Raw genomic sequence first — 71,841 nt, 5'->3', positions numbered from 1 at the left:
TGGGGTTTCATAGTTCCTCCTCTAACTTTCCTCCAGTTGCAAAGGAGCTGTCAGCACGGGACAGGTGTGCTCCTTCTCAGTGAACTGCATAGGGAAATGAAGGCAAATACGCTGATTTTCACTTCTTCTCCTTTCTCTTCCCCCATACACCCCACCAAACGTGCTGCCCTTCCCCCCACCACACCCACTAGCCTTCCTGCATCCCATCCCTCCAAAATGACACAACCCAACCCTCTCTTCCCACAGCCAGTTCCTATTCTGCCTTCCCACAGCGGCTTGTGGTTCAGTCCCTTAGCCCTGGGTCGCTGTCTCCTGGGTGCTGGCCAAAGATGACACTGAACTAGCAGCTGGAAGGCAGCTTACATGGGGAATGTGTATGGAGTGAGAAGGAGAACTTCGGAGAGCAAAGAAGTAAGGTGAGGCAGGAGCCCTTCCAGGTCAGGGTCCCCCACCCCTTGTTGTGGCTTTTTTAGAAACACTCCGGGGCCACTGTGCTCACATCTTGGGGGAGTAATCTGGCCCCTGGACTCTAGTTCCAGACTCTTGGATTCTTGGGTTCTTTATAAACAATATAAATAACGAGTCATTGGGCCAGAGAGAGAGAATGACTCTGTTGCCTAGTGGTTATGGCACCCACTGGGCGGTCAGGGGGACCCAGGGTCCAACCCCCTGCTCCAATGACTAATTCTTTAGATGCAGCAGGAGAGATTGACAGGGCCTCACCCCAGAGTCTCCCATCGCCCAGTGGTTAGAGCACTCTCCTGAGAGGATTTGAGCAGGGGTCTGCCACATCCCTGGCGAGTGCGCTACCCATGAGGCTAACAGTTTTAAGGGAGGCTGCGGTAGCAACCTCTGCCCAGCCAGACTTTGAATGGGACCCAATCCAGCGGGCAGCCTCGGGGCACACCCACTGGCCCAGGCCCTAACAAGACTGATCTTCCCCCAATGTGTGCATTGCTCTCAGGCGTAGACAGGAGATAGGCATCAGGATGCCCAGAGGGAGGCAGCAGTACATGTGCTCCGAGGCAGAAATTGAGGCACCGAGGGAATTCGGGCACCTACAGAGTTCAGCAGGAGTTTTGTGAACTCCAGAGGAGCCTAAAACCAGGACGTAGGCACTGAAATCTGGGCTTTGAGCACCCGAGTCCCTTTGTGAATCTAGGCCTTCCTCCTACTGTACCTCACTGCCCCACCTGGAAAATGAGACACAGCATGTCCCCACCTCCCAGGCATGTGTGAAGAGTTGACAGCCATAAGATGCTCGGATATGATGTTCCTGGTGCCACACAAGTATCTTAGCTAGGTCGGGTCTCACCAGGGTGCCCTGCCCACATTTCAGATGTACTTTCGGAGCGCCAGCCTCAGCATCCCTGCTGGGTGAAAGCCAGAAGGCAGAGGCTATTTCTAAGCTGCACAGGGCACCATCCACAAAGGGCTTTCAAGCTAAAGAAAAATGGCTTGAACTGAACCAAAAACCACCTGGGAATTATTTAAGCTCAGTACCAATGTGGGCACAAGAACAAATGGATTTAAACTGGCCATCAGGAAGTTTAGGCTTGAAATTAGACGAAGGTTTCTAACCATCAGAGGAGAGAAGTTCTGGAACAGCCTTCCAAGGGAAGCAGTGGGGGCAAAAGACCTATCTGGCTTCAAGATTAAACTCAATAGTTTCTGGAGGAGAAGGTATGGTGGGATAATATGATTTTGGCAATTAATTGATCTTTAACTATTCATGGTAAATAGGCCCAATGGCCTGTGATGGGATGTTAGATGGGGTGGGATCTGAGTTACTACAGAGAATTCTTTCCTGGGTATCTGGCTGGTGAATCTTGCCCACATGCTCAGGGTTCAGCTGATCGCCATATTTGGGGTCGGGAAGGAATTTTCCTCCAGGGCAGATTGGAAGAGGTCCTGGGGGTTTTTCGCCTTCCTCTGCAGCATGGGGCACAGGTCACTTGCTGGAGGATTCTCTGTACCTTGAAGTCTTTGGACCATGATTTGGGGACTTCGGTGGCTCGGATGTGGGTGGGGGGTTTGTTGGAGGGGTGGGTGGGTGGGGTTTGGTGGCCTGCGTTGTGCAGGGGGTCAGACTAGATGACATTAATATCTATGAATCTACAGGAATATGTATTTGTGTAGCTCCTACAGGCTCCAGCTCAGATTGGGGCACTACCATGGTCGACACTCCATATACCCATAATAAGGCCAGTCCCTGCCCCAAACAGCTTACAATGAGAAAGACAAAAGGCTGGTACTAGAATGGTCTCGTGTGATAGATGGGGACCTGAGGCACAGACATTAAGTGATTTGTCCAAGTTCACACACAGTCTGTCTCAGAGCTGAGAACCTAACCCAGCTCTTTTGCCTTAGCCACAAGTCCAGCCTTTCTCTCTGTTGCCTGTTAGGGCTCTGCACTGAAACCCAAAGCCAGGCTTGTGGCTGAGTCTCTTTGTAACACCAAATCCTTTCTGCTGTTCATGGGACCCTCCAGTTTGTTAACCTGGGTCCAAGGCTCTCTCAAGCTTTCAGAGGTGCATCTGGCTTGTTCCTCTGTCTGCCATGGCAGGTGAGGAGGGCAGGTCTGGTCTGAGCCTGCCAACATCCTATGGGAAGAATTCTGTTTTCATTGCTTTACAATTTCTGCTTGTTTTGTTTCCTATTGTTTAGTCCTCCAGAATTTCAGATATTCTCTCTCCTGAGGCAGTTACAGGGACATCCTACAAATCCTCCTCCTATTGTTATTGGGTCCAAACTGTTGACTGCTTACAGAGGTGTTCAAGGCTGATTCCCCACTCTGGCAAGAAAGAAAGAAAACCTCCCTGGCTTTGCAGGCTGCCAAAAGAAAAAATGTGCCCTTTAAAATCCTGAGATCTGTGCCTCTGGTTCAAAATGATCCCATCGCTCTGCCACCATATCAAGGCTGATTCCCCATTCTGACACTTTGAGTGCAGAAGGTGGGGGCCCGCAAGGACTCTAAAAATTAACACTTGCCATTCCAGCCTGCTATTAAACTCCAAAGGTTACAGCTTTTCTCTGCCACCACCCACTTTCTTCCAGCAACTCACGGAAGTTACTAGATCGCAGGCCCTGGCTCTCATGGGAGACTTCAATCACCCTGATATCTGCTGGGAGAGCAACACAGCGGTGCACAGACAATCCAGGAAGTTTTTGGAAAGTGTAGGGGACAGTTTCTTGGTGCAAGTGCTGGAGGAACCAACGAGGGGCAGAGCTCTTCTTGACCTGCTGCTCACAAACAGGGAAGAATTAGTAGGGGAAGCAAAAGTGGATGGGAACCTGGGAGGCAGTGACCATGAGATGGTCGAGTTCAGGATCCTGACACAGGGAAGAAAGGAGAGCAGCAGAGTACGGACCCTGGACTTCAGAAAAGCAGACTTTGACTCCCTCAGGGAACTGATGGGCAGGATCCCCTGGGAGAATAACATGACGGGGAAAGGAGTCCAGGAGAGTTGGCTGTATTTTAAAGAATCCTTATTGAGGCTACAGGGACAAACCATCCCGATGTGTAGAAAGAATAGTAAATATGGCAGGCGACCAGCTTGGCTTAACAGTGAAATTCTTGCTGATCTTAAACACAAAAAAGAAGCTTACAAGAAGTGAAAGATTGGACAAATGACCAGGGAAGAGTATAAAAATATTGCTCGGGGATGCAGGAGTGAAATCAGGAAGGCCAGATCACACCTGGAGTTGCAGCTAGCAAGAGATGTTAAGAGTAACAAGAAGGGTTTCTTCAGGTATGTTAGGAACAAGAAGAAAGTCAAGGAAAGCATGGGCCCCTTACTGAATGAGGGAGGCAACCTAGTGACAGAGGTTGTGGAAAAACCTAATGTACTCAATGCTTTTTTTGCCTCTGTCTTCACGAACAAGGTCAGCTCATAGACTACTGCACTGGGCAGCACAGCATGGGGAGGAGGTGACCCGCCCTCTGTGGAGAAAGAAGTGGTTCGGGACAATTTAGAAAAGTTGGACGAGCACAAGTCCATGGGGCCGGATGCGCTGCATCCGAGGGTGCTAAAGGAGTTGGCGGATCTGATTGCAGAGCCATTGGCCATTATCTTTGAAAACTCATGGCGATCGGGGGAAGTCCTGGACAACTGGAAAAAGGCTAATGTAGTGCCCATCTTTAAAAAAGGGAAGAAGGAGGATCCTGGGAACTACAGGCCAGTCAGCCTCAGTCCCTGGAAAAATCATGGAGCAGGTCCTCAAGGGATGAATTCTGAAGCACTTAGAATCATAGAATATCAGGGTTGGAAGGGACCTCAGGAGGTCATCTAGTCCAACCCCTGCTCAAAGCAGGACCAATCCCCAATTAAATCATCCCAGCCAGGGCTTTGTCAAGCCTGACCTTAAAAATATCTAACGAAGGAGATTCCACCACCTCCCTAGGTAACGCATTCCAGTGTTTCACCACCCTCCTAGTGAAAAAGTTTTTCCTAATATCCAACCTAAACCTCCCCCACTGCAACTTGAGACCATTACTCCTTGTCCTGTCCTCTTCTACCACTGAGAATAGTCTAGAACCATCCTCTTTGGAACCACCTCTCAGGTAGTTGAAAGCAGCTATCAAATCCCCCCTCATTCTTCTCTTCTGCAGACTAAACAATCCCAGTTCCCTCAGCCTCTCCTCATAAGTCATGTGTTCCAGACCCCTAATCATTTTTGTTGCCCTTCACTGGACTCTCTCCAATTTATTTATTTATCCTTTGTGCCCTTGTTGTCAAGAAGGCCAATGGCATTTTGGGATGTATAAGTAGGGGCATTGCCAGCAGATCGAGGGACGTGATCGTTCCCCTCTATTCGACATTGGTGAGGCCTCATCTGGAGTACTGTGTCCAGTTTTGGGCCCCACACTACAAGAAGGATGTGGAAAAATTGGAAAGAGTCCAGTGGAGGGCAACAAAAATGATTAGGGGACTGGAACACATGACTTTTGAGGACTAGATGACCTCCTGAGGTCCCTTCCAACCCTGATATTCTGTGATTCTATGAAATGCAAAACCCCCTTGAGAACCCAGGAAGGCGCACTTGGGAATTTCTTCCTTTGGAGCCCTTTTACCACCACCACCTCTCATCCGGGAAAGAGCTGAGAAGAAAAACAAAGGAAATCAGCTGTTGCCACCAGCTAATTAAACAACATGCACAAACCTCTTAGGACACAAAAATCCAATTTTGTTCTTAAAAAAGACAAATTTTATTAATTAAAAAAAAAGAAAATAAATTTGGGACTTAGGCTTTTTCTAGATTAAAGAAAAACAGTTACAAGGATTAAGGATCAAGAATAGCTCTTTTGAGGTCCATCTTAAAGGTTACAAACAAACCAAAAGCACCTGGGGTTAGCACAGAGGAATCCACAAGCCATAAAGAAATAAAAGGGATCAACCTTATCACGTCTTCCGAAACATTTCCTGATCTACTTACATATTTGGAGTTTTAGATGAGTAGTTTTTAGGTATGATACTGATAATTTTTTATACCTGGCCCAAGCTTCTCACAGCATAACTGCTCCCTGTCTGCCTCTCCCCGAGAGCAATGACAGACAGACAAAAGGGGAGTCTTGTTTTAATTTTAAAAAGTTCTAGCCTTCCCATTGGCTCTTTTGGCCAGGTGCCCACTCACTTCCTTTTACCTATGCATAGAAGTGAAACTTTTTAACCCTTTACAGGTAGAGCAATTAGAGAACAGCTACTAAGAGGGATTTTATAGCTACTGGCTGGATGGGTGTCCATAGAAGGGAGCTATCCCCCCACTTCATTTGTCACGCCCCCCAAATCACAGATGGTGTTGGCCAGCTTGGTTCAGGTCAGGTCAACACCGGCTGGGATTTCTTCCTGGAGGTTTAGGAAAACAGAGTTAATACGATACATGCACCTCTAATTTTACTAATAATTACATGAAGAACTAAACAGTATTTTTAGTTATAAAAATAAGAACTGGGCAGTTTGGGTCCAAACTGCTGACGCTTACAGAGGTGATAATGCAGCGTTAAGGGCAATTATTGTAGCATACAGGAGTGATTGTGCTCAGGAATTCCTCTCAGCCTTTCTTCCCCTTCCTTTCTTCCTCACCTCTTGGTAAACAGATCAGGCTGCTTGAAGCCCAGAATCGCAAGGAGTATTTGCTCTGGGTGTGCAGAAGGGCAGGACACTGGGCAGCTGGAGAGAGGCACTTGGGTTCCTGCTCTGATTTAACCCCTTCTGATGAAGAGTCCATGCTTTCCTCCTGTTGTCTTTTGCTCTTCGCCTGACATACATGGTATGAAGGAGCCATCTGGGCATAGTGAAGTGCAAATCACCCCATGTACTAAACATACATAACATGCCAGGCCTAGCTACTTATATACCCTGCTGGTCTGGCAGGGTCCAAGTGGCTTCTGAAACCTAGCCCATGGGGGCCACTAGAAGGCTCACAAACTTTTTAAAGGGATACGACCCAATTCTTATACGCTACACCTTCGTTGCAAACTTCCCTTCCCTCCCTTCAAAATTCCAGCAAGAAATCAGAGAAGGAGCATAGACCTACGGTTCTTTCGGGATTCGAGTCTGGAAGCCTTCCTAAACTCTTGCCGTAGCTGCCTCTGCCCTCATTTCATTTGCTCATTGTGGGCCTGATTCTGCCACCCTTGCTGCCCTAAGTGCCATACTATGCAGTTAGTCCCATTGATTACAGTAAAATATGCAACTACGGTTTGAGAGTCCAACTCTACTTGTCTGTCCTGGAATCTCTCTGTAGCAGAGATCTGCTGGGCTCAGGAAAGTCACTGCTTCTAGGGCAGTGAAGGATTTGACTTGAGTATAACCACGGATCTGGCAGGATACCACACAAAGGACAAACCTCTCCCTAAGGCCTCGTCTACACTAAACAGTTTTGTCGACAAAAGTCAGCTCTTGTTGACAAAACAGTGGAGGTGTATAGCCTGAAATGCTCCTCCTGCTGATGTAACTCTCCTGCTATGCCAACATAATAAAACCACCTCAGCGAGAGGCATAGGGCTTATGTCGGTGTAGTTAGGGTGATGCAGTGTGTGTGTAGACACTGCATCGCTTACATCATGGCTCTGCCGAGCCATGAAATTGACAAGAAAGCCAGCTCCCAAGCTGGGCTGCTTCCTGGTCTTTGCTCCAAGTTGGGCTGCCACCCAGGCTCCCAGCTTGGGCTGCTGCCAGGGCTCCCCACTCCGCCCTGTTGCCCCTCAAGGTCCTGTCTCCCTACTCCCCTTTGGGAGCTCGGCAGCCAACAGGACTCTGGGTGTGGCTTTCCCCATCAGAAGCCCCAGGCAGCTTCTCTCGCTACTCCCAGCATGGAGTGAGGAAGCAAGAAACAGGGGACAGCTGGGCTCCTGGTCAATCTCTCAGGTGTAGGATGGGCTCTCCCTCCCCTGCACTCACTGTCTGTATAGGAAGGTAGCAGCACAAGGGAAGAGCAATCTACACAGGCAGCTACTTCCTGTGCTGAGCCCCCATCACAGTGGTGGATGGATGTGTGGATATAGATCCAAATTCCCTATAGTTTGGGGGTGTTTGACTCCAGGGTTTAGTTCTGGCATAGGAACATAAAAATGACTCATGTGGCAGTCAATCAGATTCAACTCTGGACTTTCGTCAACTCCTGTCATTTGCTTGGGTCCTTGGTAAGCCAGGGTGAAGTTGAGGCTATTGTAAAGAAGGCTGCATCTAGGACAGAGTATGTTGTTTTGTGGGTTTAAGGTAATAAAGTAATATTCTCTCTGCTATATAAAACTTCAGAACCACAAATTCAGAATGACGAAGGTTAACTCACTTAAGAAACAAAGTCTGAGTTTTATTGTTGATTTAAAGGGCTTTGCATTTCCAGTTGAGGTTTAAAACAGCTGACATTACTAGAACACGTGCAGGTGTCTCGCAGTCAGCTATGGCAGCCAGGTTTCTTCTGCTGTTCCTCCTAGCACCTCTCCAGCACACAGGCCCTGATTCAATAATGGCAATCCTGTCCTGCACATGCTTGCGTCCCACTGAAGTCAAGGTGTAGGTGTAGGATGGGTTCTCCCTCCCCTGCACTCACTGTCAGTATAGGAAGGTAGCAGCACAAGGGAAGAACAATCTACGCAGGGCAGCTACTCCCCGTGCTGAGCCCCTATCACAGTGGTGGATGGATGTGTGGATATAGATCCAAATTCCCTATAGTTTGGGGGTGTTTGACTCCAGGGTTTAGTTCTGGCCCCCCTCTACTGGTTCCACCATCATTCTCAGTCATTCACTGCCTGATTGACTAGTTATGGGACAGAGCATTGTGACTGCTCCAGTTGTCACTAGCTGTCCCCCTAGGCCTTGTTGAACTTCAGACAGGTGGACATGGGCAGCGGGTATAATAGGCCAGGAGAGGGTAAGACTCCCCATACGCCACCGCTGCTGCCCCGCCGCCAGACACCTGGGCCTTGGTGGCCATGCCTGGGCTCCACCTCTTCCCCTCCCTGCTCTACCCGTTCCCTGAGGCCCCACCGCCTGCCGCTGCCTGGTGAATCCCTCCTCACTTCTCTACTCCATTCCATCCCCGCTCCCTGCAAGACCCCCCACCCGTATCCCTCCTCTCCTCCACCACCATCCCCCGTGAGACCCCTCCTCCCGCTACATCCCTCCTCATGGCCCCACCCCTGTGGGGGAGGGGAGCAGGGCTGGAGCACCCACGTGGAAAAAATGGTGGGGGCTGAGAACCCACTGGCAGCCAGCTCATCTCCCCACCCCCCAGAGCCTCCTGCCTGCTTGCAGTGCCGCCAATCAGCACCTCCTCCTCCCTCCCAGCTCCTCCTACCTGCCGCGATCAGCTGTTCCACGGTGTGCAGGAGGCACTGGGAGGGAGGGGGAGGAATGGGAATGGGGCGCACGCGGGGGGTGGGGTGGAAAGAGGTGGGGCAGGGCAGAGTGGAGATGGAAAGAGGCAGGGTGGGGGTGGAGCCTTGGGGGGAGGGGTGGAGCGGGGGCAGGGCGACGCAGGGCAGGGGAGGCTTGGAGGAAGGGGTGGATTTGGGGATGGGCCTGGGGCAGAGCCCGGGGTTGAGCAACCCCCTGGCATTTTAGAAAGTCAGCACCACTTGCAGGCGGTGAGGGCCTCGTGGAGGAGCGGGGAGGAGAGGAGGGACGTGGAGAGCAGTGGGGAGGGGGCCGATTGGGGAGGGAGTGGGGCCTGGGGCGGAGTGGGGTGGAGTGTGGGTGGGGCCACTGGCAGAAAAGGTAAGACCGGGAGCTAGCCTCCTCCAGGGAAAGCTTTGCCCACTGCCCGGGCATGTGGAGTTGTGCTCAGTGTGAGGGGACTTATTGGCCAAGAATGATGTGATTTGGCATTTCCTGATATGTGCCCCAGAAATGCCACTTGTGTGATATTTTGTCAGGTTCTTTTTAAAAGTAAATAAGAAATAACATTCTCTGACCATTCCCTCTCCTTAACACGGAAATCATATCTAAGTGGCTGCTATAAATATGTTGTGTAGAAATTCCTCAGCCTCAGCTGAGTCTGAATAAACAGACTAAAGATTCCTCCTTTTTTATCAACAAGAAAGTGAAACCAGTCCCAGACTAACCTACAGTGTTGGCTTTTAGCATCTCAGCAAGTTGCAAAGTTCATGGTCTCGTAAAGAGTTCAGTTCTTGTGCAAGACAAGAAAAAACATTTCTGAACCATGTTTAGAACCTTAGATTAGAAATACAATAAAAGCATATGCAAAAACCTACATTAATGCAATTTGTACATCTGAATTCAGAGCTATCTTCGAGACACCACTGACTTCCTGAGGAAACTACAATCCATCGGTGATCTTCCTGAAAACACCATCCTAGCCACTATGGATGTAGAAGCCCTCTACACCAACATTCCACACAAAGATGGACTACAAGCCGTCAGGAACAGTATCCCCGATAATGTCACGGCAAACCTGGTGGCTGAATTTTGTGACTTTGTCCTTACCCATAACTATTTCACATTTGGGGAAAATGTATACCTTCAAATCAGTGGCACTGCTATGGGTACCCGCATGGCCCCACAATATGCCAACATTTTTATGGCTGACTTAGAACAACGGTTCCTCAGCTCTCGTCCCCTAATGCCCCTACTCTACTTGCGCTACATTGATGACATCTTCATCATCTGGACCCATGGAAAAGAAGCCCTTGAGGAATTCCACCATGATTTCAACAATTTCCATCCCACCATCAACCTCAGCCTGGACCAGTCCACACAATAGATCCACTTCCTGGACACTACAGTGCTAATAAGCGATGGTCACATAAACACCACCCCATACCGGAAACCTACAGACCGCTATTCCTACCTACATGCCTCCAGCTTTCACCCAGACCACACCACACGATCCATTGTCTACAGCCAAGCTCTACGATACAACCGCATTTGCTCCAACCCCTCAGACAGAGACAAACACCTACAAGATTTCTATCAAGCGTTCTTACAACTACAATACCCACCTGGTGAAGTGAAGAAACAGATTGACAGAGCCAGAAGAGTACCCAGAAGTCACCTACTACAGGACAGGCCTAACAAAGAAAATAACAGAACACCACTAGCCATCACCTTCAGCCCCCAACTAAAAGCTCTCCAACGCATCATCAAGGATCTACAACCTATCCTGAAGGACGACCCATCACTCTCACAGATCTTGGGAGACAGGCCAGTCCTTGCTTACAGACAGCCCCCCAACCTGAAGCAAATACTCTCCAGCAACCACACACCACACAACAGAACCACTAACCCAGGAACCTATCCTTGCAACAAAGCCCGTTGCCAACTGTGTCCACATATCTATTCAGGGGACACCATCATAGGGCCTAATCACATCAGCCACACTATCAGAGGCTCGTTCACCTGCACATCTACCAATGTGATATGTGCCAGCAATGCCCCTCTGCCATATACATTGGCCAAACTGGACAGTCTCTACATAAAAGAATCAATGGACAAAAATCAGACGTCAAGAATTATAACATTCAAAAACCAGTCGGAGAACACTTCAATCTCTCTGGTCACTCGATTTCTGATCTCAAAGTGACTATCCTTCAACAAAAAAACTTCAAAAACAGACTCCAACGAGAGACTGCTGAATTGGAATTAATTTGCAAACTGGATACAATTAACTTAGGCTTGAATAGAGACTGGGAGTGGATGGGTTATTACACAAAGTAAAACTATTTCCCCATGTTTATTTCCCCACCCCCCCACCCCCACTGTTCCTCAGACGTTCTTGTCAACTGCTGGAAATGGCCCACCTTGATTATCACTACAAAAGTCTTCCCCTCCCCCCCCCCCCCGCTCTTCTGCTGGTAATAGCTCACCTTAAGTGATCACTCTGGTTACAGTGTGTATGGTAACACCCATTGTTTCATGTTCTCTATGTATATAAATCTCCACGCTGTATTTTCCACTGAATGCATCCGATGAAGTGAGCTGTAGCTCACGAAAGCTTATGTTCAAATAAATTTGTTAGTCTCTAAGGTGCCACAAGTACTCCTTTTCTTTTTGCAAATACAGACTAACACAGCTGATACTCTGAAACCTGAATTCACAGTATTATTATTATTTATTATTATTATAGCATTATTAGAAGCCTCATCACGTTCCCATTGTAATCAATGGGAGTTTTGGTTTTGGCCACAATGAAAAGCACCGAAGTGAAAATATGTACAACCATGGGATTTAGGGTGTTTGTCACCCCCTCATCCCCTGGACAAACCTGAGTCTCCATCGATTTGCACAACCCTGTGGAGATAACACAAAAGGTAACAGCTATGTAAAAAGGAACAGCTCCTTTGTGTCATTGTAATTGGCAAATGGTTTGTCACATTGCTGAGTGTTGTGTCATTTTTTAAACAAAAGGCCCTATTGTAATGCATAAGTCCAAGGGGGACTCATTGGACCAGATTTTCAGCTGATACACACGGCACAGCCCTAGTGAGTGCAATCAATGGAGCTATGCTCATTTGCACCAATTTATGGTCTGTCCCATTATTCCGAATCACCTGACACGAGAGAAATTAAAATCTGAGCACCTCATTATCCTCTCACTTATTTCAGTGTAAACCAGGCGTAACTCCAGGAAAGTTAATATAGCTACCCCAGTGTGAGGGGAGAGTTAGGGCTTGGCTACACTTGCGAGTTAGAGCATGTTAAAGTAGCCCCGAGTGTCCTAACTCACGACGCGTTCACATTGGCAAGGCACGTTGAGTGCCCGGACTCCGCGGCTGGAGCGCTCCTGGTAATCCTCCTTGAAGTGAGGCATAACGCTTGCTGCACCCTGGCTGGAGTGCCGTGGCACCAGAGTGGATGCCCTGGTCTATTAATACACTCTGATCGGCCTCCAGAAGTGTCCCACAGTGCCTGTTCTAGTCACTCTGGTCATCACTTTGAACTCTATGCCCTGCCCTCAGGTGACCAGAGAACCATCAGACCCGCCCTTTAAATTCTCTGGGAATTTCACAAAGCTTTCAATGAGAGTTGAGTGACTCCTTACCTTTGGAGCAGTTATGCAAGCACCATGAAGGGATAATTCATTTACCTCGAGCTATGGAAAGTAAACGTATCAACGTTGTTTGACACGTTACAAGTGCATAGCACATTATTGGTATTTCTGGGTGTGATTTTTCTTTTGGGCAATAGCTGGTCTTCCTGAAATTGAGGGACAGAAAACAACAGCTGGGGACAGAAGAAGGCAAAACTTCATCTGCCAGTTTGTTCCCAGGGGTCGGCAATGTGTCCGTACATGGACACAAGTGTCCGTGGTAAAGATGTTGAGGTCCATGGGGGCGCTCACCTTGGGAGGCTCCCCACAAGTGGCTCTCCATCCCTGCTGTTGCTGGCGGAGGCATGGCCAGGTGGCTCGGCAGGCTGCCTCTGTCCCCCGTCCCTGAGCGCTGACTCTGCAGCTCCCAGCCTATTGGCGGTAGTGGCAGTGGCTGTGAGCCCCCAGGCCCTTTTAAATTGCCACAGGGCTCCTAGGCGCGTGCCCCATAGCTACCCATAGTCAGCGAGAATGGGGTGCAGCAGCAGTGCCCGCGCCTAGCACCGCCCCGCAGAGCCCTGCCCTTTCCTGGTAAATCAGGGGGTTGGGAACATGGAGAGGGGAGAGGGCCTCTTGGCTGTGCCAAGATCCAGCCTTCCCCAATGCTCCCCTTTGGGGTTCGCTCTCCTGCAGGCTGGCCTGGGATCTCATGGCAGTGCACGGAGCTGATCTCGCAGAGGGGTCTTTCCTTATGCCTGGCCAGGCCCTGTTTGCGTTAAAATCCCCCTCCGCATTTAAATAGCACCAGCCAAATATTTCATGCAGTTCTCAGAGGTGTTGAGACTGTGTCTATCTCCACTTCCCCAGGGAGTAGCGAGGAGCTGGCTGCACCTTTGAAGAGGCACTTTGAAATGAGAACTGGGCTGCTTGGGTTTATCTGCATGTGAATTGCTGTGAATCAAGGCAATCAACTGGGGACACTGTCCCTTTATGAGCTCACAAGGGGTTCATCCCCCAAACCAAGGGGAGACCCCATTGCCAAGGCCATCTGTACCCATACGCAAAGTATGCAGCTGCGTAGGGCACCAGGAAATGTGGAGCACTAAATTTCCTAGTGCCCTGCGCAGCTGCTCCAGCCCCTGCTCCACCTCTTCCCCATGGCCCCTGCCCCTGCTCTGCCCTAGCCCCGCCTCTTCCCACCCCAGCCCTACCCCCACGCCCCTGAGGAGTACAGCAAGGGTGGGCCTGCACTCACCGGTGGCGGGAAGTTCAGCGTCCTGGCCCCAGCCTCGCCGCCAGTGAGTACTGGGGGATGGTTCCCTCCAGCCCCCCAAGCCAGCCCTGTCCCCTCACAGACGCCTGGGGCCACACACACACACACCGCGGGGGGGGGGGGCTGCGTAGGGCCCCAGAATAACTAGGGACGGCCCTGCCCATTGCACTGCCTGGTTTCCACTCCAAGGCCTTGCAGGCGGCTCTGAATCAACCCCCTGAAGATTAGAGCAAAGGCCAGTAATGTTACACAGCTGCTTCAAAACCCATTCCCATACTAGGTTACTGTTTTTTTTCAGTGTGGAAAATTGTGTGCGCTATTTTACAGGTTGAATGACTGAATGACATAACCCTCCGCCAATGTCAGTCACTAAGTCAGGTAATTTTGTCAAGTGTCCGTCGTGCAACATGGTGGTACTGACCCCTGTTTGTTCCTAGTACACTCAACCTTGTCTGTAGCATTGCTAATTCAAGCACTGGACCTTGCACAGCTCTGACCTCTTGTAGCCACCTCTGTTCTAGTCCAGTGCCTCGCACAGCACTGTCTGTCTTACTCATTCCTCCCTTTCTCTCTCTCATTTTTACTTAGAATATGCATCTTTACTGATTTTCCCATACACGCCAAAAAACAGACTCTGATCTCCTTGGCTCTCTATCCACACAATGTTATCACATATCATTAAGGAACATTGACCATGAATTGTAATGTAAAATGACATAACTGGAATAAAAAACAGAAGACAGTTAGGAATGAGTGAAAAGGAGGATAAAGGGGCCTTATAAATAGGCCTATAGACAAGAAATTAACAGTAACTGAGTGTTAGCAATTGACTGCAACACAACATGAGTAAGCAGAGCATTCAGTATGAACTGCATCATTAATTGGCTAAAATTAGTCACATGTCACCAAGAAATCAGACAAAACACCACATAATGTACCAGTCTGATTTCTTGCTTGATATTATTGAGATAGTTCACTGACCCTACAAACACCCAACTGTAATGACAATGCAAGGTTTCCACTTCTGGATTCTTCTTGGTAACCAAACCAGGGTAACTCCGAGTCAGAACTTCCAGTTGAAATGACAGACAATCCCATTCAATCCTGCCCTGCAGCACTCCCTGCTGTTTTAAACCAGGATCTCAGGGAGGACAGAAGGATTTTGAGATTTCACAATTTTTGTTTTTCCTAAACTGAAGATCTCAATGTTTTCTGCAAAGGAACATTCCAAAAAATATTTCATTTGGGGACATCCGAAACATATTGTTTCAATTTTGACCTTTTTCATTTTGTATTATAAAAATTTTGTATTTACTACAAAATGCAAAAAAATTGAAACTAAAAGTTGTTTCAAAACAAAAAAATCAAAAAAGTTTCATTCTGAAAATGTTGGTACAGGTCATTTCAACATTGTTGGAATCCGTTTTCCCCCATGTATTTCTTCCTAAACAAAGTTCAGGCAGAATTCAACCCAATTTTGTGAAACGTTTTGCTTTCAACAGAACTGTATATTCTGATGAATATGGTTATGTCTACATTTCTCCAACCAGCTCGCCTCTTGAGCAGAGACTGCCAATCGTAACAAATATGCTTCTGTTGTGTGTGATATAAATACTGATTATGGAATCTATGGTTTCTATAGCAGGAAAGTTATTACATGGCGTTCAGAGAATGTATACTAGTTTGCCTAGCTTTGTTTGAGTCATGACAAATCTCTGTCAGGGATCAGACTGTTATCAACATACTCGTTGCACATGACCTAAGCATGTTATGAGTTTGGGTCCCCAGAGATGAAAATTGTCTCCCTTCCCACCCCGCCCCCACTCCAGGAAGAGCTGCTTGCTGATGTGGAGCCAGTGCTGGCTCATTGCTCTGATGGGTGGCCCCTGCTCCTTGTTCTCATTTGGTAGCAGATTTGAGTTTGTGAATAGCATAGGGGCTGGACTCTTTGAGCATCCAGATCTCCTCTCCCTCGTGGGCCCTGTGCTCAGCAGCACCCTCCAGGGCTGCGGTCAGCTCCGGGCTGAAGATGTTGGATGCATGGTAGGTGCGGCTGAGGTGGCGGAACGAGGAGTCTGAGGAGCTGTCATCGTTGTGGTTATCCTCATTATGGTCATCCTGTAACTTGCCCCGGCTCAGCTCTAAGCTGCTCCCCACTTTTGAGTCTTTTAAGACCTCCTTCATGTCCTGTATGAAGGCCATTTTGGGGCTGAAGATACAAAGCAGGAACACCAGGCCCCCGGAAACCCCACACAGAAAATAGAGGCCCACTTTCTCGGGGACACCTAAGGAGAGAAGTGCAAACACGTCAGAAGAGAATATGAATTACTCCTAAAGAGCAACAGGCATCATTCTCCTTAGCAATGAGCTACCAGTCTTGTAGCCCTACTGAGCAAGCACGAGAGCAAGTGGGAAGAAGGGATGTAAAAGAACAAGGGCCCTCAATCCTCATTCTTCATAGTATAGGGGTCAGGAAGGAACCTCCCCTGTTCCCCATGATAACATATTATGGAATTAGGAGAGTGTGACATTCTATACCTTGGGGGAGTGACCTGTAACCCCCATATTCCTCATTTTTATATAATCAGAATCTTACATATAAAACACGCCTTGTAAGGTATCACGGGAAAGGGTATGATTTGCTGAAAGTCATTTATCTATCCATACATGTATATCATTAATGCATATGAAGTTATGAGAATTGTGTTGTATGGTTGTCACTAAAACATGCTGTAAATTGGGGAATCAGCCAGATATTAGCTTCCCAGAGGCAACACCAAGGAAAGTAACCAACGCCCGGGCGGGGTGTGAAACAACCCATCAACAGCCATTGTCCAACAAGGCAGCTACAATTCAGTGACTTACCTGCATGAGGCCACACCAGGGGAATTGCTCAACCTTGCCTTGGAGACTCAGCAATTCCCACCAGACATGCTTGGACTTGAGTGTTCCCCAACCACATGGGACTGAGGGTATAAAGCAGAACATAGCAGGCCCATGCTGGGCCTTTCTCCTGCCCCCACCTATGTTGCAAGCAACAAAGACACTGAGAAGAAAACTGAAGACTCCAACAGAGGAGACTGGCCCAAATTTAAGGGACAAATCTGTATGTTAAGGACTGCAATATCCAGTGAGGTGAGAAAAACTGCTTAATCTAGATGTTGCCCAGTCTAATGGGGTTGAGAGTTCAGACTGTGTGCTTATATTTTCTTTTCTTTTGGTAACTAACTCTGACTTTTTGCCTATCACTTAATATCACTTAAAATCTATCTTTTGTAGTCAATACATTTGTTTTACTGTTTATCTTTGCCAGTGAGTTTGTATGAATTGTGTGGCAAATCTACTCATGTTTTGCAAAGGCTGGTGTATATCCACTTTCCATTGATGAAGTGGTGAACCAATTAATAAATCTGCATTGTTCTTCTTGAGCAAAGCAAGACGGTATATTTCCTGAGGTGCAAGGCTGGGAGGATTGGGCTGGTGCCTTTCCCTATGTGATTCATGAGTGGCTCTGGGAGTATTCATGTAATATAGCTGGGAGTGGGGCTTCACATGCTGTTATGATGAGTGATCACAGTGCCTGGAGGGGCTTGCTGCTTGTCACCTGCAAGGCACTGTGAGAGACAGCCCAGGCTGGGAGAGTGTTCAGGGGGCACAGCAGTCCCACCGTCACAGGCTGCACCCTGGGGATCCCATCACAGTGGCGCAGCAAGCAGGGTGAAATACACAGCTTGTTGTACTGCTTTGAGCAGGGGGTTGGACTAGATGACCTCCTGAGGTCCCTTCCAACCCTGATATTCTATGATTCTGTGGGTATGTCTACACTACGGAATAAAGTCGAATTTATAGAAGTCGGTTTTTTAGAAATCGGTTTTATATATTCGAGTGTGTGTGTCCCCATAGAAAATGCTCTAAGTGCATTAAGTGCATTAACTTGGGGGAGTGCTTCCACAGTACCGAGGCAAGCGTTGACTTCCAGAGTGTTGCACTGTGGGTAGCTATCCCACAGTTCCCGCAGTCTCCGCTGCCCATTGGAATTCTGGGTTGAGATCCCAATGCCTGATGGGGCTAAAACATTGTCGCGGGTGGTTCTGGGTACATATCGTCAGGCCCCCGTTCCCTCCCTCCCTCCGTGAAAGCAAGGGCAGACAATCGTTTCGCGCCTCTTTTCCTGAGTTACCTGTGCAGACGCCATACCACGGCAAGCATGGAGCCCGCTCAGGTAACTGTCACCCTATGTCTCCTGGGTGCTGGCAGACGTGGTACTGCATTGCTACACAGTAGCAGCAACCCATTGCCTTGTGGCAGCAGACGGTGCAGTACGACTGGTAGCCGTCCTCGTCATGTCCGAGGTGCTCCTGGCCACGTCGGCCAGGACCGCCTGGGCAGACATGGGCGCAGGGACTAAATTTGGAGTGACTTGACCAGGTCATTCTCTTTAGTCCTGCAGTCAGTCCTATTGAACCGTCTTATGGTGAGCAGGCAGGCGATACGGATTGCTAGCAGTCCTATTGCATCATCTTCTGCTGGGCAGCCATGAGATGTGGATGGCATGCGGTCCTTCTGCACCGTCTGCTGCCAGCCAAAGACGTAAAAGATAGATGGAGTGGATCAAAACAAGAAATAGACAAGATTTGTTATGTACTCATTTGCTTCCCCCATCTAGGGGACTCATTCCTCTAGGTCACACTGCAGTCACTCACAGAGAAGGTGCAGCGAGGTAAATCTAGCCATGTATCAATCAGAGGCCAGACTAACCTCCTTGTTCCAATAAGAACAATAACTTAGGTGCACCATTTCTTATTGGAACCCTCCGTGAAGTCCTGCCAGAAATACTCCTTGATGTAAAGCCACCCCCTTTGTTGATTTTAGCTCCCTGAAGCCAACCCTGTAAGCCATGTCATCAGTCGCCCCTCCCTCCGTCAGAGCAATGGCAGACAATCGTTCCGCGCCTTTTTTCTGTGCGGACGCCATACCAAGGCAAGCATGGAGGCCGCTCAGCTCACTTTGGCAATTAGGAGCACATTAAACACCACACGCATTATCCAGCAGTATATGCAGCACCAGAACCTGGCAAAGCGATACCAGGCGAGGAGGCGACGTCAGCGTGGTCACGTGAGTGATCAGGACATGGACACAGATTTCTCTGAAAGCATGGGCCCTGCCAATGCATGCATCATGGTGCTAATGGGGCAGGTTCATGCTGTGGAACGCCGATTCTGGGCTCGGGAAACAAGCACAGACTGGTGGGACCGCATAGTGTTGCAGGTCTGGGACAATTCCCAGTGGCTGCGAAACTTTCGCATGCGTAGGGGCACTTTCATGGAACTTTGTGACTTGCTTTCCCCTGCCCTGAAGTGCATGAATACCAGGATGAGAGCAGCCCTCACAGTTGAGAAGCGAGTGGCGATAGCCCTGTGGAAGCTTGCAACGCCAGGCAGCTACCGGTCAGTTGGGAATCAATTTGGAGTGGGCAAATCTACTGTGGGGGCTGCTGTGATGCAAGTAGCCCACGCAATCAAAGATCTGGGAGATTTTGACAAATGTTTTGGCATTTCGAAAACTGGAACGGAGTTCTGATAGCACGGATTCCTCTCCCCATACAGCGATCAGATCCCGTACCTCCCGTTCAGTCCATGCTGGAGCTCTTTTGCGATTCTGGGACTCCATCATGGTCACCTCTGCTGACGAGCTCTGCATGGTCACCTGCAGCTTGCCACGCTGGCCAAACAGGAAATGAGATTCAAAAGTTCGCGGTTCTTTTCCTGTCTACCTGGCCAGTGCATCTGAGTTGAGAGTGCTGTCCAGAGCGGTCACAATGGAGCACTCTGGGATAGCTCCCGGCGGCCAATACCGTCGAATTGTGTCCACAGTACCCTAAATTCGACCCGGCAAGGCCGATTTAAGCGCTAATCCACTTGTCAGGGGTGGAGTACGGAAATCGATTTTAAGAGCCCTTTAAGTCGAAATAAAGGGCTTCATCGTGTGGACAGGTGCAGGTTTACATCGACTTAACGCTGCTAAATTCGACCTAAAGTCCTAATGTAGACCAGGGCTTAGATTCTATGAGCAAGACTTGTACTTCATACAGTGGTGTAAAGATTTTAAGTGAGGCTTTAAGTGTGGTGGCTAAGGACAGTGAGGAGGAGGCTACCGATTTGTTATTTTCTGTTTGCTTATTTCGAGAAAGGGAAGTAGGGACAGAAAAGCAGGAACCTGACTGAAACAATGAAGCCATTGCAAAGCTGGAGCTTTTTAGACTACAGGTTGCAGAAAAGGAGAGAGAAACATGGGCGGCGAGTCCTATTCCTGGCCTGGGCCTGGCTCCGGCAATGTCTGAGGCCAGGTCTCTCCCTCGGCCCTGCCTTCCACCCTGCGTGCCCCCGCCCCGCACATCCCCCGGGCCATTTAAAACAGCCCAGGGTCCCCACTCACCACCGGCAGCGCAGCCGAGCTGGGCGGCTTCCTGCCTGCTCGCTCCATGTGGCTGCCGCCCCCTCCCTGCAGCCCCTGGGCAGGATGGGTCTGTGTCCCACCCCAAGCGCCCCTGCAGCCAATAGGAAGCTGCAGGGGCAGTGCCTGGGGGTAGCAGCACATAGAGACTCCCGACCTGCTCTGCCTGGGAGCCCCAGGTAAGCGCTGCACCCCCGCTTTGGTCCCCAAACTCCCTCCCAGAGCCTGCACACCCTCCCATCCCCAAGATCCCTCCAAGAGCCTGCACTCCTGCCCAGAGCCAGCACCCAAACTCTGTCCCAGAGCCTGCACCCCTCACCCCCTCCTACACCCCCACCCCTTGCCCAAGCCAAGAGCTTACACCCAAGCTCCCTTCCAGAGCCTGCACCCCATCCCTCCACACACCCTCCCATCCCCAAGCTCCCTCCCAGAGCCTGCACCCAAGCCCTCTGCACTCCCTCCCAGAGCCTGCACCTAAACTCCTTCCCAGAGCCTGCACCCCTCACCCACTCCTGCACCCCCAGAGCCTGCACCCAGCACCCAAACTCCATCCCAGAGCCCCTCCCCCACCCAAATTTCCTCCCAGAGCCCAACCTCTCACCTGTCCTGCACCCCAATCCCCTGCCCCAGCCCAGGGCCTGCACCCCAGACCTCCTTCCTCCCACCCAAACTCCCTCCCAGAGCCTTAGGCAAGTGTGGGGTGCAGTTTGCGGGGGACGGAGTTTGGGGGGGGTGGGTTCTGAGCATCATCAAAATTTCTACAAACCTGCCACTGCTGATCAGAGACTATTGGAACTGAAAGACCTGGAGATAAAGGAGAAGCGGGAGGAAAGAGAAAGAGAGCGAAAAACACCAACTGGACCTGCTAGAGAAGCAGCACCAGAACACACCGACCCCAGTGATTCCCATCACTCCAAAAATCCACAATTTGGAACAATTTATGTCCTGCATACAAGGAGACAGATAATATTGCCGAATATCTGACTACCTTTGAAAGGCTGTGTGCAGTGCAGGAGATCCCTGCTGCCAAGAGAATTCTTACCCTGATTGCAAAATTAACTGGTAAAGCTCTGAATGTATTCAATGAAATGCCTCTTGAGGATGCTGTAGACTATTGTAAATTTAAAAACACTGTTTTGCAAAGGTTTCAGATTACCTCTGAAACACAGAGTTAAATTTAGGAATCTTGAGAGGGATACTGGTATGAGTAATGGGGAATATGTGAACAAAATGAAAGATTTGACGGGAAAGTGGGTGAGGAGCAAAGGTGTTACAAGCCTTGAGGGAATGTTGGATCTTGTTGCTCAAGAGCATTTCCTAGGCATATGTAAGGCGGATGTAAAGCAGTGTCTATGGGACAAAGCTGTGAGTCTGTGGATGGAGATGGCGTCTCTAGCTGATGCCTTTGAACAGACCCAGGCATCTATTGAAAACAGCACTGACAGAGGTGTTTAAAGCTGGTGGGAAAGGAAGATCCCATTTTATCCCTATCAAGAGGGAGGGAGGCTGGGTACTCACCTCCCCAAAACTATACCTCTAACCCTCATCCCAAACCTCCTGTAAAAACAGAAGAGCCCAAAAGATGCTATCAGTGTAATTCCACTGATCATCTGAGAAATAAATGCCCTGTGCTAGGAGGAAGCAGGCAACCAATAGCTCATGTTAGTTCTGCTGTCCTCAACACAGAGCCCCCCCCCAAGCAATTGAACCCTATCGTATTGATTTTGTGATATTAGCCTCTGCAGAACCAGAATGTAGCACGTTAAGGTTGTCAGAATTAATGGCAGGGAGTACTTGGGGTAGAGGAAATACAGGACCCAGATCTCTCTGATTAAGCAGAGTGTGGTCCCAAAGGCTAGTATGTTACCTTGCCAAATGGCAGAGATTGTGGGGGTGGGCGAAAGCAGATTCCTTGTACCACTAGCTAAAATCCATGTGGTGTGGGAAGGTTTGGAAAGCGTTTTGACTGTAGGGGTAATGGAACACCTCCTAGTTGACCTGCTTCTTGGTAATGATTTTTCCATGTAGCTCAGGTTAAAGTATTTGCCTGCAGCAGGAGGGAGTTTCATGCTGGGACCCCAAGGGAAAGGGTAAGGTCTCAGGAACTGCTGAGGGAATTGGATTCCTCTGCAGCAGGGGGAAGCCACATACTTCCAGGTGTGAGTGGTTGAGACCAGCTCCTGCATTGCAGCTACAGGCAACACCACATTAGGAAAAGATGGGATGTAATGGCTGCCAGGGAGAGAATTGTCCAGGTAGTTAGCTACCAGCAAGTTGCAGATGAACCAGAGACAGCCCCCACTCTAGGGAGCATAGGGAAATATGTCCCAAAGGGGAGTCCAGAGAAGGGGGAGGGAGTCTCAGAAACCACTGAGGTGGGTGAGGATCCCTGCGACTCTGTAACACAGAGAAGCAGCGTGCTTCCAAGTATGGGAGGAGCTGAGACTAGCTCCTTTCCAGCAGAAGACAACACGAGAAGTCTGCTGCTTGCCAGGGGCTAAGATTCGCGATGTGACGGAGAGACTGCAGAGACTCATCAAGCCCTCGGATCGCTACCCCTTCCTGCTTCTCCACATGGGCACCAATGATACTGCCAAGAATGACCTTGAGCAGATCACTGCGGACTACGTGGCCCTGGGAAGAAGGATAAAGGAGTTTGAGGCGCAAGTGGTGTTCTCGTCCATCCTCCCCGGGGAAGGAAAAGGCCTGGGTAGGGACCGTCGAATCGTGGAAGTCAATGAATGGCTACGCAGGTGGTGTCGGAGAGAAGGCTTTGGATTTTTTGACCATGGGATGGTGTTCCATGAAGGAGGAGTGCTGGGCAGAGACGGGCTCCACCTTACGAAGAGAGGGAAGAGCATCTTTGCGAGCAGGCTGGCTAACCTAGTGAGGAGGGCTTTAAACTAGGTTCACCGGGGGAAGGAGACCAAAGCCCTGAGGTAAGTGGGAAAGCGGGATACCGGGAGGAAACACAGGCAGGAACGTCTGTGAGGGGAGGGCTCCTGCCTCATACTGAGAATGAGGGGCGATCAGCAGGTTATCTCAAGTGCTTATATACGAATGCACAAAGCCTTGGAAACAAGCAGGGAGAACTGGAGGTCCTGGTGATGTCAAGGAATTATGACGTGATTGGAATAACAGAGACTTGGTGGGATAACTCACATGACTGGAGTACTGTCATGGATGGTTATAAACTGTTCAGAAAGGACAGGCAGGGCAGAGAAGGTGGGGGAGTAGCACTGTATGTAAGGGAGCAGTATGAATGCTCAGAGCTCAGGTACGAAACTGCAGAAAAACCTGAGTGTCTATGGATTAGGTTTAGAAGTGTGAGCAACAAGAGTGATGTAGTGGTGGGAGTCTGCTATAGACCACCGGACCAGGGGGATGAGGTGGATGAGGCTTTCTTCCGGCAACTCGCAGAAGCTACTAGATCGCACGCCCTGGTTCTCATGGGAGACTTCAATTACCCTGATATCTGCTGGGAGAGCAATACAGCGGTGCATAGACAATCCAGGAAGTTTTTGGAAAGCGTAGGGGACAATTTCCTGGTGCAAGTGCTAGAGGAGCCAACTAGGGGGGGAGCTTTTCTTGACCTGCTGCTCACAAACCGGGAAGAATTAGTCGGGGAAGCAAAAGTGGATGGGAATCTGGGGAGCAGTGACCATGAGTTGGTCGAGTTCAGGATCCTGACTCAGGGAAGAAAGGTAAGCAGCAGGATACGGACCCTGGACTTCAGGAAAGCAGACTTCAACTCCCTCAGGGAACGGATGGGTAGGATCCCCTGGGGGACTAACATGAAGGGGAAAGGAGTCCAGGAGAGCTGGCTGTATTTCAAGGAATCCCTGTTGAGGTTACAGGAACAAACCACCCCGATGAGTCAAAAGAATAGTAAATATGGCAGGCGACCAGCTTGGCTTAATGGTGAAATCCTAGCGGATCTTAAACGTAAAAAAGAAGCTTACAAGAAGTGGAAGGTTGGACATATGACCAGGGATGAGTGTAAAAATATTGCTCGGGCATGTAGGAATGAAATCAGGAGGGCCAATTCGCAGCTGGAGCTGCAGCTAGCAAGAGATGTCAAGAGTAACAAGAAGGGTTTCTTCAGGTATGTTGGCAACAAGAAGAAAGCCAAGGAAAGTGTGGGCCCCTTACTGAATGAGGGAGGCAACCTAGTGACAGAGGATGTGGAAAAAGCTAATGTACTCAATGCTTTTTTTGCCTCTGTCTTCACGAACAAGGTCAGCTCCCAGACTGCTGCGCTGGGCGTCACAGCATGGGGAGTAGATGGCCAGCCCTCAGTGGAGAAAGAGGTGGTTTGGGACTATTTAGAAAAGCTGGACGTGCACAAGTCCACGGGGCCGGATGAGTTGCATCCAAGAGTGCTAAAGGAATTGGCGGCTGTGATTGCAGAGCCACTGGCCATTATCTTTGAAAACTCGTGGCGAACGGGGGAAGTCCCGGATGACTGGAAAAAAGCTAATGTAGTTCCAATCTTTAAAAAAGGGAAGGAGGAGGATCCTGGGAACTACAGGCCAGTCAGCCTCACCTCAGTCCCCGGAAAAATCATGGAGCAGGTCCTCAAAGAATCAATCCTGAAGCACTTAGAGGAGAGGAAAGTGATCAGGAACAGTCATCATGGATTCACCAAGGGAAGGTCATGCCTGACTAATCTAATCGCCTTCTATGATGAGATTACTGGTTCTGTGGATGAAGGGAAAGCAGTGGATGTATTGTTTCTTGACTTTAGCAAAGCTTTTGACACCGTCTCCCACAATATTCTGGTCAGCAAGTTAAAGAAGTATGGGCTGGATGAATGGACTATAAGGTGGGTAGAAAGTTGGCTAGATTGTCGGGCTCAGCGGGTAGTGATCAATGGCTCCATGTCTAGTTGGCAGCCGGTGTCAAGTGGAGTGCCCCAGGGGTCGGTCGTGGGGCCGGTTTTGTTCAATATCTTCATAAATGATCTGGAGGATGGTGTGGATTGCACCCTCAGCAAATTTGCGGATGATACTAAACTAGGAGGAGTGGTAGATACGCTGGAGGGCAGGGATAGGATACAGAGGGACCTAGACAAATTGGAGGATTGGGCCAAAAGAAATCTGATGAGGTTCAATAAGGATAAGTGCAGAGTCCTGCACTTAGGACGGAAGAACCCAATGCACCGCTACAGACTAGGGACCGAATGGCTAGGCAGCAGTTCTGCGGAAAAGGACCTAGGGGTTATAGTGGACGAGAAGCTGGATATGAGTCAGCAGTGTGCCCTTGTTGCCAAGAAGGCCAATGGCATTTTGGGATATATAAGTAGGGGCATAGCAAGCAGATTGAGGGACGTGATCGTTCTCCTCTATTCGACATTGGTGAGGCCTCATCTGGAGTACTGTGTCCAGTTTTGGGCCCCACACTACAAGAGGGATGTGGATAAATTGGAGAGAGTCCAGCGAAGGGCAACAAAAATGATTAGGGGTCTGGAACACATGACTTATGAGGAGAGGCTGAGGGAACTGGGATTGTTTAGTCTGCAGAAGAGAAGAATGAGGGGGGATTTGATAGCTGCTTTCAACTACCTGAGAGGTGGTTCCAGAGAGGATGGTTCTAGACTATTCTCAGTGGTAGAAGAGGACAGGACAAGGAGTAATGGTCTCAAGTTGCATTGGGGGAGGTTTAGGTTGGATATTAGGAAAAACTTTTTCACCAAGAGGGTGGTGAAACACTGGAATGTGTTACCTAGGGAGGTGGTAGGATCTCCTTCCTTAGAAGTTTTTAAGGTCAGGCTTGACAAAGCCCTGGCTGGGATGATTTAATTGGGGATTGGTCCTGCTTTGAGCAGGGGGTTGGACTAGATGACCTCCTGAGGTCCCTTCCAACCCTGATATTCTATGATTCTATGTCCTCAGGAGCAGGGGCAGGAGAGGTATTGTCAGTAATAAAGGAAACTGTTCCAGTTGTTAGCTGGCAGAGTTTTGCTGATGAACAAGGGACAGACAGTATAGGGTGTTACACCTTCCTCAGAAGCATCTGTCAGAAGCATCTTTCACTGGTCCCAGTAGGAGACAGGGTGCCGGGCTGGAAGACATTGGTTTATTCCAGCAGGATAAATCTGTGTTTCTCTGACTAGCACAATCAAAAATGGGTTTGACTCCTGGCAGGGTGGGGGCAAGGCAAACAGTTAGTGGACTGGTAACTCCAGGAGTTACTTTGTAACTCATTTACACTAGTAACTTTCCAGAATGGAGGGCTAGTTCGCCAAATGGTACAGCTCACACTGAGCTTGGGGGGTCTGAGCAATAAACCTTGTGAGGCACTGTCCTCTCTCTCTACAGAAACGGATGCAAATCAATATCCTGCAAAAGGCTGCGGGTCTGGCTACACTGCAGTCAGAGGTGTGACTGCAGCACGTGTAGACAGACCCAAGCTAGCCCTGGTCTAGCTAGCTCCAGTGACAATAGCAAGGAAGTTGCGGCAGCATGGGCAGCAGCATGGGCTGTCCAACTCCACCCAGGACCCTGGGTATGTTACTTGAGTGGCTAGCCCACGCTGATGCGCCTTCACTGCTATTGCTGTTGGAACTAGCTAGATTAAAGTCAACTTGGGTCTGTCTACATGTGCCACAGCCGCCCCCTGATTGCAGTGTGCAGACACCCTAAGGGAAGGGGGCCAGGAAAGGGGTGGCCATGGAGTTCCAACAAGTGGCAGCTACATTTTGGATGTGGCTTCAATGGCCAGCCTACACCAGAGGAGCACTAATGGGCATAAAGGGAGCGCACAGTGCTGCAGGCTCTTCGCCAAGTGCCCCCTAACGTGTCCATGTCTCCCGGCACACTAAAGCAAGAGAGACAGAGTGGAATGTGACTCTCTGCCCACACCCTCTCCACAGAGCACTGTGCACGTGCTCAGAGAATTCACGTACCCCAGAGGTGGGCAAACATTTCCAGAGAGCTAGTAAAAATCATCAGATCTTCATGGAGCCTGGACAGCCTCGGCCCACGGTACCAGCCACCTGCAGTGAACAAGGGGACATGGTCTTACTGGCTAGGGTACAGGGATGAGGCGCTTCTCAACGCCCTCATCCACTTTGTGGACTTGAACCTTCACCTGTCACCACACATCTGCCAACTTTCACTCCCACCCCTCCCTCCTCGGCTCTGCTCCTCCCAGGCACTCGGCACGTCTCTCTTCCATGATCCTCGCCATCCCATCCCTAAGTTCTTCCTGTCCACACTCAGTGCCTTCCGTTGTCTGCGTTCCCACTCTTTGCTCCCCCACTACCGTCTCTCTCTCCTCCATGCCATGTTCCAAACCTTCTGCTCTAGCTCCTCCTAGTCTTCCTTTGCTCCTTGCCACTTCTCTGCCCTTTGGATCTGTTCTTCCCTTAACTCTTCCATAGTCTGCTCCCCTTTGCTATGTTCTGTGGTACCCCTCCTCTGTGGGTCTCAGTGCTTCTCCTCTCTGCTCACTTCTCCTGGCTGGTCTGTGTCTATCTGTCATCTCCCCTCCAGAGACCCCATGTTATTGCCAAACCATTTGGCCACATCCTCTAGATCTCACTCCTGGTTTTGCAACCTTGGTTTTGCTCATGAAAAAATGTTACAAAGCTAAGTATGTGTGGAGGCAGTGCAGGGGGAAGAGTTCTCTTCCCAGTCCTCGTTAGCCTTCCACCAGCTGCCTTTTCTCTAATTCATCTGCCATTGCATGAACTCCCAGTGCAACCTGACTGCCACTGCTACCGTGTAGGGTGCTACAAATACACCAAAGAGACAGGCCTCACAGAGCAATTCCACTTCTCTTTTGCCACTGGCAAAATGTATCCTGCAGTGTTGGGCTGGGATCCTAGTCCACACCCAGATAACTATGGGGACTGAAACCTGCCCTTAGTCAAGGAGAAGGTGGAGTCCCCAGGAAGAGCTGGGGTCCATTGGGAGAGTGTGTGATACCGAGGAGAGAACAAACCTGGTGTGACGGTGCCCCCCATAAGGCTTTCTGGAAATATGCTTTTGAATGTGTATATATGACATAACTAGAATATGTTTTATGCTACATATGCCATGTAACATATCTCTGTAGAGGTTATGATCTACTGAATCTATTAATCCTATTTGTATGCATGTATCATTTTTGTATTCAAAGTTATGAATATTGGCTGTATACTTGTCTGATTTTAAATAACCTTAGTAAGACCTTTGGTCAACTTCTTTAGAAAGGAATTTGCAAAGTTAAGTGCCCAATCAAGAAGCATTTAACGAACAATGGATGTTGGAAGGCTCCAATCCACATAAGAAGTTTTCCTGGAGACATTCAAGATACCATGTGGGCTGCTTGTAAAAAATACTGAGTCATGCATGGACATGTGACTTGCCCAGGTGACTCCAAAACTCCATCTTTGAGCTGGACTTTGCATAGGAGAGAGGAGGGGGTGTCCACCCACAAGAGAAAGTCTATTTAAACCGCGGGGAGACCCCTCCATTTTGTATTGAGCTGGCTAAAGAGAGCCTCTCCACCCCCAAGGATATCTGAAAGAAACTGGAACAAAGGACAGTAACTGCATGGGGTGTGAGTGATTGCTGGACCCAGACTAGAAGGAGACTAGTCTGTAAAAGGAAGCTTACTGGGTGAGGATTTTATCTGTATTCAGTTTTATTACTGCACTAGACTTAGACTTGTGTGTTTTATTTTATTTTGCTGGGTAATTCACTTTGTTCTGTTTGTTACTACTTGGAACCTACTTTCTCTATTTAATAAAATCACTTTTTACTTATTAATTAACCCAGGGTGTGTATTAATGCCTTGTGGGGGGAGGGAAACAGCTGTGCATCTCTCTCTCTCAGAGTTATAGAGGGCAAACAATTTATGAGTTTACCCTGTATAAAGCTTATACAGGGTAAAAAGGATTTATTTGGGGTTTGGACCCCATTGGGAGTTGGGCATATGAGTGTTAAAGACAGGCACACTTCTGTAAGCTGCTCTCAGTTAAGCTTGCGTTTGTAGGACGTGGTTCAGACCTGGGTCTGTGTATGTGGCTGGCAAGTGTGTCTGATACTCCAGAACCCTGCCTGGCTGTCCCAAGCTGGCAAGAAAGGCAGGGGCAGAAGTAGTCTTGGTACATCAGGTGGCAGCCCCAAGGGGGTTTCTGTGATCCAACCCGTCACACCCGGTGAATGAATTCCCAGTGGAGAGGGGCTGCTACAGGGCAGAGCGGGGTCTAGCAAGAGCATTGATGGAACAGCATTAAGAAATAAAAGACTGAATGAGCCATCCTAGTGAACAGCACTGCACTGAACTGCCTGCATAACCAGGCCGGGGTGCTCAAAGTAATTTCCCACACCCAGGAGACACAGAGGCTGTGTGCCTAAATAAAGGAATAGAGCCCTCCTTCTGTTGCACATCTAGGATAGGCAGATGAACTGGATCTCTGTGACCCCCTGTGACCATCAGCCTGGTCCATGAAGGGAAAAGGCCCTGATTTAGATTTCTGCTTCCCTTTCTCTGGGCTCAGACTGCATTCCTCATGGAGGGTAGAAGTGCCTGGCTCAGGGACTTCCCCCTTCACTGCGATGCAGGAGCCAGATTTTGGGCAAACCTTCTAGCGCACAGCCTGTGTGAGAGGAGCCAGCCTGGCACATCACATACATGCGGTCCCCAGCCAGCCAGGAAACCCCACCCGGACACTCAAACAAGAGCCTTTCTTAGCCCACACAGCACAGCCCCAGGGGAACAGCAAGTGTTTACCATGTGTGTAGTCGGAGAGCGAGAAGGGGTCTGGGGAATCCTGGCCCACCTCCTCGAGCAGCTGCCTTGGCACTGTAATGAGAAAGGAGACTGCACTGAAAGGGCAGCTCATGTAGAACTGCTGGGATGGGGGTAGCAGCCAGGGATGGAGAGGAGACATGAGGGCTGCACAGGTACCTCAGGTGAGGGGTGTATGGACAGATCAGGACCAACCACCACTGCCAGAAATGTACATACAAAATATTTCCCTGTGTCAAAGCAGTGGGCAAGGAAACAGCACAGGTGCCAGCCTCAGGCTGACCAGGGGAATTCTGTGGGTCAAGGAGGGAGAGGCCAGGTTGGGTAAATAGTGTCCTTGGCCTTGACCACCAAAGACATGAGTTCAGTGAGTCACGTGTCATCCTCGTCTGTAGTGGGCAGAGAGCAGACCCCGGGCTGAAATAGCAGGGGGGCTACTGGCAGGACGGAGGCACATTGGTAGAGTTGTACAAAGGTCCCAGGGGGTGCTGCAGGTCAGGAGGCTGGCATGTGGTACAGCCATGGGGGCAGAGGCAGCTTGCACAGAACCTGCCCATGCCCTGGCTGGTTGGATATTAATCTTGCTTTCATGGGCCCTTAGATCCTTACAGTTTGCTACTTACAAAGAAAGACAAAAATATTTCCTCTAATGGGGAGCTTTGAGGATTCACTTTCTGTCTGTATCTGTGCACCCTGAAGCTTCCCATCTCCCCACTCCCCACCTGCATGCACATGGTTAAAGATCCATGCCCCAAGAGGAGAAGACAGAGCAACAGCTGCTCAGCATCTGTCCTGTTTCTCAGGGGCTCGGCTTTGTGGCCATTTCTATAGTTCTCAGCCTGCTGCTGACAGAATGCACAAGCATCTCTCAAGGCAGGAGACATGGCACCACTCTCATCTAAACTGATCCTGCCCAGCAGCCTCAACAGCTACGCTAGTGGCTTGCTAGGCCAACGGGTGCCCTTAGTCCTCAAGACACCTCTGCTCTCTGGAATCTGTGTTGTACATCGTAAAGCACTTGCTGGAGTCCTTCCAGCCCTCCCCAGTGCAGTGTCAGGGTGACTGGGGACTCTTACCACATGTATAGGAGACCCTCAGCTGTTTCTTCACGCCAGGGAAGCAGGGGTCACCAAAGGTGGCCTTGTTAGCTGAGATGGTACAGTTCTCCTTCCTGTGACACTTCCGAGAGACTCTCCTCAAGGCATCAGGAGCTAAGCACTCTGGAAATATAGATCAGGTGGTCACCAGGCTGTGGCACCTGCATTCCCAGCAGCAGGCAGAAAAGCTTAGAAATTGCTTCTGGAAACCATGTAACCCAAAGCCAGACTTGGTCTGTAATATCCCATTCAAATGCACCACGTAGGAGTGTACATGAATGAGCACATAGTGGTGACCTTGTCAGGAGTGCATGCCTCCCTGCCCACTGAGCAGGGAGTTAGCTGTGAGGGAAGGTTGCATGTATTGTGTCCATGTGGCTGATTATATGCATACATCCTCAGCCCATATGGCAGTGAGCTGGCTGAGAGACTGCGTATCCCAGCGCCCATGCCTGGGTGACAGTCACCTATCCCCAGCAATAGGCTGGGAACGTGCATGTCTCGATGCCCACACAGCAGTGATACAGCTGTGCCCAACGTAACGTCTCTGACAGCGTAATGACTTATTAAGAACATAAGAGCGGCCACACTGGGTCAGACCAATGGTCCATCCAGCCCAGTGTCCCGTCTTCCAACAGTGGACAGTGCCATGTGCTTCAAAGGGAGTGAACTGAACAGGGTAGTTACCGAGTAATCCATTCTCAGTCCATGCCCAGCTTCTGTCAATCAGAGGCTAGGGATACCCAGAACATGGGGTTGCATCCCTGACCATCTTGGCTAATAGCCATTGATGGACCTATCCTCCAGGAACTTATCTAGTTCTTTTTTTAACCCAATTACACTTTTGGCCTCCACAACATCCCCTGGTAATGAGTTCCAGATTCTTCAATGTGAAAGGGGCCCAGCCAGATTTCTAGTTCACACCTTCCCAACATACCTACATTGGGTCCAGTCCTGTTTGCAGAGTCACACTCTGGTTTGCCCCTCATGGATCTGCCATAGCTTGCAGAGTAAATTGCTAGGATGGATTTAGCCCTGCACTGCAGCCTCAGCTTGTCATTCTCACATACGGTCTTAATGCGGTGGTTAGCTGGGAAACAACATTACACAGTATTCTGTTGCAGCATTAACAGCTAGGCCTTTACCATTCCAAAAGTCAGAGAGCAAATTTTATGCAGTCCTCTCTGAAGTGGCAGCTCTGAGCTCTTCCCATTTGGCCTAAAAGCATCCCTTCCCAATCAATATATAAAACACCTAACAAGAAGAAACCAAGAGACTGAGCAATTCCCTTTGCTGTCGTCTCGGCAACTGGTGAATGTACTAGCTATTTGTTAGCATTTGCTTAAACAATTTGACAGATATTTTTCATCCTATGGGATTTTTGCAAACTGTTTGCTTTGACTATTTATCTGTGTCACCTAAATCACATGGCATAGTTTAGGCTCCCTAATGGAGATCATTGTCTTCCTGTGTGATTTCACAGCACATTGTCCAAAAGGGCCTGATCTGGACTGAGGCCTTGGAATGCTACTGCAAGACAAGAAAAAAAATTATAATCTCCTTCTCTCTCCAGGAGTAGGATGATCTGTCCAGGAGACAGGTGGGGTTAATTGACAATGGCTCGACAAAGACAATGAATCCCCTTTTTGCCTCTGGTACACTTATAGTGCTGACTGCACCAATAGTCTATGGAAAAACCAGAGAGGATGCTAAGTGACACCCTCCTTTGCACTTTAAAGCCATTTGCAGAACTCACCTGGTCTGCACTTGTATGAAACTATTAGGTACTTGCGTGTCCCGGGACACGGGTCTGGCCCAAACACTGGGCTATGCACAGAGAACTGGCACCAGCGCTGGTCCTGGCACTCATCCAGAAGTTTCTGTGGAGGGGCAGGGGCAGATGGGGAGACAGACATGAATTTAACATTAGAAATCCTGAGGCCACATTGGCATACCCTAGAATACCTCTATAATAAGAAAGCCAAGCAAAGTGCACGTAGCCCTGGTGACAGGGACCTGCTGCTGCTACTCCCAAGCTCTACATTGCTAGCAAAGCATCAGACTGCAACAACTACGCAAGTGCTGCCTTCTATAGCTGACCGTTTCCTCCATAAGAACCTTTCAAACCATTTTAAAAACTGCCAAGCCAGCAATCTCCTCTTGACAAGACAGTACCCAGTGGAGCACACTGGATGATCACAATGGCTTTTGAATCTCTTACAATGAAATATCACTTTAGTTCAATTGCTCCCACTGACTCCCCTCCTTTTTCAGGCTGTTTAATATATTGTCCTGGTGGCTGCCACATTTGAAAGAGGCCACCCTGACTTCCTTCTGTCTTCACTTCATCTCAGGACATACAGCCACATCTCTCTGGGAATGACACAAATCATGATGTTTACAGCCTACCCATATTTGTATCAGGAGCTCTCCTCCTTAGTTTAGCTCTTTGAACCTTTCCTCAAATCGCCTTCCACTTCTCCCCACACTCCTTCTTGGGCTTGACTATGATTTGTGCTGGTCAGGGTTGGCCATACTGCCCTGTGATGAGCAGTGTGACCACAGGCCTTTGTATAAAGCTAAACCAAAGGAGACATGCATAACACCCAACACACACAGTGGTAAGGAGTGATCCGATCTTGATTGACAAGGTCAATTCTAAGAAATCCTGCAGGCCCAGTCTGGTGTCAGGGCCATCTACTGAGCACAGAGCTCCTCTCCCCAACTCTGCTGCTCCCTGCTAAATTCTAAGCCTCTCATTGATCCAGGAAGGGCCGGCCCAATCCCATTCTGGGCCAGCCACTCTCACAGCAGGAAGAAGATGTAAAGAGACAGGAAACTATTTTTAATGTACTTAACTCCAGGTGGCCTCCCTGGCTGCTCTCTTGCTGGGCCTCTCCCTCCGTGGTGGGTCTATTCTCCCGCTGATCCTTATCTAAGGATGTTCTTCCTCTTCACGCCACCACCTGACAGTATGGCTTTGGCCAAGGGGTAGGAGCAGATAGTTGCAACTCCTAGCTGTAAAGTGGGCTAGATCTGCTATCACCCCTAGATCTCTTTTAGGATTACTGCTTGGGACTCTTTTAGGACTGCAATGGGTACCCACATGGCCCCACAGTATGCCAACATTTTTATGGCTGACTTAGAACACTTCCTCAGCTCTCATCCCCTTATACCCCTACTGTACTTGCTCCACATTGATGACATCTTCATCATCTGGACCCATGGGAAGGAGACCCTTGAGGAATTCCACCAAGATTTCAACAATTTCCACCCCAGCATCAACCTCAGCCTGGACCAGTCCACACAAGAGGTCCGCTTCCTAGACACTACAGTGCTAATAAGCGATGGTCATATAAACACCACCCTATACCGGAAACCTACTGACCGCTATACTTACCTACATGCGTCCAGTTTCATCCAGACCACATCACACGATCCACTGTCTACAGCCAAGCTCTACGATACAACCGCATTTGCTCCAATCCCTCAGACAGAGACAAACACCTACAGGATCTCTATCAAGCATTCTTAAAACTACAGTACCCGCCTGGTGAAGTGAAAAAACAGATTGACAGAGCCAGAAGGGTACCCAGAAGTCACCTACTACAAGACAGGCCCAACAAAGAAAGTAACAGAATGCCACCAGCCGTTACCTACAGCCCCCAACTAAAACCTCTCCAGTGCATCATCAAGGATCTACAACCTATCCTGAAGGATGATCCCACACTCTCATAGACCCTGGGGGACAGGCCAGTCCTTGCTTACAGACAGCCCCCCAACCTGAAGCAAATACTCTCCAGCAACTACAAACCACACAACAAAAACACCAATCCAGGAACCAAACCCTGGTGCCAACTCTATCCACATATTTATTCAAGGTACACCATCATAGGACCTAACCACATCAGCCAGACCATCAGAGGCTCGTTCACCTGCACATCTACCAATGTGATATATGCCATCAAGTGCCAGCAATGCCCCTCTGCCATGTACATTGGCCAAACCGGACAGTCTCTACGCAAAAGAATAAATGGACACAAATCAGACGTCAAGAATTATAACATTCAAAAACCAGTCGGAGAACACTTCAGCCTCCCTGGACACTCAATTACAGTCCTAAAAGTGGCAATTCTTCAACAAAAAAACGTCAAAAACAGACTCCGACCTGAAACTGCAGAATTGGAATTAATTTGCAAACTGGACACCATCAGATTAGGCCTGAATAAAGACTGGGAATGGTTGGGTCATTACAAAACCTAAACCTAATTTCCCCAATACTAATTTCTCCCTACTGTTACTCACACCTTCTTTCAGAGTAACAGCTGTGTTAGTCTGTATTCGTAAAAAGAAAAAAGAAAAGGAGTACTTGTGGCACCTTAGAGACTAACCAGTTTATTTGAGCATGAGCTTTCGTGAGCTACAGCTCACTTCATCGGATGCATAGCATATCGTGGAAACTGCAGAAGACATTATATACACACAGAGACCATGAAACAAAACTTCCTCCCACCCCACTGTCCTGCTGCTAACAGCTTATCTAAAGTGATCATCAAGTGATCATCAAGGAAGGCCATTTCCAGCACAAATCAAGGTTTTCTCACTCTTCCCCCCCCCCCCCCACACACACAGACACACATACAAACTCACTCTCCTGCTGGTAATAGCCCATCCCTCTTTGAAACCTCTCTTTATAATGCGCATGATAATCAAGGTGGGTCATTTCCAGCACTAATCCAGGTTTTCTCACCCCCCCCCCCCCACACACACACACCCCCTCCAAAAACCACACACACAAACTCACTCTCCTGCTGGCAATAGCTCATCTTACAATGTGCACAGCAATAATCCAAGTTTAACCAGAACGTCTTGGGGGGGGGGGGGGTTTGTAGGGAGAAAGGCCAGTCCTTGCCTACAGACAGCCCCCCAACCTGAAGCGAATACTCACCAACAACCACATACCACACAACAGAACCACTAACCCAGGAACCTATCCTTGCAACAAAGCCCGTTGCCAACTGTGCCCACATATCTATTCAGGGAACACCATCACAGGGCCTAACAACATCAGCCACACTATCAGAGGCTCGTTCACCTGCACATCCACCAATGTGATATATGCCATCATGTGCCAGCAATGCCCCTCTGCCATGTACATTGGTCAAACTGGACAGTCTCTACGTAAAAGAATAAATGGACACAAATCAGATGTTAAGAATTATAACATTCATAAACCAGTCGGAGAACACTTCAATCTCTCTGGTCACGCAATCACAGACATGAGGGTCGCTATCTTAAAGAAAAAAAAACTTCAAATCCAGACTCCAGCGAGAAACTGCTGAATTGGAATTCATTTGCAAATTGGATACTATTAATTTGGGCTTGAATAGAGACTGGGAGTGGCTAAGTCATTATGCAAGGTAGCCTATCTCCCCTTGTTTTTTTCCTACAAACCCCCCCCCCCCCCAAGACGTTCTGGTTAAACTTGGATTATTGCTGTGCACATTGTAAGATGAGCTATTGCCAGCAGGAGAGTGAGTTTGTGTGTGTGGTTTTTGGAGGGTGTGTGTGTGGGGGGGGGGTGGTGAGAAAACCTGGATTAGTGCTGGAAATGACCCACCTTGATTATCATGCGCATTATAAAGAGAGGTTTCAAAGAGGGATGGGCTATTACCAGCAGGAGAGTGAGTTTGTATGTGTGTCTGTGTGTGTGTGGGGGGGGGGGGGGGAAGAGTGAGAAAACCTTGATTTGTGCTGGAAATGGCCTTCCTTGATGATCACTTGATGATCACTTTAGATAAGCTGTTAGCAGCAGGACAGTGGGGTGGGAGGAAGTTTTGTTTCATGGTCTCTGTGTGTATATAATGTCTTCTGCAGTTTCCACGATATGCTATGCATCCGATGAAGTGAGCTGTAGCTCACGAAAGCTCATGCTCAAATAAACTGGTTAGTCTCTAAGGTGCCACAAGTACTCCTTTTCTTTTTTCTTTTCACACCTTCTTGTCAACTGTCTGAAATGGTTTCAGAGTAGCAGCCATGTTAGTCTGTATCCGCAAAAGAACAGGAGTACTTGTGGCACCTTAGAGACTAACAAGTTTATTAGAGCACAAGGTTTTGTGGGCGACAGCCCGCTTCATCGGATGCATAGAATGGAACATATAGTAAGAAGATACATATATATACATACAGAGAAAGTGGAAGTTGCCATACAAACTGTAAGAGGCTAATTAATTAAGATGAGCTATTATCAGCAGGAGAAAAAAAACTTTTGTAGTGATAATGAAGATGGGCCATTTAGACAGTTAACAAGAAGGTGTGAGGATACTTAACATAGGGAAATAGATTGAATATGTGTAATGACCCAGCCACTCCCAGTCTCTGTTCAAACCCAAGTTAATGGTATCTAGTTTGCATATTAATTCAAGCTCAGCAGTTTCTCGTTGGAGTCTGTTTTTGAAGCTTTTCTGTTGCAAAATTGCCACCCTTAAATCTTTTACTGAGTGGCCAGAGAGGTTGAAGTGTTCTCCTACCGGTTTTTGAATGTTATGATTCCTGATGTCAGATATGTGTCTATTTATTCTTTTGCATAGAAACTGTCTGGTTTGGCCAATGTACATGGCAGAGGGGCATTGCTGGCACATGATAGCATATATCACATTGGTAGATGTGCAGGTGAACAAGCCCCTGATGGCGTGGCTAATGTGATTAGGTCCTATGATGGTGTCACTTGAATAAATATGTGGACAGAGTTGGCATCAGGCTTTGTTGCAAGGATAGGTTCCTGGGTTAGTGTTTTTCTTGTGTGGTGTGTGGTTGCTGGAGAGTATTTGCTTCAGGTTGGGGGGCTGTCTATACGCGAGGACTGGTCTGTCTCCCAAGATCTGTGAGAGTGAAGGATCATAGAATATCAGGGTTGGAAGGGACCTCAGGAGGTCATCTAGTCCAACCCCTGCTCAAAGCAGGACCAATCCCCATCTAAATCATCCCAGCCAGGGCTTTGTCAAGCCAGGGCTTAAAAACTTCTAAGGAAGGAGATTCCACCACCTCCCTAGGTAACGCATTCCAGTGTTTCACCATCCTCCTAGTGAAAAAGTTTTTCCTAATATCCAACCTAAACCTCTCCCACTGCAACTTGAGACCATTACTCCTTGTTCTGTCATCAGCTACCACTGAGAACAGTCTAGATCCATCCTCTTTGGAACCCCCTTTCAGGTAGTTGAAAGCAGCTATCAAATCGCCCCTCATTCTTCTCTTCCGCAGACTAAACGATCCCAGTTCCCTCAGCCTCTCCTCATAAGTCATGTGTTCCAGTCCCCTAATAAATTTTGTTGCCCTCCGCTGGACTCTTTCCAATTTTTCCACATCCTTCTTGTAGTGTGGGGCCCAAAACTGGACACAGTACTCCAGATGAGGCCTCACCAATGTCGAATAGAGGGGAACGATCACGTCCCTCGATCTGCTGACAATGCCCCTACATATACATCCCAAAATGCCATTGGCCTTCTTGGCAACAAGGGCACACTGTTGACTCATATCCAGCTTCTCGTCTACTGTAACCCCTAGGTCCTTTTCTGCAGAACTGCTGCCGAGCCATTCGGTCCCTAGTCTGTAGTGGTGCATTGGATTCTTCCGTCCTAAGTGCAGGACTCTGCACTTGTCCTTGTTGAACCTCATCAGATTTCTTTTGGCCCAAACCTCTAATTTGTCTAGGGTCCTCTGTATCCTATACCTACCCTCCAGCATATCTACCTCTCCTCCCATTTAGTGTCATCTGCAAACTTGCTGAGGGTACAATCCACACCATCCTCCAGATCATTTATGAAGATATTGAACAAAACCGGCCCCACGACCGACCCTTGGGGCACTCCACTTGATACCGGCTGCCAACTAGACATGGAGCCATTGATCACTACCCGTTGAGCCCGACAATCTAGACAGCTTTCTATCCACCTTATAGTCCATTCATCCAGCCCATACTTCTTTAACTTGCTGGCAAGAATACTGTGGGAGACCATGTCAAAAGCTTTGCTAAAGTCAAGGAACAACACATCCACCGCTTCCCCCTCATCCACAGAGCCAGTTATCTCATCATAGAAGGCAATTAGATTAGTCAGGCATGACTTGCCCTTCGTGAATCCATGATGACTGTTCCTGATCACTTTCCTCTCCTCTAAGTGCTTCAGATTTGATTCCTTGAGGACCTGCTCCATGATTTTTCCAGGGACTAAGGTGAGGCTGACTGGCCTGTAGTTCCCAGGATCCTCCTCCTTCCCTTTTTTAAAGATGGGCACTACATTAGCCTTTTTCCAGTAGTCCGGGACTTCCCCCGATCGCCATGAGTTTTCAAAGATAATGGCCAATGGCTCTGCAATCACATCTGCCAACTCCTTTAGCACTCTCGGATGCAGCTCTTCCGGCCCCATGGACTTGTGCTCGTCCAACTTTTCTAAATAGTCCCAAACCACTTCTTTCTCCACAGAGGGCTGGTCACCTCCTCCCCATGCTGTGCTGCCCAGTGCAGTAGTCTGGGAGCTGACCTTGTTTGTGAAGACAGAGGCAAAAAAAGCATTGAGTACATTAGGTTTTTCCACAACCTCTGTCACTAGGTTGCCTCCCTCATTCAGTAAGGGGCCCATGCTTTCCTTGACTTTCTTCTTGTTCCTAACATACCTGAAGAAACCCTTCTTGTTACTCTTAACATCTCTTGCTAGCTGCAACTCCAGGTGTGATCTGGCCTTCCTGATTTCACTCCTGCATCCCCGAGCAATATTTTTATACTCTTCCCTGGTCATTTGTCCAATCTTCCACTTCTTGTAAGCTTCTTTTTTGTATTTAAGATCAGCAAGGATTTCACTGTTAAGCCAAGCTGGTCGCCTGCCATATTTACTATTCTTTCTACACATCGGGATGGTTTGTCCCTGTAACCTCAATAAGGATTCTTTAAAATACAGCCAACTCTCCTGGACTCCTTTCCCCCTCATGTTATTCTCCCAGGGGATCCTGCCCATCAGTTCCCTGAGGGAGTCAAAGTCTGCTTTTCTGAAGTCCAGGGTCCGTATTCTGCTGCTCTCCTTTCTTCCCTGTGTCAGGATCCTGAACTCGACCATCTCATGGTCACTGCCTCCCAGGTTCCCATCCACTTTAGCTTCCCCTACTAATTCTTCCCTGTTTGTGAGCAGCAGGTCAAGAAGAGCTCTGCCCCTCGTTGGTTCCTCCAGCGCTTGCACCAGGAAATTGTCCCCTACCCTTTCGTAAAACTTCCTGGATTGTCTGTGCACCACTGTATTGCTCTCCCAGCATATATCAGGGTGATTGAAGTCTCCCATGAGAACCAGGGCCTGTGGATCTAGTAATTTCTGTGAGTTGCCGGAAGAAAGCCTCGTCCACCTCATCCCCCTGATCTGGTGGTCTATAGCAGACTCCCACCACGACATCACCCTTGTTGCTCACATTTCTAAACTTAATCCAGAGACACTCAGGTTTTTCTGCAGTTTCATACTTGAGCTCTGAGCAGTCATACTCCTCCCTTACATACAGTGCAACTCCCCCACCTTTTCTGCCCTCCCTGTCCTTCCTGAACAGTTTATATCCATCCATGACAGTACTCCAGTCATGTGAGTTATCCCACCAAGTCTCTGTTATTCCAATCACATCATAATTCCTTGACTGTGCCAGGACTTCCAGTTCTCCCTGCTTGTTTCCCAGGCTTCTTGCATTTGTGTATAGGCACTTGAGATAACTCGCTGATTGTCCCTCTTTCTCAGTATGAGGCAGGAGCCCTCCCCTCACAGACGTTCCTGCCTGTGCTTCCTCCCGATATCCCACGTGTCCCCACTTACCTCAGGGCTTTGGTCTCCTTCCCCCGGTGAACCTAGTTTAAAGCCCTCCTCACTAGGTTAGCCAGCCTGCTTGCGAAGATGCTCTTCCCTCTCTTCGTTAGGTGGAGCCCGTCTCTGCCTAGCACTCCTCCTTCTTGGAACACCATCCCATGGTCAAAGAATCCAAAGCCTTCTCTCTGACACCATCTGTGGACCCTCTCGTTGACTTCCACGATTCAACGGTGTCTACCCAGGCTTTTCCTTCCCCGGGGAGGATGGACAAGAAGACCACTTGCGCCTCAAACTCCCTATCCTTCTTCCCAGAGCCACGTAGTCTGCAGTGATCCGCTCAAGGTCATTCTTGGCAGTATCATTGGTGCCCACGTGGAGAAGCAGGAAGAGGTACTGATCCGAGGGCTTGATGAGTCTCGGCAGTCTCTCTGTCACATTGTGAATCCTAGCTCCTGGAAAGCAGCAGACTTCTTGGTTTTCCTGGTCGGGGCGGCAGATAGATGACTCAGTCCCCCTGAGGAGAGAGTCCCTGACCACCACCACCCGCCTCCTTCTCTTGGGAGCGGTGGTCGTGGAACCCCCAACCCTAGGACAGTGCATCTCATGCCTTCCAATCGGCGGAGTCTCCTTCTGTTCCCTTCCCTCAGATGTATCATCTAGTCCACTCTCCGCATTAGTACCTGTGGAGAGAACATGAAAATGGTTACTTACCTGTATCTGCGTTGCTGGTACATGGACACTCCCCTTTCTTCTTCTGGAGGTCACATGCTGCCCATTTTTCAGGATAGGTTGTAAATCTTTGATGATGTGCTGGAGAGGTTTTAGTTGGCGGCTGAAGGTGACAGCTAGTGGCGTTCTGTTATTTTCTTTGTTGGGCCTGTCCTGTAGTAGGTAACTTCTGGGTACTCTTCTGGCTCTGTCAATCTGTTTTTTCACTTCAGCAGGTGGGTATTGTAGTTTTAAGAATGCTTGATAGAGATCTTGTAGGTGTTTGTCTCTGCCTGAGGGATTGGAGCAAATGTGGTTGTAATTTACAGCTTGGCTGTAGACGATGGATCTTGTGGTGTGTCCTGGATGGAAGCTGGAGGCATGTAGGTAAGTATAACGGTCAGTAGGTTTCTGGTATAGGGTGGTGTTTATGTGACCATTGGTTATTAGCACAGTAGTGTCTAGGAAATGGACCGCTTGTGTGGACTGGTCTAGGCTGAGGTTGATGGTGGGATGGAAATTGTTGAAATCATGGTGGAATTCCTCAAGGGCTTCTTTTCCATGGGTCCAGGGCCACTCTCATTACCACTTCAAAAATTATTTTTCCTCGCTTGGTATCCTGCTGTTAATTGATTTGTCTCATTAGACTGACCTCACACTTGGTAAAGCAACTCACATCTTTTTATGTATTTACACCTGCTCCTGTATTTTCCACTCTATGCATCTGATGAAGTGGGTTCTAGACCATGAAAGCTTATGCACAAATAAATTTGTTAGTCTCTAAGGTGCCAGAAGGACTCCTCGTTGTTTTTGCTTTCCAGACTTCACCCTCCCATTGAATATCTGCCCTTCAGATTATTTTTCCACAGAGATACTGGCCTGGATTATTCCAAATTTAATTTAATCTGGTTATTTTCTGCGAATATATTAAAACCATTTCACAAGGCCTTATCTGGAATACTGCATACTATTCTGGTCACCCCCATTCAGGAAAGATGCATTCAAACTGGAATCGGCGCTGAGAAGGGCTACAAGGATGATGAGGGGAAGGGAGGTCCAATTTCATGCAAGGAGGCTGGAAGAGCCGTGCTAAGCCAACATAGGTTTAGTGGGGAGATGGTTGTGCACTATAAATACATCAGGAGCAAACACCAGGGATGGAGGAGAGCTGTAGAAGCTAAAGGACAATGGTGGGCCAAGGACAAATGAGGATAAACTAGCCATGAATAAATCTAGGTTGGAAATTGGAAGAAGGCTTCTAATCATCAGAGGGAGGGGTTTAGAACAGCCTCCCAACAGGAGCAGTGGGAGCAGCAACCGAACTGGGATTAAGAGGGATCTTGATAAATTTATGACCGGACTATATGGTGGGGGTTACCAACAACAGCAGGAGACAGGGTGTGGTGACCCAGGAGCTCCCTTCCAGTCCTGCTTCATTGATCCAGTTCCTTTGTACTATTTCTCTGCCCTCACATACACAGCTCGTCTCAAGTTAAAACCATCTGCCGGTTCCATTAACCATGGTGTTTATTCCAACTTCTAGGCCAGTTTTCTCAACAGTTTTCAGGTTGGCGGTGCCTTCTTCAAAGTCAAACATTTTTACTATACCATAAATACTATTTACGATAAAAGTAAGAATAAAAAATGATAGCAATGTTACGCCTATAGAATTGATTGGTGTGTGTTTCAAGAGGTGGACACAGAATAGTTGACCTTGAAGTGTGCTGGGAGTGGGGGAGTGAGATTATCTTTGCTTGAGACTATAATAAAATTTCCAATGCTTCTTGACTCCTGCAATTGCCTATTGTGACCTCCCTGGGAGTTGCAACCCACCAGATGTGAAACTCTGCCTTAGATCATTAAGGAAGACAGCTGTAGCCTTCATAGTTCTATATACTGTGCAGTTTGGCTTTACCCCTGTGTGACATTTTTTCAGTCAACATAAGAGTGTTTTCATCCCAGACCATTTTGAATTGGATTTTCAATTCAAATTTCATGCAACCATATCAAATCCTTTGCTAAGATCCAAATCCATTGAATCTACTGCATTCCCTTTGCCACTAATTTTGCAATTCTAGCCAAAATCAAAAATAGCAAATTGATTAGACAAACCTACTCTTTAGAAAACCAACCTGGTTATTGGTCATGGTTCTGCTACTCTCTAGGTATCTGGTGACTTGCTCTTTTGGTATTTTAGCAGGGAAAGAAAGAACCAATTTTAATTTTACAAATTGTTCTGACATTTGTTTTACAGTTAACACATGGCTGCATCTGATTCTTGCCCTGTGAACCTACAGGTGTGTTGTGCTGAGCAAAATACATCATGTAGCTGCAGCAAATAGAGTTAAAAATCCTCACTTCCTATAAATTGTGCAGACAGCTTGTCTATGCAAAAGGATCTTCATATATTACGCAACTTCCCTGCACCCCTTCCATTTGGTTATACCTATTTGCTATGTCTGCTTTACGCATAAATTGATTTCAAGCTCTTTGATGTATGGATTATGTCTTCTCTAAGTTTGTACAGTGCCTAGTTCAGTCGGATCACAATCTACATGGAGCTTCTAGTGGTGTTTCCACTGACAGCTCACAGGGTTTTTCCTTTTGTTCCAGTGACAGAGCTGCCACTTTGTATAACAAGATGGCTAGTTCAAGTTCCACCCAAGGATAGATTTCTTCAAACAATTCAAGTGCCTCATATTGCAAAAGACGGAGAATTTGGAAAACAGGGCCACAGTGTTGCTGGACCTTGTATCTCTATATTAATCTCCTTAGCTTCCCAGGGAAAGGCATTCAGATGTACTGAACACTGTTGGGAACTTAGCTCATCAGCAGAGAGACCAAAGGGACCCTAGGCTAAGAAGAGATCCTGCACCATTCCAGAGTATTGCTGCTTTCTCACGCCTTGGCTCAGGGCTCTCCCGACCTGTTTCTTTTACTGCAGCCACTAGGCATTAGCAAATTCCAATTTAAAAGCCTGATAAGGCCTTGCACACAGTTTAACGAATGCCAGCTTATTCTTTCTGTCTTGCATTTAAATGCTGCATGCGCAGCTCCAGAGTCAGGACTGCACAGCTGCTTTTCACTAGTGGGTAAGTGATATACTCTCAACAGCACCGATTATTACAGGCACTGGCCTCTAGATGGCACTTCCTCCCTTCACAGACACAGATCAATAAGCAAACACAATTATTGGCTGCAGCTCAGTTGCTCCCTAAACGGAGTAGAATTTGGTCTTACAGAGAAATCCTTAAGTTAGATGCTGGCAGCACAAACACTGCAGCCAGAGACTATAACACAGCAGCTTTTTAGCTCAATAGCAGCAGCTCCAGAAAGCTATGGCTTGTAGCACTTGGTTTTATGCTGAAAGAAGGAACACTGACCAAGACACCAAGGTTAAGAGAAGAGTGCCCTGGGCGCTCTAACTCCCACATACACAGCCATTTGGAGATGGGTAGAAGGGACCAGTGGATGATGCCTTGACAGTGCAACACCCGCATAGAAATGCCCCACAGTCACAGCACTGGGTCGAAGCTCCAGACCTGAACTCATGGGACATGTAGGATTTGAGCCCGTGACTTCCTGGCCCAGAGCTGAGCAGGTTAGCATCAGGTATTTTAAAGGAGCAGTGCTCCAATGGGGCTAAAAACAGCCACGAACGTACCTAGAAAATAAATTCAGAGGTGGCTGTTGAGGAGTTCTGTGTGGATCGTTTCCAGCAAAGGATGGAGTTGGTTGCAGCATGCAGGATCTGAGCTGAACTAATCCAAGACTCATGGCATTAGTCATCCTGCGTGATCTCATTGATGGGCTGGAGCAGGCGCTCAAAATCCCCTTCTTAAAATACAACAACCAGTTTGAAAAGAAGTTTGGGGGTGATTGTCCCACGATGGAGGTGCTTCTGCTTTGGACTTCAATATGGTGAGTTCTTTGGGGGAAGACATTCCCCAGTCCCTCCACACTACTCTCAGCAGAGCCCATGCACCCCAGAGACATGGGGTTTAGCACACACAGAGAAGGCTCATTTTCACTGCAGTCTCTAGGTAAAATACTAGCTTTGCTGCAACCTCAGTCAATGGAAGCCCCATATAAGCAGCCAGAGCCAGGCCTGAGGTGGATCCAGGTTTGGAAGAATTATTTTAAGAGGACATTGTCAGCTCTTCCATTGAATAGGCAGAGCAAGCGGGAGCTTAGGGCAACAAACTCTGTACGAGCATTTGCAGAGCTCTCTAAGCTCCACGGTTCACCGGCTCTAGCGAGAGGTTTAGAAGAATCTGCAATAAGATGCTGGGGGTTGTTTCTAATGGGAGTGCCTGGGTGCCACAGCTTTGCAGAGGTCAGGGAAAAAAAGCCCACCCCAGAATGGCATTACTGAAAGCTTGGTAGCAGCTGGGAATGGCACTGGGAGACCCAGAAATAACCAAATCAGGGATAAGAACTGATCATCTGGTCTAACTCAATTTAATCTAAATTGATCTACTGAATTCTGAGCCTGTGGTCAACCCAAGAAGTGCTGGCCTGACACCTACAGCTGGCATTCACTCAGAGGACAGGGGAAAGATTTAGAACAGGGGTCAGCAACCTGTGGCACACGTGCCAAAGGCGGCACACCAGCTGATTTTTAGTGCCACTTTGCTGCCTGCCAGGGTCCTGGCCACTGGCCCCGCTAAGCCCACTGCTGGCCTGGATGGATGGATGGAACCCTGGGCCGGCAGCAGGCTGAGCAGGGCTGAGCGGCTCAGCGCACTGCTGGTCTGGGGTTCCATCTGGCACCCGCACAGCCAGTCTGGGGTTCCATCTGGCGGCCCCTGACAGCCGGGGTCCTGGCCACCGGCCCCACTCAGCCTGCTGCTGGCCCGAGGTTCTGCCCATCCAGGCCGGCAGTGGGATGAACGGGGCCAGCGGCTGGGATCCCAGACCTGCAGCGAGGGCAGCAGATGGAACCCCAGACAGGCAGCGCGCTGAGCTGCTCAGCCCGCTGCTGGTCTGGGGCTCTGTCCACTGGCCCCTGCTAGCCAGGGTTCTGGCCGCCGGCACTGCTTAGCCCGCTGCCAGTCTGGGGTTCCATCGGGGGGCCCCTGTAAATGTAAAATTTATTACTGGCATGTGAAACCTTAAATTAATTAGGACTTGGCACGCCACTTCTCAAAGGTTGCCGACCCCTGATTTAGAGAGTCAGGAGCCTATTTCTCATATATCTTACTCCAGTCTTTTCATAGATTCACAGATTCCAAGGCGGGAAGGGGCCTTCGTGATCATCTGGTCTGACCCCCTGTATAACACAAGCCAGGGAACATCCCCACAGTAAGTCCTAGAGCAGATCTCTTAGAAAAACATCCCTTCTTGTATTAACAATGGTCGGTGATGGAGAATCCACCACGACTCTTGGTACATTGTCCAGTGGTTAATTACTCACTGTTAAAAATGTACGCCTTATTTCTAGTCTAAATTTATCTAGCTTCAACTTCCAGCCATTGGATCATGTTAGACCTTCCTCTGCTAGACTGAAGAGTCCATTCTTAAATGTTTGTTCCCCATGGACTACTGACTAATCAAGTCACCCCTTAACCTCTGTTTGTTAAGCTAAATAGATTGAGCTCCTTGAGTCTATCACCATAAAGGCAGGTTTTCTAATCCTTTAATCATTCTCATGGATCTTCTCTGACCTCTCTCCAATTTATCAGCATCCTTCTTGATTTGTGGGCACCAGAACAGGACACAATATTCCAGCAATGGCCACATCAGTGCCAAGTATGGCTTCCTGGTTGCCTGCCCCCCCCCCCCTTTTTTTAAAGGAAAATGCTAAAACCAGAAAGGTCACATACAATAATCCCTTTCTATCTACTGATGCAACTTTAAATGTAACCAATATGGAACAATTCTTTGACATTCTCATCCTGAGCTAGCTTCCAAAGCTCCACCAATGGAGGCACATGTTGACAAGAATGATTTTAAAAGGACACTACCAGCCTGGGGCAGCACAGCTCTCCTATTTACTATGGGGAGAACAAGTGGAAGCCTAGGGCAAAACATTCTGTATTAGCACTTACAGATCCCCATGTACAATGAGGGGTTAGTACTGAACTTAGCCATGAAACCACAGCTGAAAGGAACATGTGCAGGCAAAGAGGCTTTAGAGTCCCAGACACTGCAAAATGTATGTGAGCTGCTGTTACACTTCTGGGTCTCTCTATTACTCTGTGTCTCTCTTCTACTGCAGTGCCCATTCAGACTCTTTCAGGTGTCCGTTGTCTCTAAGACCAGTGCTGGCAAGAGCCTACACTAGATATGATAATAGAAAAATGTCACATGAAATCCTAGGCCTCTGACAGGACTCCACTGTCTGAAGGCTGTGTACCCAATCAGGTCATTCCGATCTGGTGTTATATCTGCCTGCATCTTTCAAAGCATACTGCACTGGTTTCAGGGTGACCCCACACACCAAGACAAGACAATTTGCCAAAGCCTGATCTTTATGGCTAGCCCAGAAGGCAGGCAGCCTGGGAGATCAGGGATGCTTAGTAGAAGTGATGAGATGCAAAGGTAGACTTGGCAATGAGAGTGTTTGCTACCGCTCTGGAGACAATCCTGGATCAGTTCAGGGCTAGATCCCAGCAGACAAGCCAGGGACCCTGCAGTGAGGAAGGATGGTCCAGTGATTAGTGCATTTGTCTGGGCTGGGAGAGATCTGGGTTTGATTCTCTCCTCTGCCACTTGTGACTGCAGGCAAACTCCTTAATCCTCACTTTGTAAAATGAGACTCATAGCCCTGCCCTGCCTCACAGAAGGCTACTAAGATAAGTGTATTACTGATTCCCATGGTGGGGCCAGATAGAAACCTGCAGTGTATACCTGTGCTGTGCTGAAATCCAGAGTGGTGTCTCTGATAGCTCTGCAGCCCGTAGGAGGGTGAGAAAGTGCTCTCTATAATTGTGAGGTGTCTCTTACTCATTGTACTTAGCCCTAGGGTGACCCTGTCTGGATGACCTCGGTGGGGTGTCACCAGTGCTGTTATTTACATACCATTTCTTTGGTTCTAACCCCATCATCTTGTGTACATGAGATAACTGGAGGCTTGAATGACTTCATGGATCTAGCATAGGGACTTCCCTTAAAGGGTCGGCAGCCTTCTGACCTCATGAGAGAGGCAGTTGGGGGAAAAGGGCACATACCCCGGAGCACTTTGTTTAGAAAGCCCCCTAAGAAATGCCCTGCATGCTGGTTGTGGTGAGTAAGGGAAAGTCAGTGGGCCCCACGAGTGGCAGGAATAGGGGACTGATGGATACAGGCCATAAAGACAAATAACTCAATAAGCCTCCAAACCTGGTGACTCGTTCCCTCTACACTGTATCTGTAATGACACGAATGGAAAACAACTTTGACCCATTTCACTCTTAAGCCTCAATACCTTAAGTCAACAGACCTTACTTCAGGGGCCCCTACTCCAACACTAGGGGTTGACTGCTCCCAGCGGCTGCTACTCCCCATGGACCAGATGACTTCCAGAGCTGCCCCTGGGGCCGCTGCTGCTCGGGCAGTCCCCGGGGCACCCCGGGAACCATGCTCAGGTGCTCCCCAGAGCCAGGCACACCAACTGGTGCATGGGCGCTCCCCGGAGCCAGCTGCTGGGGCCGCCCAAGCAGCGGCCGGTGCGGCCAGCCCTGGGGATGGCCTGAGCAGCTGGCCCTGGGGCCGTTCCAGCAGTGGCCGGTGCGGCTGGCCATGGGGCACCGGAGCATGGTTCCCGGGGTGCCCCGGGGACTGCCCGAGCAGCAGCGGCCATCTGCTCGGGTGGCCCTGGAGTCAGCCGTACCAGCTGCTCCGGAAGTCCTGGACGTCACAGAAAGTCACGGAATCCGTGACTTCTACGACCTCTGTGACAGCATCACAGGCTTATCCATGATTAAAATGATCAGCGGCTGGACCAAATGATACTTCCTAGTTTGCATACTTGGACTGGCCAGGGAAATTCAGTCCCTGGAGGGAACCAGGGAGTTACTCACACCCTCCTCTAGCTGGGTCGATGGGCCCAGAGTGTTGTAACTAAAGAGAGGCTCAACACAAGGGCAGCTCAGGCTGATGTGAGGCGTTTGATGGGGAACAAAAGTTGGGAATGGAAAGCCCAGCCCATGGGTGAAAAGCCTTTGGTATGTTTATTAAGTCAAAAGTGAAATGGCAGAGAAAGAACTAGAGCTGCTGGGCTGGGGAATCTTCCAAAGAGACAAAGCTACTGTAACTAGTTGTGTGATTTATGCTCATTATCAGCACCATTATTTTCACTGAAATCAGGTTGGTTTCCAGAGAACCAGGAAAGTTGGTTGATTCTGAGGGGTGAGGGGATTGCCCCAGCGGTCACCCATGTTAGGAGTGGTGATGGATAACTATGCTAACTCTGAGCTATGGGGAGAGGTAACACTGCTATCCCCTGTCTGCCTCATTCCTTATTCCATTCATGACTCAGGGAACATGACATCCAGGGCACTCCTAACTGCCTATGGAGGGTTGCTCTTATTATTGAGGCATGTACTATGAAAGGTTCAGTCTGAGGTTATAAGGAAGGTTCCAATCAGCTCTTAGTTCTCCTGTGCTGCTCTGCCCACCTCTTGCTCTAATATTCTCTGTAAGTCCAGCTGCCCTTGGCAGCCAAAGGCACAAATACTAAAGGGTCACAGCACACTTACTAAAAATTGCTGACGTTCTCATTTTTACCATATAATTATAAAATAAATCAATTGGAATATTGTACTTACATTTCAGTGTGATACTTGAGCCTGTTTTTCACTTGTGAGCCTTGTCTGAAGCCCAAGCCCTGCTGTCCAGGGCTGAAGCCCTGGTTGTCACCCACTGATTTCAGCCCTGCACTTGCAAGCCCGTCCCATGACCCCCCTGGAGGCTGCAAACCCCAGGTTGAGAAACACTGATCTAGATGAGTTGAGTACCCCCTGGAAGACCTTTGACTACCCCCAGGGGTACACGTACCCCTGGTTGAGAACCACTGCTTTAAGTTTTGCATAAGTAAAATACAATTAAAAGACACACACTTCTAGCATACACTTGTTAAATACTATGCTAGACTACACTACACTAAAATTATATTAAAACTGGCAAGCTTACTTTATAAATTCATTGGTATCCCTTTATATCACTACTGCTGCTGTGATAAATCTTTTAGTATTCTTCTTTAATCGCTGTTCAGCTCCTGGTCAGTCAGCTCTGCTCTGCTCCAGTTTTCTTTTCTCTGTCTCTCTCTGCAGCAGCTTTTCTGACTTCTTTCCTTTGGCTTCTCTTGCTGGTTTCCAGTTCAGCCGTCTGCTCCCGACTGAATCTCTCTCTGACTCAGACTCCAAAACTGCCTGGTGGCAGCTGGCCTTTTATGGTGCACTGTGGCTCTCTCCTAATATGCCTTTCTATTCTTATCAGCAATTACCTCACTCACACATGCCCAGTATCAACCACTTCTTTAGGAAATGTAAATTTCAAAGATTTAAATACAGAGAGATCATGGTTTTTAATTTACTGGGGCTAATACAGAATGAAAGGAAATCATTGTTATCCTTTGACTCTGGGTACTCGAGTCATGTATGGTGGAGGTGAATACCTAAGTCCTTATTCTTTTCACCCAAGAGATTCTTCGAGAGGTGCTTTTATTGTGTGGAGTCCAATGGCAAAACAATTTTTAAACCTGGTTAAATACTTCCTTAACATTGCACTTTGCTGGGAAGAGATCTGCCTTCATGTGGGCTTATGAAGGAAAGACATTGTGTGCCAAAAAATCAGAAAGCCAGATAGAGGCACAGGTTCTTTGACATTAGTAGCAGCTAACTTTTCATTCTGGGTATGGATAGTGTCACCATTTTAAGGAGGGGTGTCTGGATAAGAAACTAGGAGATATGTTGGGGTTTTAAAGCAACTGAACCGCCCCCACCCCACTAGGTTCTGACAACTACTGTGAAAATTGTTTGAGGTGGGAGGCATCCTCTAACCATCTGGAACAGGCAGTGACTTTTCTGACACCAGTTAGATCCTCGTCACAATCACAGTGGAATGTTTTTATTTAGTGACAGGCCATTTATCACCATTTACAGCAAGCTGATCTTCATCCTTTTCATTTAGTAGAAACATTCTTGACTGTCCCAGCTGACATATCAGGGAGTCAAAATGGAGCCATGAGCCTAGACTGATCCTGGGTCTCTGATCTCATGAGCCAGGGGACTTTATACTTGTGAAATTTAATTGCCTCCTGTTGGCTTATCTTGGGGATTGGATGCAGCTGGGTTTTGCTATTGAACTGAGAGCTCTGACTTGTTTTGTAGCTGAGCCTGTGGTAACACCACTGAGCTCCTTTTTACTCACCATCACCTCCTTGTTCTAGATTCACCAAGTGCCTAATACAGTGTATTAGGGATTATTAGTTACTTTGTTTTGGAAAACAATACTGCCTGTGTCAATTACTTTATCTGAAGGCTATATCCATGTCCTTTAGCGTTTCCTTAACAACCCTGGAAACTTATACCTCGGGAAGGACAGTTTAAGGGGGGTAGGTTATTATAGCGGCATCCCCAAAATCAATTTTTTGGGGTTACACGGTCACTGGACCATCCTTCCTCTCTGGGTTAAGCCCTAACATGGACAAATTTCTCACAATTAATTTTTTGTATGCCTATTCCAAAATTCCTCTTGGTTAAAATAAATCTGTAATGCCTCTTCCTAGGTTTATATCCTCAAATGCAGTTCCAGGAGGTGAACCCCACCCAGTCCATCACAGAAGTCCCATTGTCAGTACCTTTCATCACTCCACTGGTAAAATAGCACCCTGAATTCCTTCTGCATGTATAGGTAAGGGGCAGGGCTTCACTACAAGGTCCCAAACCACCCACCATTTTTTAGGATGGGACCTGAGGCTACAATGTTTGAGGGCCAGTTGGCAGATGTAGGGGCACTTTGGGGGGACCCTGATCAGACAATCTGATCTCCCTTGCCTGAACCCAAGAGTATCCCATGTCACCCTGAACACCTCCATGCATGGTACTGCCCTGGTTTCCTGCAGTCCCTTGGAATGTTGTTACTTGTGAATTTCAAGGATGTTTTTGCTTTTACCTGGCGGGCTGTGGCAGACACACACATGATGCTCTCACCAGAGATATTGCCAGTGCTTGGGCAGAGGTTCTGGCTGGGCACTCGACGCCCATAAAATGCAGATAGGATGCTAATGGAGGTCTTGTGGGGACAAATGACTCCCAGTTGCTCCCCATCACAGGCGTGAGCTGTGTGGTTCTTCAGCACCTTTTGAAGGTAACCTGAGAGGAGTAAAACACACAGATGTTGTATGCAGGGTCGTTGTAGCCATGCTAGTCCCACCTTGTCCCTATAAAACATAGAGAGTCATTAGAGCTGGAAAGTGTTAGAGCCGCAGGGAATGAGAACACAGCCTCCAGACTCCTGGCAGTGGGGGGAGGAAGGTTCAAGACCCAGTTGGAGGAGATGGCCCTGAAGTATCCCAGGCAAATGCAAACTCAGGAAAGGAGGGAGATATTGTGGCAGGGAGGGGAATGCACTTTTCTGCCAGGCAGGGGGAGGGGAATATTGTACCAAGGTCTATACCAGCAGTTCTCAAACTATGGGTCAGGACACCAAAGTGGGTCACAACCCCATTTTAATGGGGTTGCCAGGGCTGGCATTAGACTTGCTGGGGCCCAGGGCCAAAGCCTGAGCCCTACCACCCAGGGCCAAAGCCAAAGCCTGAGGGCTCCCATCATGGTTGGCGGGGCTCAAGTTACAGGCCCCCTGCCTGGGGATGAAGCCCTTGGGCTTTGGCTCCCGTGCCTGGGCCAGTGGGGCTTGGGCTTTGGCTTTGATCCTCCCCACCTGGGGCAGCAGAGCTTAGGCGGGCTCAGGCTTTGGTCCCCACTCCTGGGGTCATTTTTGTTGTAGTAATTTTTGTTGTCAGAAGGGGGTCACAGTGCATTGAAGTTTGAGAACCCCTAGTCTACACTAACGGTTGTCCAAAGTGGGATAAAAGTAATAAAAACCAGCTCAGCCACTTGGAAAGAATAAGCAAGAGTTGGAGACAAACATTTGGGTTTTTTTAACCTGTCTTTAAGCTAAAAGAACCAATTGGGGGTTTTCAAGGTTTTTGGTGACATAACAAATTTACTGTAGAAACAGACCAAGATGGTTCATAGATTCATAGCTTCTAAGGCCAGGGGGGACAATTATAATAATCTAATAGTTTTCATAACAGACCACAGAAATTCACCAGCAGCACTTGCCTCAAGCCCAATCACTTGTGGTTGAACTAGATCTTATCATTAAGAAAGACGTCCAGTCTTGACTTAATGACACCAAGTGAAGGAAAACGCCCCACATCCCTTGGTGAGCTGTTGTGATGGCTAATTATTCTCACTGTTCAAAAGTTACACCTTATTTCCACTTCAATTTTTCTAACTTGAACTTACAGCCATTGGATCTTGTTACACCTTTGCCTGCCAGATTAAAGAGCCCTGTAGTATCAGATATATTATGTGCAGGTACTTATAGACCAAGATTAAGTTGCCTCTAGAGACACAATGCACTGGCACTCAGGGAATCGGAGTTCAGATCACCAGCTCTTCCACAGCCAGTTCCTCACATTGTTCTCCTATTCCCCAGCTGAGCAGAGGGCTTGGGACACTGAGGAGACATCAAGTTTGCTCTGGAGGGACCTGCATTAAGACCTCTCCAAGGTCACTTCTACATTAAAAAAAATGTAAGCCAGGCCTTATCCTGAGAAGACTATCACAGGAAGTGGCCATGTCCAGGCCTCATTTACACAGGAGTAAATCAGGAATAACTCACACTAATGTATAATTCTGCCAACTTTGGTGAAGGGGAGAATTAGGCCCTTCACTTTTTAGCTTCTTCCCCTTCCCCTCATCACTGGTATTCAGCTCTTTACAGCAGAGAATGAGATGTGCTCAGTCTGACATGAAAGCTTCTACAGAAGCATTTCCCCATGACTGAAGCTCCAGCCCTGTGTCTAAAGTACATGGCTTGTGTCAGGGAGCTTTTGCTTATCAGCCAGCTGAGCAGCGGTGGTTTCACTGAGAACAAGAGAAGCAGCAAGGAGGCAAAGTTAAGAAACCATGAAAGCTTGGTTCTAGATATTGAGGGGCCAGTGCTCCACACATGAAGTTTTCAGGTCTCACATGGGTCATTCCTCACCCCGCTCTTCTCTCTTTGCAGTTCCACTACTCATACTATATCTCCCTCATTGGGTCCCACTCAGCTAAACAAGGAAATAAAACCAGAGTAAGTTACAATTGCCTCCCTCCCAGTTCTCTGTGCCATTTGCAATGATTAATTTAATGACATAGACCTACTAAGTGAAGGACCATGTGGAGAGGCTCCCCCATGTAGATCCCTGACCTCATTAACATGTGATCCTGTGCTACGGAAGTCAAGGGGATCATTGGCAGTGAGCTGTACAGTAGCAGAATCTGACCCTCAGAGGGCACCAAAGCAGCAAGAGCTACAGGGCTTAAAACCAGCCAAAGCCACAGCACAGCATTGAGGGCCACTTTCAGTTCCCCTTACCATGCACACTTCAGCCTGAGTATATCCTGACACTCATGACTGTGGCCAGACTTTGAAGGAAAGGTCCCTAGGGAACCCTCCCTACTTCACGTCTCACGAGCCCATATTTAGACAGACACCTATATGCTCCATTCCAGAGGTCAGCACTGTCCCGCGTTCAATGGGGCGCCAATGCCCCCCGACACTGCACTTTTTGCAGCCATTGTGGGCAAGGCCAGGTATACTGTGCAGGCGTTGGGCCTACATCCAGTATAAAGGTCTCTTGGTTTCTATGACAATCTTGGGGGTCAGGCTGAAAAATCCACAACAGCTGGAGGTGAATTACAAAAACAGGAGCTCCTTATGTTGTTAAATATGACAATGAATATAATCCAGTCTGGGTACCAGGTTATTTCATGCAGTTAATTTCACTCAGCCCCTGAAGATCAGTTCTCAGTGCATGGCAGATACTGCCATGTAAGCCTCAGCAGTGGGGAAGAGGGAGGTTTTGGTAGCTGAGGAGGCGGCAGTTGGGGCTTTTGGCTGCGTGGAAGGTGATGGTGGCAGAGTGGGATTGTGGGATGAGCACAGTAGCTGGATGTTGGTGCTAAAAGGGCCAGCAGTGAAATAGCAACCACATTAACTATTTAAGTGGTCTTCAGTGGGTTTCAGAGTTAACACTGCAGCTCAGCTCTCTTGTTTAAGACTGTCAGGCTGTCTAAGGCAAGACTGCATCCGCTTACACTCAATTTTCTTCTGGCAGGTTTTCTTTGCAACCATTTTGGGGTGGGGTTGATTATTCATAATGGAAGTTACAATCTTTAGTGCATTTCTCTGGCAAGGGGTGGACATTGACAAATGCTGCAATTGAAGAATCATGAAATACATAGCGCCCTGACCGTGAGTGACTTGCCCTCTCCCCGCCCAACGTACATCGTACTGGGCTTTTGATTAGATTTCTTCATATTGCCCCCCATCAAAATTCATTGCCAGGTCGAGGGGGAGGAAATCTGGCTGTGAGTTGCCTTCCCCACAGCTTGTGATTCGCAGGGAGCTTCCCCTTCTCTGATGCTTGCTGAGGGAAGGAACCATGTCCTCTAGTACCAGCACTGGCCATTAATTACTGAGGTTGTATGAAACTCCTGACGTATCAAAGCCCGTCCCACCCTTATCTCCTTCTTTGTAGGCTGATCTCACACCAGCTCCCCGAAATCCTTCCCTGGCAGTACTGTCCTGCCCCATGGAAGGATGGTGAAGGATTGTGTGTAAACCCTGAGGGATCCTTTACATACCTACGGCACATGCCTGAGCTTGGGGATTTAATAGCGAGGGTGGGTAGTGAATTGGTCAACCTAATGCCAACTTCCCTTCTAGGTTTTAGGCCTTGTCTACACTGGAATTTCAACCCCTGATGTAGCTGCATCTCTGTCTGCAGGAGTCTGCACTATTTACACCAGTGCAGATCTCACCAGACTGGCTACATGAGGCATTTGTAGACAAGGCCTTAGAGATCCACAAACCAGCAGCACCCCAGATTTACAAGCAAGAGTCAAAGTCTAAGAAACACTTGGCCTAGTCTATGACTCTGAGTAAAGGAGTCAATTGACCAGATTATTTTTCACTCACTGGTCTGAGAAGCTCTGAATTCACAGCTGGTGAAGGATCTGGAGAGCCGTGTGGCGGGGCTGTGTACATCCAGCTATCCCCCATCCCTCCAACTGAGCTATCTGGGGAGAGAGCTGCCATCCACACTGAGTGTATCCACACCTGCTCTCTGAATCCATCCAGAAACACTGGTACCAGGCTCTGCTGCACAATGGACTCTTTTACCTTCCCGGTACTCAGCGCTAACCCTTTGATGTCTGGCGTCAGAGCTCCTCATAGTGCAGGGTTTCCTGTATGCAGACTCGCTCCGGGCCCCACAGGGTTAATTTTACACTTGGACACATCAGCAGATTTTTTGATCATTTTCTTTCCTTCTCTTTTCATTGGTGAGAGAAGAATAACAGTCTGAAATCTGTCCCTGGAGGGCCTCGGCGTTTCACGGCTGGTTCGTTCATCTTAATGCCACTACAAAGAAGAAAACGAGAACGGAAGGGAGGAGGACGGAAATGCAACCAAGAGGGCAGCGGATCAACCGCTTTGGTGGGGTCCCTGCAAAGCCCACCTCCCCCAGAGGAGAAGCAATGGCATTCCTTGGAATGGGCGCTGGTTCCAGGAAAGAACAGTGCTGGACCAACAAGGGCGAAAGAGGGAAGCTCTTGGGGTACTGGTATCCACTGAGAGAGGGGGACAGGATCAACAAGGCCACAGAGCAACATTCAGCCCTTGGAAAAATACTGCTCTTCAAGGGTCCCCCACAGAGTACAGTGGTTCGAGCATGTAATAGGGTTGCCTAGAGGCCCCAATTAGGATCAGATCCAATTTGTTCTAGGCACTGCACATACCTGCTAAGAGGCCACCCCTACTCCAAAGAACTTATGTTCTAAAGAGATGAGACAAACAAAGTGTGGGAGAAAGCATTGTACAGATGGGGAAACTGAGGCAAAGAGAGATTAAGTGACTTGCCAAAAGCCATGCAAAGTGGTGGTGGTAGAGCCAGAAAATGAATCCAGGGTTCCTAATTCTGAGCCTGGTACCTTATGCGTCAACATTTAATTTAGTGCTGTGAAACAAGACGGACTGACAGCCCCAAAGACCAAAGTGTTCCACTGAGCCAAAGGATGATGGCAGTGCCAATTTGCCCCATTGGGGCCACTCTTCGTAGCCCATTCAGTCAGTTGGGCTCCCTGTGCCACTGCCTGAAAGAGGCCAATTACTGTAAATTAATGTGGGCACCTCTCCATCAAAAGCTAGACACAGTGCACGAGTTCATGTCACAAGCAATGTATCAATAGCCAGCAGAATACAGGTGTCCATCGACCAGTGAACCACAGGTCAGAGTGTGCCTCCAGGGCACCACAGCAAATACCCTTTAAGTGTAGGTGGCAAGCAGAGGCTCAAGTTGATTGGTGGAGGAGGGTTCTGATCGGTGAGATACAAAACAATAGCCCACCCAAGTTAGAACTTACTGCTAAGGTGCTTAACCAGCAACAGTAATAATTCCTGGCAGAGGTGTGTCATTGATACACCAAGGAGGAAAATGCACTGTGATAGGTGAATCTAAAAGCCCGACGCTGCCAAAACCTCCGGATTCAGCATCCAAAGAAATATTGGCATTTCTCTGTAAAATGCAGGGTGCTGGGAATTGTATAACAAGACAGATATGTACAATACACCACAGTCCATGGGGTTTCATTTTTGTAAGGAAACACACTGACCTTGGCTGTACAGCTGAAAATCTGCTAAGCACAGCGATAAACCCAAAATATCACTTATTTTTAGAAATATTCATCATCTTGATGCGTAGTCACAGTTGTAAGCATGTCATATTCCCTTCTAGATAAGCACATATACTCATAATCACATGCTCTTCTCCTGCATGCTTCCCTCCTCTTAATTCACTTTCTCACTGTTGTCTCATCTGCACAAAGGTCCAGTTGTACAAAAATGTATGCATCTGTTTAACTTAATGCACACGAGCAGTCCATTGAAGTCATTGGGACTACTTATGATTGTATGATTTTGCAGGATGACCAGCTTAGATTGTAAGGTCTTCAGGACAGAGACTCAGTCTTTATCTATATTGTAAAATATATGCCAAGCACATCTATGATTCTATATAGGTTATAAATGATAATGTTAATAATTATTACGTCTTGGTGTTCTAGGTAGTATAGTCCAAACAGCATTGCCTATGCTAAAAAGAACTAGGATTAGAACTACCATTACATTAATAGATTTTAAAGTCAGAAGATACATTTTTATCAATGACTTGGAAGTAGGGCTGTCGATTAATAGCAGTTAACTCAAGCGATTAACTAAAAAAAATTAATCACGATTAAAAAGATTAATCGCGATTAATCGCAGCTTTAATCACACTGTTAAACAATAGGATACCAATTGAAATTTATTAAATATTTTGGATGTTTTTCCACATTTTCAAATATATTTATTTCAATTACAACATAGAATACAGAGTGTACAGTGCTCTTTTTATATTATATTTATTACAAATATTTGCATTGTAAAAATGATAAAATAGTATTTTTCAATTCACGTCATACATGTACTGTAGTGCATTCTCTTTATCATGAAAGTACAACTTACAAATGTAGATTTTTTTTGTTACATAACTACACTCAAAAACAAAACAATATAAAACTTTATCGTCTACAAGTCCACTCAGTTCTAGTTCTTGTTCAGCCAATCGCTAAGACAAACAAGTTTGTTTATATTTATGGGAGATAATGCTCCCTGCTTCTTATTTACAATGACACCTGAAAGTGAGAACGTGGCACTTTTGTAGCCGGCATTGCAAGATATTTATGTGCCAGATATGCTAAACATTTGTATGCCCCTTCATGGTTTGGCCACCATTCCAGAGGATATGCTTCCATGCTGATGATGCTCGTTAAAAAAATTATGCATTAATTAAAAATTTGTGACTGAACTCCTTGGGGGAGAATTATATGTCTCCTGCTCTGTTTTACCCACATTCTGCCATGTGTTTCATGTTATAGCAATCTCAGATGATGACCCAGCACATGTTGTTCATTTGTCATTGCAGATTTGACAAAAAGCAAAGAAGGTACCAATGTGAGATTTCTAAAAATAGCTACAGCACTTGACCCAAGGTTTAAGAATCTGAAGTGCCTTCCAAAATCTGAGAGGGACTAGGTGTGGAGCATGCTTTCAGAAGTCTTAAAAGAGCAACACTCCAATGCGGAAACAACAGATCCTGAATCTCCAAAAAAGAAAATCAACCATCTGCCAGTGGCATCTGACTCAGATGATGAAAATGAGCATGCATCGGTCCACACTACTTTGATTCATTATCAAGCAGAACCTGTCATCAACATGGACATATGTCCTCTGGAATGGTGGTTGAAGCATGAAGGGACATATGAATCTTTAGCGCATCTGGCACATAAATATCTTGCAACACCAGCTACAACAGTGCCATGCGAATGCCTGTTCTGACTTTCAGGTGACATTGTATACAAGAAGCGGGCAGCATTATCTCCCGCAAATGTGAACAAACTTGTTTGAGTGATTGACTGCACAAGAAGTAGGACTGAGTGGACTTGTAGGGGCTACAGTTTTATACTGCATTAAAAAACAAAGTAGTTATTTTTTGTACGTAATTCTTCATTTGTAATTTCAACTTTCATGACATAGAGGTTGCACTACAGTACTTGTAATGGGAGAATTGAAAAATACTATTTATTTTATCATTTTTACAGTGCAAATATTTGTATTCAAAAATAAATATAAAGTGAGCAATGTACACTTTGTATTCTGTGTAATCAATATATTTGAAAATGTAGAAAACATCCAAAAATATTTAAATGGTATTCTATTATTGTTTAACAGCACGATTAATCATGCAATTAATTTTTTTATTGTGTGATTAATTTTTCTTAATCGCTTGACAGCCCTGGTTGGAAGAAAACAAAATCATCACTGGTTTCAGAGTAGCAGCCGTGTTAGTCTGTATTCGCAAAAAGAAAAGGAGTACTTGTGACACCTTAGAGACTAACCAATTTATTTGAGCATGAGCTTTCGTGCTCAAATAAATTGGTTAGTCTCTAAGGTGCCACAAGTACTCCTTTTCTTTTTGCAAAATCATCACTGTTAAAGTTTGCAGATGAGACAAAAACTGGGAGAGGAATAAACAATGACAAGGACAGGTCACTGACTTAGAGAGAGTGGGATCACTAGGTAAATTAGATGCAAGCAAACAATGTGCATTTTAATGCAGCTAAACGTAGATGTATACATCTAGGAACAAAGCATGCAGGCCACACTTACAGGCTGGGGGACTCTATCCTGGGAATCAGTGACTCTGAAAAAGATTTGGGGGCTGTCGTGGATAATCAGCTGAACAGGAGCACTCAATGTGATGCTGTGGCCAAAAGAGCTAATGTAATCCTGGGATGCATCAACAGGGGAATCTAGAGTAAGACTAGAGAGGTTATTTTACCTCTCTGCTTGGCATTGGTGCAACCACTGCTGGAACACTGTGTCCAGTTCTGGAGTCCACAATTCAAGAAGGATGTTGATAAATTGCAGAGGGTTCAGAGAAGAGCCACGAGAACAATTAAAGGATCAGAAAACCTACCTCAGAGTGATAGACTCAAAGAACTCAATCTTTTTAGTTTGACAAAGAAGAGGTGACTGGATCACAGTCTACAAGTATATACAGGAGAAACAGATATTTAATATGTGCTCTTCAGACTAGCACAGAAAGGTCTAACACAATTCAGTGGCTAGAGATTGAGGCTGGACAAATTCAGACTGGAAATAAAGCATAAATTTTAACAGTGAGAATAATTCATCCTTGGAATAATTTATCAAGTGTCATTGTGGATTCCGCATTGCTGACCATTTTAAAATCAAGATTGGATGTTTTTTCTAAGAAATCTGCTCTAGGAATTATTTTGGGGCAGGTCCCTGGCCTGTGTTATACAGGAGGTCAGACTAGATGATCACAATGGTCCTTTGGACCTTGGAATCAATTAATCTGACCTTCTGCATAATCCTGCTTATAGACATTCATCCACTGATTCCTGTAGTGGATAGACTTATTCTTTCCAACTATGTAAGTCAACCCTAACAAGCTCAATAATTTTGGGGCATTTAAAACATACCAGGCCAAATTCAGCCCAGGTGTAAGAATGCACCAATGTACTTGACTTATGAGCCAAATCCTGAAGTCAACAGAGTCACTAGGGATTTACACTGGTGTAACTGAACACAGAATTTGGCCCTTTGCAACCATCGACTTCAGTGTGGCTGCACTAGAACTGGGAGAAATTTTTTGGTCGAATAGTAAATTCACCAGAAAAATGCAGCTTTGTGGTGACCAAACTATTTAAATCTTGATTTAAAGACTTCAATTTACAGAGAACCCACCATTTACTCTAGTTCAAACCAGCAAGTGACCCTGACCCCACACTTCAGAGGAAGCAAAACCCCTCCATGGTCTCTGCCAATTTGACCCAGGGGAAAATTCCTTCCTGACCCCAAATACAGCAACCTGTTAGACACTGGGCATGTAGGTGAGACCTGTTAGGAGAATGTGAAATAAATAGGGTAGAGACTAAACAATAATCTTGCTTCTGGCCTTGCTTTTAGTTTAAACTGGCTGAATAAGCAAGCAAGAAAATATAAGTGAAAGTACAAGGCTGCACTCCCCCCTCCCACCGCAAGTGGGTAGCCTTGCCTTTCAGTAACAAGAGAAGATAAGGGGCTAATCAAGCAGCGGGAGGGTATAAGAAGGAGACGCAAAGTCTGCAAGAAAGTGACCATGGCCAAAAGAAACCCTGCTCCTTACCCCTCCCATCAGGTACAAAAGAGGTAGTCTCATCCGCCCTAGACTCAAGACCTTCCAGAACAGAACAGACCATATATTGGAAGGGGTGGTACCAGGGGAGGGGAACTAAAAATATAATTAAGTTTGCCAAGAAGCGGGGGAAGAGGGAGCTCCATCAGTGTGCAAAGCCAGGGCTTAGGAGAAGAAGGGGGTACTATTAGCATATTGAACTGTAGTTGGGGGAGGGGAAAAGGAAAACTCTATCAGCGTATAGAGATAGCCTAACTGGTGTGAAGGGCTTTGGAATATGCTGGCTTGCTTAACCCCATAAACCCACTGAACTGCTTGCAGACTGGACTCTGGACGGTTATTTTCCAATGAACTGTGTCTGGGAACTGAGAGGAGCTGGATTCCCGCCAACAAGACCTACTACCAGACACCTGGGAAAAAATAATCTGTAGTAACTCAGAGTCCTTCCCACCTAATGTCCCATCTCCAGCTGTTGGAGTGCCTACATTAGCAAGATTTGGCCCAGTGAGCACATATTATTACATTTGCTGTAATAAATTATTCAGGACCCAGAACCATAAGTTATTTAAAAAACAACCCTTAAATAGCAAGATTCAAAGGGGGATTGGACATTTATACAAATAACAAGATTATGGAAACAGCAGAATTAATGATAAGAACAAGAATATAGGAAGGGATATAAAACTTCCTGCTTCAGGGTTTAAGACAACCTCTAACTATTAGGGATCAGGAAGAGATCTTTCTGGGGGACAGCTTATCACCCAACCACCTACTGCAGAGTTTCTTGTACCTTCCTCTGAAACAGGGTGGATTTGATTTAAATCAAATTGATTTAAATCATGATTTAAATCACTAGTCAGGAAGACTAGATTTTATCATGGATTTCTACATAAAAGTGCATTCTTGTTGGTTGTTGTAACCTTAATACATATTCTTCACAACTCAGAGATAGATGTAGGTTTCATTTTTAGAAGGTACACACTATACATTTTTAAGTGATTTATTTTGACAACTTTTCAGATTAGTTTTACAGCTATATCAGAAAATGAATGATTGCTTGGTTATTTCATTTACCAAAGGTAATTGAAGCAGATAGTTCAGCTCCCAATGACTTCATAAATATCTCCAGTTCAATAGGTTAATCATTAATATTTGGAGGATTTTCTTGCCAGGCTATATTAGGAGGAGAACATCATCAGACAGACATTTAAATTTTTTATTTAACTAAAACAACAACGTTATGAATTCTGGATTTTTTTCTTCAACAGCAAACATAATATTTTAACAAAACAAGCATATTAATTTTTGAATTTAGTTAAACATTCAAGTTTTTTAAAATCAGGTTTGTTTTTGTTAAAATTGTTTTTAACTAAAATACTTAAATGAAATATTAAAAAAAAAAGAAATTAAATCGACTATGTCAGCCATATTGGCTTCTGTAGCTAACTCAGTCGTCTTCACCTTCATTTTCCTGTTTGTTCATAATCTGGAAAAGAAAAACAAGCTGTCCTGCTTTTTCAGGTCCCAAACGATTTCTCAGTTTGGAATGAATTAGTCCAAAGGAAGAAAATATTCTTTCTACACCGGCAGAAGAAACTACTGCTGTTAAAAGTGAGATTATCATTTCAACAGTCTCTGAATCCAAGCGCTTAAGTGATTTTACCAGTTCACTGGTGTGTCTTTCTTTAAAAGATCATCAGCAAACATATATTTCTTGAATGGTTCTTATTACCAAACTGGGTCTCTTTTACGGCCTGCTGCCATTATAGGTTTTCCCTTCTAATGAGAGAATGGTATGGTAGAGCTCAAATCAATGAAGGCTACACTCAGAAAGACCTCAAGACTTCTGGAATATGCTGCTCAAACAGTTTCACTTTTGTATCTACTGCCTGTCCCTCCCTTCTCACATTTATCTCCAGACTTCTTCTCCTTGTCCAGACCTATTCTGCCCCCAACAATCTTCTATTCATTGAACTTTTTGAAACTTTGCACTTTTAAAGAGAGGTAAGGGATTGACTCTGTGTACACAAATTTGCAGAGGGAGAATAGGGTTGAGGTCTGTTATTTCTCACCTCTATATATTATTTATTTATTTAAAACATTTTTGCTGTTAACAAGCATGTTATCTCTGGAGACACAAAATCCACAGTTTGAGAATGGCAAAACTAAGCATCTCTGATGGTATCTTCTAGACTGAGCACTGAGTCCCATTGGGTAGATAGAAAGATTAACCTAAATAATCTATACAGAAGCCCCTGGAACCCCATAAAATTGGGTCCCTAATCCATGAACTATTGGAACTCATTTACAAAACTTTTCTTAAACATTACATGAATATATTGTCTCATACTATAGAATTAGAATTTATAATCCCTAGTCCATTATGAGATATCATTGAGCTATAATGTATCTTAATTAAAACTATCTTTAGATAGGTTTTTTCCTCAAAAAGCATTGTATCAAAAAATCTGATTTAAATTTAAAAAATCCAATTCCATAATCTGGAAAATAAAAACAAGCTTTCCTGCTTTTTCAGGTCCCAAACGATTTTTTTTAAATCCAGTCTGGAATTCCTAGGTTCCTTAGAACAGGAGCATTCTGGGAACTGTAGTTCAAATGGTCTCCCAGGTCCGGGAGGGTGTGTGTGTGTGTATGAGAGAGGGGGAATCACGCTTTTGGCAGCCCACACCACCTCCAAGTGTGGCCCAAACAAGAGAGATTTCATTGCTTGATAGCCTGCCATACATGGTGCTGACCTGTTCTTTAAACTCCTATGTATATTGAATGGCCAACTGAGCTTACAATGACAACTTAATTGTTGCCAACTCTCACGATTTTATCATGAGCTTCATGACGTTTGATGGTTTCTTAAAGCTCCAATTCCTGGAGTCAAGTGACTATATGGAACTCTCAGCTTTTTTTTTTTTTTTTAAAAGTACATTTCTAGCCCTGATGGTCATGGAGAAAAGCTTGAAAACATGATCTGAGGGCACCCTAAAAGCTGAAAACTCAAAAGGCATCTAATAATCCAAATATATATAAAATGTATTGGGCTTTTCTTTAGTCTCGTGATTTTAGGTGCCTGATGCCAAGCATTCAAAAATGATTCAATACCGCAGTGTGCTCCCAACTCTCACTCTCTCTTTTAGCTGGCACCTCCCAGCAATGATTGTCCTGACAGTTCAACAGTTTTCTTTACAACCATTAGGACTAAAAACTTTTATTTTAAAATGAAATCTGAAATGAGGCCAAAGCTGGTGAAGGTACCGGTGGAACGTGGGTACATGGTATATTGCGTAATACCAGAATCCAGCCTCTGCTTTCACAGCTGCGGGCGGATTGGGGTACATTGTTTTAGGAGTGTTAGAATTAAACAGACTTCAGTCCATACATTTTTTTTAAGGAACGGGGCTTGAAGGGACTTGTTCCTGCCTTGATGTTCCAGTGACTCAGTCCCTCTTCTCGTGGTTATGAAGTTACCATAACCCTGCCTGATGAAGCCATTTCCTTTTATCTTACTGCAGCCCCATCTGTTATTCTTAGTAACATCTTGATATGCATTAATGCTTCTACAAGATGCTTAGGTTTAATGAAAGGCAGACAGTTCAGTTTATTATCCTACTAGCCCTGGGCTGTTTACTGTGAAACCCAAAAATACACAGCAGGTTTCAGTTTACCACAAAATGGGAAGCAGCTGGGTTTCGCTCAAACACTTTTTGGTCCAGGAGTCTTTGGACAAAGGTGGGGGGAAACATTTTGCTCTTTCTGGCTAGGCACAAATCTCTAGAGGCTGAGCTGGAGTTTGACTGAGCTTAGTTGGAGAAAAGTCACAAACTGTAATGGTCACATAGTAGGGCCAGTTTCTCTACTTGCATAAATGGCTGTAGCTCCACTGAAGTCACAGGAGTTTGGGTGCTCGGAACCATTGGGCCCAGAGGGGGTACATTTAGCTGGGCTCATAAATTCTAGGGCCAGACATTTAATTGCTCTAAGAAACCCCTATCTGCTACTCCAGCACCATGAAAGGACCTTGAAGCAGGTGTAAGCAGCCCCCAAAGACTACCTGCAGTGCAAGGGTGCTGGTTCAAATCCAGGCATTAGAATCCAAATCACTGCCCATCTGAACCCCTGCACAACGAAAAATTCCAGCTCTCTCGTCCCAGCCAGAGACTCCATTTGTGGCTGTGCTCTACCCAACCCCTCATTTCATCCTGTTCATTTCACAGAAGCAAAACACTACTCAAATGAGGGTCCTAAATATATATGGCATCACTGGGCTCCCCCGACTTGGGTGCCCTCCAGGGTCAGGCTGTACCTGCCGGAGTTTCCCCAGAGTGTCACCCACACAAAGGAATACTCTCTCCCTCTGTGGCAAATGCAAACCCTTTTAGTCATAGAAAGGGCAACAGTCTGCGGATCCTTCATGGTAAAACAAAACCCCTCAGTAAAATACACTCACAATGCACCAGCTCTTCAATCCCATACAAAGGTCTGTTCCCAGATCTCTCACCTGAGTCATTAACTACTCGGTCCCAGTTCCATTCCCCTGTCCCAGGGCCTCACTCTCCAGGCCTCCACCTGAGAGTTCCCAGACCTGCTGCTCTCCCATGAGCCTTGAAGCTATTAAGCCTTGCTCTTCCTTGAAGATTTGGAGCTCAGCCTTCTCCTGTAGCCCCAAGTGAGGTCTCCTGTGAGAGGGCCCCCGTCAAGGCTCCACTGCCCCAGGGCTCCTCATCTGTGTGTCCCACTTCACTCAGGGGAACCTCCCTCTAGGACCATCTTCTTATTCCTGGGCCCAGTACACACTGACCAAACTGGTTCTTCCCCTCATTCTCAGGGGCCTCTGCAGCAACTTTCCTACAACTTGGCAGGTTTCTCCAGCTCTAGCCAGTCCTCCCCATGGCCTTCCACAGAACTCACCCCAGCAGCCACAGTTACTGTTCTCCTCCAGGCTTCCTGCAACTCTCTCTCTCTGGGGCTAGTCTCTGTTCCTTCTGTCTGTGTTCTGAGGAAGCTCTCCCCTGCCCCTTCCTGTCTTCCTCCCCCTCAGCCCCAGGTGCCTTCCCTTAAGCCCAACTGGAAGGCAACTGGCCAGTCACAGGTGCATTGGACCCAACTCCTTCTTCAAGGTCCCTGTCACACTATGACATGTGGGTTCTAAAGGCTGCTCGGCTTTGTCTCTGTGCCTCACGGCTCACTTGTACTATGCCCAAACCTCCGCGGGGCAGGGAGGAAATGTCACTGGGGTTAAAGCCTCATTGATTCACGTCTCACATAAGGGATCTTCCTAGAATTCATTTTCTGCTTTGTGACTTCGTCATTCTAACTTGGCCAGCAGCAGCAGTGGCAGTCAGGGCCCTTCTCCTAGACCATTTGTAGCAAACACAGAATGGCCAGAGCTCAGGGAAGGTATTGTTTGCTTTGGGGTCTGATCTGGGTCAGACAGAGAATAGTCTTGCTGGTGAATCACAGCCGTCTTGAACTCAGATGGGGTGTGTTTGTTTGTGTCACTCATTCCCTGACTCACCAGAACTAAATACAGCCTGTGCCACCCCCACACCTCTGACAAATATAACCCTGCCCTACCCCTGCATTTGCACTGGTGGGAATCCCTCCCTGGATAGGTCTGAGAATCTGATCTCTTGGGTGTACAATTAGAGGAAATTGTCCACCCATCTCCACCCCACCCCATCCTCATTCACTGTCTGCTAAGAAGTGGTAGCGATAACAGGGCTAAGACTTAAGAAGATTCTCCTCCCTACAACCTACCCTCACCCTCCACTGTGCCATCTCACAAACTCACCTGAGAACTCAGGGGCTGCCTTCAGCACCGTTGAGAAGAAAAGGAAGCCCAGCAGTGCCCCCAGACATGAGACCCGAGCCCCAAGCAACCGCTGAGACACAGTCATCATGTAGCTTGTCCCAGATTCCCTGTCGCCTGGGTGCCAGAGCCACCGTGACTCCAGTCCGGGTGGGATCTCATCTTTCGTTGCTGCTGGTGCTGTAGCTCAGAGGCGCCTATTGTCCATTAACAATGGGTTGGTTCTTTTCATTGCCAGAATTATTAGGAACTTGTGTGTGTGTGTGCGCATGTGCATGCGCGTCTCTCTCCCTTCAATGAGAAAATGACTCATTAATTAACCAGTAAAGTCTCATTCTCAGAGCTGGGATGTCTTCCCCACCACCACCACCACACACACTTTAAAAGGAGGAATATGTCACAACAAAGGTCCACTGGAATTCTGCAGCAAGACCTGGTGGGGAATTGTGCCACGGAGCAGGGTGCACAGAGTTTTCACTGCCAAATGCAAACAACATCTCTCCACAAATCAGGGTTTCATGTACTTGCCAGATTTCTAGCTTACACCGCTAGTTTCTCAGAAAGACGAAAAGCCATTTTTCCTGTTTAAACCATGAATAAAGATATTAAATATATATAATCTCCATCTCAGCAAATGTCCAGTTAGTCTCCATTTTGCATTTAATGGAATGGTGCCCGGCAGCTGCCTGCCACACAAAGAGGCATTTTCCAGAGGAAATGTGCACCCTGCACCAACCTCACAAATGCTCATAAAATGATCCCTTGCATGAAAATTCACTCAGGGAGAGCAAGTGGGCTGGTTCTCCCTGGCAGCGGTAAAGCCCCATAGCTTCTACCACTCTGTATGCAATTCTAGCTGCCTCTATCCATCCACAGCTGCTCTCCCCACCCTCCCCTGCTGAGAAATCAGTAATTTGCCTGAGGCATTGAACTGACTTTTTGGGGGCACTCAGGACACACAGCACTTTCACAAGTGGGGGAAAATCTTCAACACATTGTTGTTATGCCTGGCAGTCTGAAAGGGTTACAACGTGGGCTGTTACTTCAGCTGCAGAACTTTGATAAGCCCAAAGCAAAGGATTCTTTCCTCCAAAGTCCAGAGAATCAGCTGCTTAGAATCTGAGGTCAGCACCAGAAAGAAAAGATAACAGTGTCAGGGACAAGGGCACTGGCACAACTCTTTAAAGAGCTCTCACATGGCTGTTAGAAATCTGTGACTCCGTGGTATCAAGCAATTTACCTGGAAAATGTCACTTGCAGCAACCTGCAAGGAACTTGGAGAGGGGAGCACCGGGGGCAGGAGGGAAGAGTTTGGAGAAGGAAGTCAGTCTGTGTGCACATGGTTGGCATGCTAGCTGCAGCATCTCTGTAAAAAGGTCTCTTTAGAAAGAGCCAGGTTAGTTTCAGAAATCAGGAGCGTTCTCATGTTATTGCCCAGTATATAGTACATAAAATTGCCTTTTCTTGCTCAAGAACTGACTGCAATGTCCTTAGATTTATTTATGACTCTAAATTGTTTATCAAATAATTTGGGTCAGCACCTCCTTTGGAGCAGTTTGTTGGACTATTCAGTAGCTGTGCTGTTTTGATTGGTCACGTAGTTTTGTTTCTGTTCCCCTACTGGACAAGCATAACTCTTAAAATCAGGTTTTCCCCTTGTGGATACCCTGATTACAAATACCAAATGGGAAGTGTTTGTGCAGCATTATCTGTTGCAGCTCTTACCACAGCCTGGCTCTGGCTTCTGGCCTGGCCAGGGAGCAAGACATCAGGGGGAAGAGGAAGAGCGGGGCCTCATGGTGAAGGGGGGGCTAAGGCCCACTTCAGCCCCTGCCCCCACTGTGAAGAGGCTGGTGCCACCCCTGTGCCTCAGGCAGGCATGGGCAGTGCCACAGGGAATCCGGTACAAATGCTGTCCCAGAGTCATTCAGCCTGGGACCGTGACTTGAACTCTGCATTTCGGGACTGTCCCACACAATTCAGGATGGGTGGTCACCCTTCCCATGACTCAAGTTCCAGATAAACAGCCCAGAATTAGTGCACTTCCCTTTTCTCCTACTTTAGATCACTGTGCACTGTTGCCCACAGCACACCTATTGCTCCATCACATTGTGAGACCCTGCCACTGTTCTGTGTCAGTTAATGAGAGTTCCTGCCCAGGCTGTGTCTCAGTGTACTGATTCCAAGCTCACCCCAAATGTACTGTGCTCCCCTCTTTGTTATACCTCTGTGGGCAGGCCCAAGTAAAGGCGGGAAAATGGGTACTCTACCAGGGCCTGGTCCAACAAGGGGCCAGGCTAGAGGGCCATAAGCCTGTCTCCATGAGAAAAAAAATTCAGGCTAAATTGCATTTGACTAAATGTTATTTATATGTTACTAAATATGTTTACATGTTACTAAATGACTAAATGTTATTTATATGTTAATTATATCATCCCAGTGAGTCTGTTTGTATCCATGCGGCATCCAGATCTAGCAAGATCTGCTGAGATTTACCGGAGCTACTTAACAGAAGCAATATTCCGAATAGGGAGCTGGTCCTCCAGGGTGCCTAGAAGGGCTGAGACAAGATCCCAGGGACAGGAAACAGTACCTCCAGGGTGCCTAGAGAGCATTTGTCACTGGTGTATTATTAATATATGTTCCATACTGCCATGTCTGGCTATCAATACAAATCAGAAAGCCAGGAATATCAGGATCATAAAGAAAGCGGGGTGGGGGGGGAAGGGGGGGGAGGGGAAGAGAAGATAAAGGTCTCCATCAAGCCTCCAGTTTTTCAAGACAAACAAGACCTGTAAACAGTCTAGCTCGAGCAGTGCCCAAACTGGGGAACTGGATGAAAGAACCAGCAAGGTGAAAGGGATTTCAATATAGAGACTGTGGAAAGTGATGAAGACAAGCAGCCAGATGAATCATGTGATTCCAAGCTAATGACTTCCCAAGATAGCCGAGTAACATCGCCACCAGCACCACCAGTCTCAGAGGAAGGTTTTCAAGAAACAGGAGAGAATAGGGTCGCAGTCCATACTGATTCATGATTTTTAAAAGTTCCAGGATTGTGACCTAAATACATTACAGATTCTGTTCATCAAAAGCCTATTCTGTCTTGTGCACCGAATTTCAGAGTAATGCAGAAGCTAGTAAAGTCAATGCCAAAAGATACTGACGGCCGTAGTTTTCCCTGAATTTCTTCTCAAATGTAGGACTTCCTTCAACAGAGAAAAGACTGGTTTCAAGTCTACTTTTGGAAAAGAACTTAAGCTGCCACCACATATCTTACTTAATGAGATTGACAGTACATAACAACAACTAATTTTCAGTGAGGTGTGCATAGCCCTGTGAATTTTTTGCACATTGCCAGTGACTGTGGCAGAAGCTGAAAGACGTTTCAGCAAGCTAGCACTCATCAGAAACTGCAGCCAATCTAC

The 71,841-nt window shown here is 47.3% G+C and overlaps 1 protein-coding gene and 1 long non-coding RNA gene across 2 annotated transcripts in view; both read right to left on the bottom strand.

Moving 5' to 3' along the window:
- LOC141993506 (uncharacterized) overlaps positions 1–32 on the bottom strand; it is a 4,453-nt gene extending 4,421 nt beyond the window's left edge. The window contains exon 1 of the long non-coding RNA XR_012640876.1: positions 1–32. This exon is cut by the window's left edge and continues 126 nt beyond it. This is a non-coding gene — a long non-coding RNA (uncharacterized LOC141993506).
- A 13,952-nt stretch (positions 33–13,984) lies between these two features.
- On the bottom strand, positions 13,985–68,578 carry LOC141993505 (protein eva-1 homolog C-like). The gene is made up of 8 exons (XM_074963048.1): positions 68,396–68,578; positions 52,692–52,891; positions 32,813–32,936; positions 31,994–32,146; positions 31,036–31,179; positions 29,942–30,013; positions 27,126–27,215; positions 13,985–16,050 (listed from the first exon to the last, which is right to left on the bottom strand). Exons 1-8 carry the CDS (start codon positions 68,502–68,504, stop codon positions 15,665–15,667), a joined length of 1,278 nt encoding a protein of 425 aa, XP_074819149.1. The 5' UTR covers positions 68,505–68,578; the 3' UTR covers positions 13,985–15,664.
- Positions 68,579–71,841: the final 3,263 nt, after the last annotated feature.

The sequence above is a fragment of the Natator depressus genome, chromosome 9, assembly GCF_965152275.1.
Source record: "Natator depressus isolate rNatDep1 chromosome 9, rNatDep2.hap1, whole genome shotgun sequence".
NCBI classification, from domain to species: domain Eukaryota; kingdom Metazoa; phylum Chordata; order Testudines; family Cheloniidae; genus Natator; species Natator depressus.
Note: the sequence above shows the minus strand (reverse complement) of the source record. Positions and strands in the feature narration are given on the sequence as shown.

Bases quoted from the DNA above. Each gene is read 5' to 3' on its own strand.
- LOC141993505 (XM_074963048.1), bottom strand. From the start codon at position 68,504: ATGATGACTGTGTCTCAGCGGTTGCTTGGGGCTCGGGTCTCATGTCTG. The intron at 31,180-31,993 runs GTATGTTGGGAA...CTATATTTCCAG, and splicing joins CAGGACTGGACCCAATGTAG to AGTGCTTAGCTCCTGATGCC. The intron at 27,216-29,941 runs GTAAACACTTGC...TGTTCACTGCAG, and splicing joins GCTCTCCGACTACACACATG to GTGGCTGGTACCGTGGGCCG.